Source organism: Lithobates pipiens, unplaced genomic scaffold, assembly GCF_037356315.1.
Source record: "Lithobates pipiens isolate NorthernLeopardFrog02 unplaced genomic scaffold, aLitPip1_a1.2 Scaffold_30, whole genome shotgun sequence".
In the NCBI taxonomy this organism is placed as follows: domain Eukaryota; kingdom Metazoa; phylum Chordata; class Amphibia; order Anura; family Ranidae; genus Lithobates; species Lithobates pipiens.
Genome location: NW_027507791.1, coordinates 157,945,939 through 158,018,027, shown reverse-complemented (window position 1 = coordinate 158,018,027; position 72,089 = coordinate 157,945,939). Strand labels below are relative to the sequence as shown.

Below are 72,089 nucleotides of genomic sequence, written 5' to 3'. Positions count from 1 at the left end.
CAATGAATTTGGTAGGTCCGATAATGAAGTCTGCTAGGGGGCATCAGTACATTTTGGTTATTTTGGACTATGCCACCCGTTATCCGGAAGCAATTCCTCTCCGAAATACCTCGGCCAAAACCATAGCCAAAGAGCTATCTCTTGTTTTTAGCCGCGTGGGTATTTGTAAGGAACTGCTTACGGACCAAGGTACACCCTTTATGTCCCGGGTTATGAAAGAATTATGCAAGTTGTACAAAGTGAAGCAATTGCGTACATCTGTGTATCACCCCCAAACAGATGGGTTGGTTGAAAGATTCAACAAAACCCTAAAACAAATGTTAAAGAAGGTGGTGGATAGAGATGGAAAGAATTGGGATTGTCTAATACCCTATCTGATGTTTGCCATTAGGGAGGTACCCCAATCCTCTAAGGGTTTCTCACCCTTCGAGTTGCTCTATGGGAGACACCCAAGAGGGCTGCTGGATATCGCCAAGGAAACTTGGGAAAATTAGAGTTCTCCTCACAGGAGTGTGATTGAGCATGTCGCCCTGATGCAAGATAGAATTGCACAGGTAATGCCAATTGTAAAGGAACATTTAACCCAAGCGCAGTTAGCACAGCAGAGAGTGTACAACCGTGGGGCCAAGACCCGTACTTTTTCCCCGGGGGATAGGGTCTTGGTGCTAGTCCCTACGGTTGAAAGCAAATTTCTGGCCAAATGGCAAGGTCCATATGAAGTAATTGAAAAAATGAGTGAGGTGAACTACAGGGTTAGACAGCCAGGAAGGCGAAAGCCGGAGCAGATCTATCACGTCAATCTGCTGAAAGCCTGGAGGGATAGGGAATCCCTAGTCGCAGAGACTTTGTCACAAGTACAGCCCGGATTGCTTAGTTCCTGAGGTTGGAATAGCAGACACCTTATCGAAACCCCAACAACAGGAGGTTAAAGAGTTTGTACTTCGTAACAAAGAGATTTTCTCTGAGCTTCCGGGACAAACATCTGGCGTAGATCACGACATTATCACCCCGCCAGGAGAAAGGGTAAAACTAAAACCTTATAGAATACCAGAGGCCCGACGGGAGGCAATACGTGGGGAGGTTCAAAGGATGCTGGAATTGGGTGTGATAGAGGAGTCCCAGAGTGACTGGTCCAGTCCTATCGTACTAGTGCCCAAACCTGATGGGAGCTGGCGGTTTTGTAACGATTTTAGACAATTAAATAAAGTTACAAAATTTGACACCTACCCCATGCCACGTATAGATGAGTTGATTGACCGGCTGGGAACAGCCCGATATATGACAACTCTTGATCTCACCAAAGGGTATTGGCAAATTCCCCTGCCCGAGTCGGCCAAGGAGAAAACTGCGTTTGTAACCCCAGATGGGGCATTCCAATATAAGAGAATGCCGTTTGGGTTACAGAATGCACCGGCAACATTCCAGCGGAAAATGGATAAGATTCTGAGGCCCCATCAGAAATATGCTGCAGCTTACCTGGATGATGTGATTATCCATAGCACAGACTGGGTCTCACATTTGCCAAAAGTACAAGCAGTCCTAGACTCTATCCGGGAAGCTGGGTTTACGGCCAATCCAAAGAAGTGTACCATTGGACAGGAGGAGGCCAAATATCTTGGGTACACTATTGGGAGGGGGGTGATAAAACCCCAAGTCAATAAAGTCGAGGCCATACAGAGTTGGCCACGTCCCAACAGCAAGAAACAGGTACGAGCCTTTCTGGGAATCGCTGGCTATTATCGACGATTCATTCCCCATTTTGCTTCTCAGGCTGTGCCCCTCACCAACCTGACAAAAGGGAAAGAGTCGGTTATGGTTAAATGGTCCCCAGAGGCTGAGGAAGCATTTCAGTCCTTAAAAACAGCCTTATGTAGCCAGCCAGTGTTGTACTCACCAGACTTCTCTAAGGACTTTGTTGTACAAACTGATGCATCAGACGTTGGGTTAGGAGCAGTGTTATCCCAGGTCTGGAACGGGGAAGAGCACCCAGTCATTTACCTCAGCAGGAAGTTGAAGTCCCATGAGGTAAATTACTCCACGGTTGAGAAGGAATGTTTAGCAGTGAAGTGGGCTCTAGATTCCCTTCGGTACTATCTGCTAGGTAGGCACTTTGACCTGGTGACTGATCACGCTCCTTTAAAGTGGATGGCTCAAAACAAGGAGACCAATAGAAGGGTAAATAGGTGGTTCCTGGCCCTACAGGAATTTAAATTTACAGTTAAGCATCGCCCTGGTGTTAAAATGGGGAATGTGGATGCTTTGTCTCGGATACATGCGTGTCTGGCTACCCCAAGGTTGAAACAAGAGGGGGGGGGGTATGTGGCAGCACGCAGGTAAAATCACCTGGTTGTATTCAGGATGGGAAATATGTGTGTCCTAGATTCAGGCTGTATGCAGACTTTTACAATTAGAGGGGAAGAGTTAATGAGCCCAGCTGTAGTAAGTGGGCTCATTAAGACCTCTACAAAAAACCCCAGCATGCATAGGGAGAGGCTCCATCCTGGAACCAGTTTTGTGTTGTATAGACTGGGGAGTGTGTCACCTGTACTGTGCGGTGAGTTAACGCCTGTGTGGCAAAACCTTTACAACAAAGGCAGGGACTGGTACAGCACAAGGCTGTACCCAGTTGTTAGACAGGGAGTCTATGTGTGTAGTTAGAGGTCAAGCTGACCAGGATTTATTTTCTTGTTTTATTTTGTTTGGCTGTTATATGTATCACTGCATGGAGCATAAATAAACCGGATCTTTTGTTTTTTGAACCTACACCGCTGTCTGCTGTGCCTGACTTTGTGTTGTGAACCCATCCAGGGGGTCACACACACCCGCTGCCGAGCTAACCTCTCACAGTATAGATAAATACAAGGCTCATTGGAGAGGCGGGTCACTTGTCAGAGTAATTTCAAGACAGGATATGGCCTCAAAAAGTATGTTCCTTTTGGCCTGAACGTGGATACGGATGTTAACGCCTTCATTGATAATTCATGATTACATTTGTACTGTATATAATATATGTCTAGTGATTTTGTAGACTTTAGAACAGTAGTGGTCAGATATATTTTGTGTATTGCTTTTAGGGCGGACACTGACCATGGTTAACCACTTCGCGCCCGCGCTATAGCCAAAAGACGGCTGCAGCGCGGACGCTAACTGCTGGGAGGGTGTCCCTGGACCTCCTCCCTTTAACTTCCCCTCTGCACGCCGCCGCGGGCACGCATCGGGGAAGTTCTATGCTGGCCGTGTCCCCCGGACACAGCCAGTCACAGATCGCTGTAAACGGCCAATCACAGTGGCCGTTTACAGCGTGATTGGCATGCCCAATGAGAGATGATCTCATATGTAAACATATGAGATCATCTCTCATCGCCGGCTTTCCCTCCTCACACAGAGAGCGTGTGAGGAGGGAGAGATGAACCGCTGCAGAGATCCAGCGGTCAGTGTAAAAAAATAAAAAATAAAAATACACTGCCCACCTGTCATTAGTGCCATCAGTCATCAGTGCCACGTATCAGTGCCACCTGTCAGTGTCACGTGTCATCAGTGCCACGTATTAGTGCCATCTGTCATCAGTGCCACATATTAGTGTCACGTGTCATCAGTGTCACGCATTAGTGGTATCTGTCATCAGTGCCACGTCGGTGTCACGTGTCATTGTCTTGGTGCTCCAGGGCCTTCAAAAGTGTAATAGGTAGTCAACAAGTTAGATGTGTAATTTATACTCCTAGAACACGTGATGGTGTTCCCTGCATGTTGGGCCACATGTGGTATCGTAATACTCAGGAGGAGTAGCAGAATTTATTTTGGGGCATTATTTGTGGTATACACATACCACGTGAGAGAAATAACCTATTACAATGACAATTTTGTGGAAAAAATTAAAATAAAAAATCTTCATTTTGCAAAGAATTGTGGGAAAAAGTGACAACATCAAAAAGCTCACCATGCCTCTTACTAAATACCTTGGAATGTATACTTTAAAAAAAGGGGTCATTTGGGGGTATTTGTACTTTCCTGGCTTGTTCGGGTCACAAGAAATGAAATAGGCCACCAGTACATCAGATGTGATCAATTTTGTATGATTCGCACCATAGCTTGTAGACTCTCTAACTTTCACAAAGACCAAATAATATCCACTAATTTGGGTTATTTTTACCAAAGATATGTAGCAGTATAAAAATGCTCTGAGCGTCCGTACGGCCACACACATGGTCCACATAGCAGCCATCCAAAAATTGTGGCCAAAATTTATGAAGAAAAATTAATAATTTGCAAAATTGTATCACAGAAACAAAGAAAAATTCGTTTTTTTTATCCAAAATTTTCATTATTTTTTCATTTATAGCGCAAAAAATAAAAAACCCAGAGATGATCAAATACCACCAAAATAAAGCTCTATTTGTGGGATAAAAAGGACAAAAAATTAATTTGGGTACAGTGTTGCATGACTGAGTAATTGTCATTCAAATGTGAGAGCACCGAAAATTGGTCTGGACAGGAGGGGTGTTTAAGTGCCCAGTAGGCAAGTGGTTAATGGATGGCTGACCATCTGGCCTCCTGCTCTGAGCCTCTGGCCATTTAGGATTGGTTTGCATGAACTTATAGAAATGGTTTATTTTGTCGTTCATATTGTCTTAGTCCTTCATTGGTAACCCAATTTTTAGTTACATAGTTACAATAGTTAGTCAGGTTGAAAAGACACAAGTTCATCCAGTTCAACCTTAAAAACAATAAATAAATAAAATAAAAAGTATTTTACAATCCAATATACCCAATTTTATACCCACAGTTGATCAAGAGGAAGGCAAAAAAAACAGCAGAGCATGCTCCAATTTGCTACAGCAGGGGAAAAAAAATTCCTTCCTGATTCCCCAAGATGCAATAGGATTTTCTCTGGATCAACTTTACCTATAAATGTTAGTACCCAGTTATATTATGTACATTCAGGAAAGTATCCAGGCCTTTCTTAAAGCAATCTACTGAGCAGGCCATAACCACCTCTGGCGGGAGTCTATTCCACATTTTCACAGCTCTTACTGTAAAGAAACTTTTCCGCATTTGAAGATGAAATCTCTTTTCTTCTAGACGTAAAGAGTGCCCCCTTGTCCTCTGGGTTGACCGTAAAGAAAATAACTCAACACCAAGTTCACTAGATGGACCCCTTATATATTTGTACATGTTGATCATATCCCCCCTTATTTTCCTCTTCTCAAGAGAGAATTTTTGATGGTGGGTGGTTAGTGAGTTGTTATTACAGGGTTTATATTTGTCTTTTGGGGTTTGACTGACACTGACAGTTTTATAGTCCCCTTGATTTATGGTTATTTTTGTCCATACATTTGATATGTGCTAATGGTAAATGCTCACTAGGTGGTGCTTCAAATTTGTTTAGGACTATTTTTCAGCACAACTTCATATAATTTTTCCGGCATAGTTGTGACTTGTGACATCCATGTATTTGTAAGTGCAATAAGTTATTTTATATACAACAATAAATCTATGGTTTTACACTATTTGAGCCTTTATATCCTTTCATGTAAATATACATCCATCTATGAGCCTTGATCAGTGTGGGGCAATTTGGAGAATATTGTTTCATTCCTCATGTTGTGGAGATTATGCTAAGCAGTGGGATGGTCTGAGGATTTGGGAGACTGCAATACCATCGTATGCTCTCTGTGATCCTCTGTAACAAGGGGTCATAGACTTCCGGTAAGAAGTGAATCTTTACACAGTGGTGGTGGATTGGACACGGCTCACATTTTTGAAGAATTTTTCTGGATGGACTTGTTTTTAATTTTCACTTTGTCACGCATGGGTGCATACCATTTATTTTTGGACTATATTTAAAGGGATAATACTTTTTCGCATTTATTTATTAATATTGATTTTTATTAATTTGTGTACATTTTAGCCACTGGCAGTTAGGATATTGTATACATGATTTGTTGTGTGCAGTACGTTTTAGGTATATAGTTTTGATTCTCATTGTGTGTGCCTCTCCAGTGTTGATTCCGACAGATACTTGTTCAGGTGTATACTTTTGTGGGGCGGGTTCCTGTCTTCCCCCTTGAGGCATGCTCCTTCTTTAAGCATCGAGCATCTGTGTCTCAGGTTTGCAGGGTGGCTACCTGTTTGGTGCACATTTTTACAACTTTTCATAAAGTTTGCATCTTTGGATACCTGTTTTGGCCATAAGTTTGCAGGCTGTTGTTTCAAGTTCCTTGTTTTCCCTTTTTGGGGTTGTTTAGATGGTTGGCATGTTTGCCTGGTTACTCCAGTTGCTTATGGTTTGCCCACCCCTCATTGAGGCACTGCTTTTAGACATCCCTATGGTCAAGATTCGGAAGAGCTGTGTCTGTCAATGAACGTAAAAGAAAAGGGAATTTTTTGTTACTCGCCATAAAATCCCTTTCTCTGAGTTCATTGAGGGACACAGCACCCACTACTCTATTGGAGTTTATGCTTTTGACACTACTTTGTGACTAACTAGCTTGCCTATAGCAGAGAAGGTGTTTTATACCAGCTAGGACTACCCATAAGTGGCGCTGTGTTTCTTTTCTGCCTAGTGTCCTGCTCCTGTAGGTGGTAATATAACTCTATGGTCAAGATTCAGAAGAGCTGCGTCCATCAATGAACTCTAGAGAAAGGGATTTTACAGTGAGTAACAAAACATTTAGTTTTTGCCATATATGTCCCAATGGGGAGATTGCCCTTCTCTTCCTGTCCCATTAAAAAAAACAACCCAAAATTTTGGATTTTCTTTAACTTTCACTTTCAATGATAACAGTAAACAGGACAAATGGAGAGGGTGAATCTCCCTTTCGAGAGCACAGATAGCGATTTTTATTCGTAACTTCTCATCTCTGGTCAAGCCCCAGACTGATATGACCAGAAAGGGCGGTAACCCACAGAGTTGGTCTGAAGAGTCTGTTAAGATAGTTTCATAGTTAGGTTGAATAAAGACACCAGTCCATCCAGTTCAACCTGAGTGAGTGTCTACCCCTATCCCTGTACATTGTACACTCACATTGGTCCCCATTCATATACTAGGGCCAATTTTGGACAGAAGCCTATTAACCTACCTGCATGTATTTTGGAGTGTGGGAGGAAACCGGAGCACCCGGAGGAAACCCACGCAGGCACAGGGAGAACATGCAAACTCCAGGCAGGTAGTGCCTTGGTTGGGATCTTTGAGAGTCTCCAGGCTGCCTTTGTTTCTCCTCTTGTGTTGGCACATCCTGATCCTACGTTACCTGTTATCCTCGAGGTTGATGCTTCTGAGACTGGAGTTGGCACCCTTCTGTCTCAATGTCCTACCTCTGAGAATGCGAAATTAAAGCTTATGTGCTCACCCTTTGCAGACTAGCCTCTACCTGTTCTTTTGGGGAGTACCTACCTACTGCACTGAGAGATAAGTTTGTCATGGGACTGAATTGTGACTCTAGCCAAAAGAGATTGTTAACAGAGAAAGACCTTAACCTTGCAAAGGCAATTGAGATAGCTTCAGTGATGGAAATGGCTGTGAAAGATACAGAGGAATTGAACGGCCAGGGCAAAAGGGAGGAGGTGAAACAGGAACTTTTCAGAACATCAGTCAAGCCCACAGTCACAAACTGGAAATACAGACCCCCACCAAGCTGGGGGTCAGCTTGCTACCGTTGTGGCAATACGGACCATGATCACAAAGTCTGCCGGTTTAAGGATCAGACCTGTCAGGCCATCTGAAACGAGTTTGCCGGAGCAAGAAGGTGCGAGATAAACAACCTCTGAACCCAAAGACAAAGACCTATATGGTGGGAAGATATACATCATCATCTGAGTCAGAGGATGAGGAAGTGCTCCACAGATTAGACATATATCATATGCATTCAGCACCCTCTGCAATGACCGTAGAGGTAACCGTTGAGGGAAAGAGACTAAAGATGGATGTAGACACAGGAGCAGCAGTTTCAGTTATCACTCAGAAACAATGGAGACAACTTCAGACCTGAACAACTGTTCGCCCAACGCCAGTCAAACTGCAGACATACTCAAAGCAGATACTCCACCCACTGGGTTATGCAAAAGTGCAGGTATTGTACAAGGGTCAGACAAAGAGACTGCCATTATATATACTAGAAAATTGGGGACCCCCCTCTCTTTGGGAGAGACTGGATTGCTCACTTTTTTTTTTTAATCAAATAAGTTGTTATTGCAAAACACATATGGTACAAACCAAACATAGGAGTAAAGTACAGTCGTACAGCAGCATTGGTTTTTACATCCAAAGGTATACAGGAAACACAAAGTACAAATAGGCTCGGTTTGTAGACCGCTGAGACATGGAAAATGTCAATGAAACTAAAAAAAAAGTAAGAAATAGGAACCAAGAATAAAAACAAAAGTAACATTCTCTCAGAGACCACACCGCACCAGGAGACAACCACATAAGTACCAGAATTATGCACTGCGCCCAGCACCCCTCCATCCAGTCCCACTGGTGTCTCCCTACACCCCCTACAAATACCGGGTGAGGGAGAGACATAGATTTAGCCCCTTACCGGGATCACAAGTGTTTATATACCTCCATGCACATGTCCTTGGACCTTCAGTCAACCCTGTAAAAGTCTGTCCTGTATAAGTTGGTGGGGAGCTAGTCCCGGAACCTCGAGCCATCCCCCCCACACAGAAGATATAGTGTCAAGGATTCCATCCCAATACCGTTTGAGTTTCGGGCACCTCCAGAACATGTGCATGAGATCCCCATGGTCCTGCATACATTTAGGGCAAAGGGGAGACCCCCTAACACCCCAACTGTGCAGTTTAACTGGTGTCCTATAAGTCCTATGCAGTAAGTATAGATGGGAGAGCCTATGGGAGGCCGACACCGACACCAACGGAGCGGAGGATAAACAAAGGTTCCAGGTCTCCGCGTCCAAGGGCCCCAGGTCCGCCTCCCACTTCTGCCGACATGGAAGACGTGCCGGGTCCTGCACTGCGTCAAGAAGCATAGCATATCCCCTAGAAATCATACCTTTACGTTCAGTCTGCATGAATATCCCCTGTACCACAGGATGGTCCGTTAGGGAAAGCTGCACACTTCGTGCCTGTGTCTGTAGCGCATGACGTAACTATAAGTATTTAAAAAAATCCCTACGTGGGATGTCAAACTCAGCCTGTAGTTCTATGAAGGACTTTAGTACCCGTCCACTATACAGCTGCGAGAGGTACCGGAGGCCGCTCCTACTCCAGTTACCAAATCCCTTGAGCTTAAAAAGCTCACCATAATTAGCATTCCGCCAAATAGGGGTGAGGGCAAGGAAGCCACGTATTCGTAATAGTTGTTTAACATGGGACCATAGGGTATTCAGCAGCATAATAGTCGGGGAACTCCTGTCCATATGAGGGAAGCCTGCTTCCAACCTGGATAATGCTATGTCCTGGGCGACAGTGTCATCCAGTATCCTACGTATCGGGTCCAGGGGATCATCTAACCCCCAACCACCCAGGTGCTGGAGCTGCGAAGCCAAAAAATACATCCTAGCATGTGGTAGTGCCAACCCCCCTTCGTCCTTATTATATTGCAGGGTAAGTAAACTAAGCCTGGCCGTCTTTCTACACCATATTAATTCCCTAAACTGAGAGTCAATTTTAACGAACCAACGTTTCTGGATTGCTCACTTTGGTATGCCAGACAGACATCGCCATAAATCCCTGTAACACTGTTACAATTCCATTAGGAGATGAGGGATGGGTGGTGTCCCTGAAGCAGCGGTTCCCAAAGATCTTTGATGACCAGTTGGGGAAAATAAGGCATGACTGTGTGAGACTCAAGCTGAAACCCAACGCCCAGCCTCTTCAAAGCCCGCACAGTACCTTTTGCACTCCGAGCAGTGGAAGCAGAACTAAGTCAGCTGGAGGAACAAGGTGTCATCTCAAAGGTAGAGCACAGCGAGTGGGCATCACTTGTTGTACCAGTAAAGAAAGCGAATGGGGACTTGCGCATTTGTGGCAATTTCCGCATGGCACTGAACTCCCAACTGGAAATACACCAGTATCCTCTACCCAGAGTAGATGACATTTTTGCCTCTCTTGCAGGGGGTCAAAAGTTCACCAAGCTTGATCTCAAACAAGCATATTTACAGTTTGAGGTCCATCCTTCTTCCCGCAAGTTTCTGACCACCAACACCCACAAGGGACTGTATGAGTACAATTGGATGGTGTTTGGTGTAGCCTCTGCCCCAGCCATTTGGCAACGAAAAATGGATCAGATTTTGGCGGACATTCCTTTCACACAGTGCCTGTTAGATGACATGCTCATCACGGGACGGACGGACGGACCAGGAACACAAGCGAAATGTGGAGCTTGTGTTGGAAAGACTCCAAGAGCAGGGTCTGAAAGTGAACTTAGCAAAATGCCGAATCATGGTGCCTAAATTGGAGTTTTGTGGCCACCTTGTGGATGCAGATGGTATACACACCACAGAAACCAAGGTTGATGCTTTAGTCAAAGCTCCTGCCCCAACCAACGTCCAGCAGCTGCGATCATACCTTGGCTTGCTGAACTATTACCACAAATTCCTGCCAGATCTGGCACACACCTTGTTTCTGTTGAACAAGCTTTTGGAGAAACACTCCAGATGGGACTGGTTGGCTGCATGCCAACGCGCTTTCGAAGTCTCTAAGCGGAAGCTGTTGGCGTCACGTATGCTTGTTCACTATGACCTTTCAGAAGCCTCTGACCTTGGCTTGTGATGCCTCGCCCTATGGTCTGGGTGCTGTACTGTCTCACATCTGTCTCACATCTTACCAGATGGGTCAGAAAAACCAGTGGCATTTGCCTCCAGGTCTTTGACAAAAGCAGAAAGCAGTTACTAACACATTGACAAAGAGGCTCTTGCACTGATATGGGCAATTAAGAAGTTTCATCTTTACCTGTATGGTAGGGAATTCACCATACTGACAGACCATAAACCACTCCTTCAGATCTTTAGCCCTGACAAAGGCATCTCTCAGACTTCTGTGGCCCGCCTCCAATGCTATGCCCTATTCTTGGGAGCATACAGTTATAAAATCCAGTATCGTGGTCATGATGCCAATGCTAATGCAGACGCAATGTCGAAGGACTGCCCTCCGCCGGTCAAGAGTTGTTGTTACACCAGCCTGTCCTTCTTGTCTTCTAGGGAGATGTCAGCCCATACAGCCAAGGATACCTTTCTGAAAACAATACTCTCCTGGGTACGTTCTGGTTGGCCTGCAACCGTCACACAGGATTATGAACCTTATTTCCGTAGGCATATGTAATTAACTGTGGCTGGCAACTGTGTTTTATGGGGAGACCGAGTGATCATTCCACAGACCCTCCGGAGACACATTCTGGACTTGCTACATACTGGTCATCCCGGGGGCACACGTATGAAACAAAAGGCCCGAGGCTATGTGTGGTGGCCAAACTTAGACTCAGATATCACAACATATGTGAATGCTTGTGCTGGATGTGCACAAACTGCAAGAGACCCTCCTCGAGGGTGAGTCCAGCCCTGGACTTGGCCCACGGTTCCTTGGTTTCGCCTACACTTGAACTTTGCAGGTCCGATCAGAGGACACACCTTCTTGATCATAGTGGACACCCATTCAAAGTGGCTTAAGGTAATTCCTCTTACTTAGCCAACAACTACGGCAACAGTTTCCATACTGTTACATCTCGCTGCTACATTTGGATACCCCAGAGAAATTGTCATAGACAATGGTGCACAATTCACCAGTCAGGAGTTTCAGCGTTTCTTGACTGCCCACATCATCAAGCACAAGTTGACCGTACCTTACCACCCAGCTACAAATGGTCAAGCAGAGCGGTTTGTGCAGACTTTTAAACGCTATTTCAAAGCTACAGTGGCTACAAGTAAACAGTCCCTGTCACCCCAGCAGCTGGACTCCTTCCTTTCTGCTTACAGAAACACACCACATGCTACCACCGGGAAAACTCCAGCAGAACTCCTTCTGGGTCTGCAGCCATGGACTGTTTTGGACATGCTCCGCCCTCAAACAGTCCAGGAACATGTACTGCAGTCCCAAGACAAGCTTGTCAAACACCATGAGCTCCCCCGATTCACAGCCCAACAAAAGGTATGGGCTCGATCTTATGGGGCTTCCAACACCCGTTGGCTTACTGCTGTCATTGCAGAGACTTTGGGACCCAAGATGTATAGGGTCTACCTGGAAGATGGTTCCATTTGCAGACAGCATGCTGACCAACTGCGTCCTGCATAAATCCCTGATGCCGCCTGAACCACCAGTGTTGCATGGAACTGCTCCCAGCGGATCAGAATGCATGGTAACTGATGATTGGGGTACTCTGAACTTTTGAACTCGGCTCCAACAGAGCCCTCCAGCCCTGGTCCGGAGGTTGGTTCACCTACTGAGCTGGGGGATCCCTTCTTGGCACCATTCCGGCTGGCCCTGTTTCCTCCAGTCCCGTGTTGCTTGGTGCCCGCCCTCAATGACACTGTTACCCTCCTGACCGGTTTCAGCTTCAAGACCGGTTACGAGACTTTCGACGGGGCCGCTGAAAGTGATCCGATGACATTGTATCGCCGCAACTGTCCCTGGAATCTTGCTCTCACATTGGAGGCAGGAAAAGTCCTAGGCATCTCCTGTGTTTGGAGGACTGTTATTGGACAGTTATTAGTTAATGTTTTGGGCCTTTTCTCGTTTTGTATAATATTATTATTATTTTTATTTTTTATTTTTTTAGGGATGGATGCAAGGTGTTATACCTGAAGGGTTCCACATGTACTGTCACTTTAAGACTGGCTCCACCCAGGAGTGATGACAAGGGTGAAGGGGCATAGTAGCCATCTTAGAGTACATGTAAGGAGCATAATAAGATGTACTGTCCTGAGATGCATGTTGCAGTGTACAGTGAGTACTGAAATAAACATCCATTGTTCCAGACCAGAGTTTTGTGTCTCTCACAACTCAGAGTATATAACACTTTGCATCCTTGTGGCTACTTTCTAAGAAATTGTCCCCTGTGGAGTGCAATTACAAGATTGGTGACAGAGAGCTGTTGGCTATCATTTTAGCCCTCAAAGAATGGAGATATTTCCTTGAAGGTACCACCGTGCCGATCCTCATTCTTATTGACCATAAGAATCTCACATTCTTGTCTGAGGCTAAATGCCTCTCTCCCAGAAGGGCGCAATGGGCTTTTCTTGTCAAGTTTCAATTACATTGTCTCATTCCTACCCAGTATTAAGATTGTAAGGGCTAACGCCTTGTCACGACAATTTTCTTACACTTCCAAGTTGCAGTCGGTTCCGGTTCCTGTGTTTCCTCCTGATAGGATTCTGTCTACGGTTTGCACCAGTCTCACTATCAGGGAAGTAACCTGGATCAGTTCCGTCAGCTTCGCCGTGTCCCTGCACACGTGGAACGGCGTTTTGGTGCACATGTATTCTCAATAGAGCTGCCCTTCGGCACACACATTTTCAGCTCTCCTGTGATCCTCGCTTCCTGTTCCTGTGTACCGTTTACCTGTTGTGACCCAAGACCACGCTGACTCTCTCCTGGACCTGACCTCTGGTTTGTTTTACAGACTTCCTGCTCTCTCCTGTGTTTGACCCTCAGCCTGTACTCGGATTGTCTCCTGTAATTGACCCTCAGCCTGCCCCTGGATTGCCTTTTGTCTTCAGTGCTTCGGACTCTTGCTTGTTCCCAGACTTCTTGCCTGTGTTTGACCCCCAGCCTGCCTTTTGGACTTTCGTTTACAGTTTAACGAACTGCACTTTTCTAACATAATAATTTTTGATACCACAATAAATTACTTAAGTTATTCAAACTTGATTTAATTCAGTCTGATCAATTAATTGTTGCCAATAGTAACCCCTTATTAGCCTGGTTCTATCTGGCTAATCCTCTTCTCCTAAAACCCATACCCAATGCAGAGAGGCCCTGGATCCACCCGTCTATGGATTTCATTGTGGAGTTACCCAACTCCCGGGGGAACACAGTTATCCTTATGGTGGTTGACCAGTTCTGAAAAATGTGTCATTGTATTCCACTTAAGAAGTTGCCCACTTCTAAGGAACTGTCTTCCATTCTCGGACATCTTTCGCTTACATGGGCTACCCAAGGTGATTGTCTCGGACAGGGGTAGTCAGTTTGTCCCGGTTCTGGCAAGCCTTTTGTGCACAGTTGGGAATTCAGCTTGCTTTTCATGGGGTAACCCCTGGGATCACCCTAACTCTCAGTGTAGCAGTTACTGTGGTTGTGGACAGAGTTACATGGGCCATTGGATAGTCCTTGACAACCCCATGTACAGAGGCCACTCCAATCATTTTCCTGGGTATCAGATTACCCTGAAACCTGTTAAGTGCTACAACCTCCTGCCCATTAAACCGCACAACACTCTCAAGTGGGCTTAGATTGTTCATGGGACCAGTGGCAAAAGCAAACATAGAGCCATGTCACATTCCATTGGCTCCTCCCGTTTTGGACACTGGGCCACCATATGACCCAGTTGTTGGCAGGACCAACAGCGAACCTCACGGGGTTCCCGTTCTCCCTGCCGATTCTCACGAGGGTTTGTCGTTAGGGTGCTCCTAGCAGGAGTGTCAGGCACCCGAGCAGACACCATGCATTCAACTGGTGCCATCTTCTCGCTGGAACGCACTTCCTTAGAATGGACCAGCTCTCTGATAACAGAGGGACTTTCCTGGACACTTTCTGCACAACTGTAGTGCTCAACAGCAGCAGTCATCTCATCCAGGGACTGAGGCTTGGACTGAGACACCCATCGGTGGAGCTCCCTGGGTAGTCCATGCAGGAAATGATCGACTGCAACTCTTTCCACAATCTGAGTGTCTTTTCCTCAGGTTTCAGCCAATCTCGGAACAAGTGCATCAGGTAGTAGAGCTGCCCATGGGCAGGCTTAGCCTTGTCAAAGCGCCAGCCATGGACTCGGTTCGCACTTAAAGTGACAGTCACTCCCAGCCTCCCAGCATGCGATTATAAGCTCCTTAAAGCAGCACATTTCTGCTTTAAGGAGCTTATAATCGCATGCTGATTCAGGGGCCAAGTCACAGTACGATTGTTGGGGGTCTGCGGTCAGGAAAGGAGCCAGTACATCTGCCCAGTCTTTATCAGGCAGACCTTCCCTTGCTGCAACCCGCTCAAACATCACTAGGTATGCTTCCACATTGTCTAAGGCCGTCATCTTTTGCAGGGTCCGCTGCACTGCCTTTCGGGGGTCATTCTTTACAGCGGGGGTCACCTTTCGTCATTTCAGCCTGCTGGGTCGCCACCTTTTGTAATTCTGCTATCCGTTCACTCAGTAAGCGATTTGTTTCCTGTTGTACAACGACTGTCTGCACCAGGATCTGCTCCTGCCGAGCCTGTGCCTGTACCAGGACCTGCTGGGCCTCCTGATGGTAGGCCTGCACTTGTATATTAGCCAGTACCAGCTGCTTAACCACATCCTCCATCGCTTGTTCAGAAGATTTCACGATCTGTGCAGCTTTAACCCAGGACATGGGTTTGGACTGGACCCCTCAAACTGTGCAATGCACGCTCCACTTATTGTAGGGGATCAGGAAGTCAAGAGCTGGCTCAGAGGCAGTCCAGTAAAATAAAAGTGGCTTTATTCAGCAAAATGGCAAAAAAACAACATAACACCAGACAGACTTGTCTTGTCACACAGTTGTGCAGCACACAGCTCACAGTTCAGCAGCACACAGGTTAAGTTCATGTCTCCAATCAGAGCTACAGTTTTTATATGGTTAAGCTTACCCAGCAGGTACACCATCCAGCAATGGACCTCTTCACACAGCGTCCTGCTGTGTCTCTCTCTCCTACTCAAACAGCTCCACACTGACACTTTTTGCACACCTGACAAATAGCAGGTCTGAAGGGGAAGGGGAAATACCTGCCCTCTTCGATTAACACCTTCTTAACCCTGCCCCAGGCTGACGCTCTACAACAAATACATATATATATATATATATATATATATATATATATATATATATATATATATATATATATATAATATAGTGCTCTCTACTTAGGTAGGTGCTTAGTGAGGTGTTTTTGACAATGTAAGATATAGGGACAGTTAAATTTAGCCAGGGTCCTACTCTTTACTAGGCCTGGTTGTTTATTTGGGGATGGGAGTGTCAGAGTAGAAGGGGGTGTGGCCACCTACACTTGGGCTCAGGGGTACCTCCTTTGCTTGACAGTGGATTCTGCTGGAAAGAGAGGGTGAGCTGAGACCTAAGTGGCAGGAAACCCATGTGAGAGAATTGACCAATGATTAATTTCTATGGTCAATGGGAGGTCTCATAAAAAAGGGGGGTCACATGCTCCGGGTAGAGGGAAGCGCAGTTGGAGGGCCGGAGGCCTGGGAGTTCAGAGATCCCGGAACCTCTGGGAGGAGGCTGAAGGCCCGGGAGTTCAGAGATCCTGCTGCCGGATAGCCTGAAGCGAGTCCAGGGAGGTCGAAGCCTGGCCCCTGGAGAAGTCAACATGTAGCGCTGGAGGAAGACCGAGCGTCCCATGCGGGGATGTACTGGACAGCGTGGAGAAGGAAGTAGGAACTAAGCGGAATGAGGAAACTGGGAATCGACTTTCTGTGAGTAGAACATGGACTGTTGATTGGGAGAGAGCAATGGGAGTGCATCCCAGTAGAACTACTCAGAAACTTCATACTGTAAATCCAAGAACCACAGTATCAAGCAATTTCCAGGACTGAGGGAAGCCTGACAACACAAGTTATGGAAATAGACTTGACTTAACTTTAAGGGACTTAACTAACAAAAGTTACGGCTACAGATTAGTAACCTTTTTGACCTAAAACTGGGGTCGAATGGGGCATCTCATATACCCTATTGAACACCCCACCAATGTATACCCAGAATAAAGCATTATAAAATCCAGAGTTCTGACTGTTTGGTGCCATGTAACTGCATGGGGAATCGGAAGCGGAGCCATCTGACAAATGGTAATGAACGAACTCAGCAGCCCCCATGGCGGTACATAAATAATAAAAGCATATTCTATCTATCTATCTATCTATCTATCTATCTATCTATCTATCTATCTATCTATCTATCTATCTATCTATCTTCTCTTAATTATATGTGATCCTAAAATCTGAGAAAAGGTCCCTACCATTTTAACTTCCCTTGTAATTGTAAATCACATATGCAAACATATTGTAAATAGCCACTAGGTGGCAATGTATATCCATATTAATACATGATACATAGCATTTGCATTTCACCATCATATCCCACATATATTTCTTTTCCTTCTAGATTATTATCTCTTTGTTAGATATTTCCAACAACTATTTCAAATAGTTTTCTTTAATTTGGAAATATTTGGAGTTATTGGATCTATGATAATATGATGGCATACAATGTGGGACACGCATAACAACCAACAAGTTAACAATCAACAAGAAGGTAAATTTCTGGCATAATAAATATCAAAGAAGATAAATATATAACAAAACTGAAACTAAATCTGACTCCTCCACTTCTTTCCATTCACAGGCCACAAATAGATCTAGGATAGATGGAATCACAGCTAGTGATGGACGAACGTTTCGCCCGGCGGTCGTTTCGCGGCGAATTTCCGACATTCGCGGTCCGCACGTTCGAACGCCTTTTTCCGTCGTTCGCCGCGGCGGACTTACGTGTTTAATGTATACAAGAACTTTAACCTTTGGTGACACGTTTATCATGTGATACAGGACAGCCAATTGAGACATGACAGCACATGGACACTTGTACATTCCCCCTAACCTATAAATACACCCGATCCGGTGGCCATTTTACATTCTTTCTTCTGTTACGATAGGGACAGGTTCCTGTGTGGAGTAGGGAGAGATAAACCACTAGCTATTTGGTACACAAAAGTTCTTTTCAGGACTGGTATAGTAGGTGTTGATAGGTTTGCTGTGCTGCTGATTCTTGCAGCAGCCTGAGTGTCTTTTGTTAGTTTAGAGAAAGGGAAAGGACGGTGTATGCTACAGGGACAGCCAGATTAGTCTTTCATCATCATCATCATCATCATCATCATTAGCTGTTACTATCAAGGTCCACAAAAGAGCTGTTCCAGTAACCACTAATCGTTCTCTTTTTTTGCCAATTTGTATAGGGACAGGAAGGAAGCAGTGTTGTCAGGCAGTGAGGGTAATTTTAAAGACTTGCTGTTATTATTAGTTCCACAAAGGTTCTTTTCAGGACTGGTATCAGTGGTACAGTAATAGGCTTGCACATGTATAATATTCTTTCTTCCAAATATAGAAAGGATATTATACTTGACTGCTGCCCTTCTGCTGCAGTCTGCTAAACATTCACAACTCACTTGTTCCACAAAAGTTCTTATAAGGACTGGTAACTTGGTATAGGGTGCTACGGTACATAGGCTTGAGTGCGGTACAGTCTGCTGTTCTGTAAGGACCGCTATCGGTCCACAATAGATAGGGTTGACGTGCACCACTGCTGACCGCTGCCCTATACTGCAGCAGTCCTTCAGCGGTATAGGGACTGACGTACAGTCTGCTAATCACTAACACACAACCTGCTTGTTCCACAAAAGTTCTTATAAGGACTGGTAACTTGGTATAGGGTGCTACGGTACATAGGCTTGAGTGCGGTACAGTCTGCTGTTCTGTAAGGACCGCTATCGGTCCACAATAGATAGGGTTGACGTGCACCACTGCTGACCGCTGCCCTATACTGCAGCAGTCCTTCAGCGGTATAGGGACTGACGTACAGTCTGCTAAACACTAATACACAACCTGCTTGGTCCACAAAAGTTCTTATAAGGACTGGTAACTTGGTATAGGGTGCTACGGTACATAGGCTTGAGTGCGGTACAGTCTGCTGTTCTGTAAGGACCGCTATAGGTCCACAATAGATAGGGTTGACGTGCACCACTGCTGACCGCTCACCTATACTGCAGCAGTCCTTCAGCGGTATAGGGACTGACGTACAGTCTGCTAATCACTAACACACAACCTGCTTGTTCCACAAAAGTTCTTATAAGGACTGGTAACTTGGTATAGGGTGCTACGGTACATAGGCTTGAGTGCGGTACAGTCTGCTGTTCTGTAAGGACCGCTATCGGTCCACAATAGATAGGGTTGACGTGCACCACTGCTGACCGCTGCCCTATACTGCAGCAGTCCTTCAGCGGTATAGGGACTGACGTACAGTCTGCTAAACACTAATACACAACCTGCTTGGTCCACAAAAGTTCTTATAAGGACTGGTAACTTGGTATAGGGTGCTACGGTACATAGGCTTGAGTGCGGTACAGTCTGCTGTTCTGTAAGGACCGCTATCGGTCCACAATAGATAGGGTTGACGTGCACCACTGCTGACCGCTCACCTATACTGCAGCAGTCCTTCAGCGGTATAGGGACTGACGTACAGTCTGCTAATCACTAACACACAACCTGCTTGTTCCACAAAAGTTCTTATAAGGACTGGTAACTTGGTATAGGGTGCTACGGTACATAGGCTTGAGTGCGGTACAGTCTGCTGTTCTGTAAGGACCGCTATCGGTCCACAATAGATAGGGTTGACGTGCACCACTGCTGACCGCTGCCCTATACTGCAGCAGTCCTTCAGCGGTATAGGGACTGACGTACAGTCTGCTAAACACTAATACACAACCTGCTTGGTCCACAAAAGTTCTTATAAGGACTGGTAACTTGGTATAGGGTGCTACGGTACATAGGCTTGAGTGCGGTACAGTCTGCTGTTCTGTAAGGACCGCTATCGGTCCACAATAGATAGGGTTGACGTGCACCACTGCTGACCGCTGCCCTATACTGCAGCAGTCCTTCAGCGGTATAGGGACTGACGTACAGTCTGCTAAACACTAATACACAACCTGCTTGGTCCACAAAAGTTCTTATAAGGACTGGTAACTTGGTATAGGGTGCTACGGTACATAGGCTTGAGTGCGGTACAGTCTGCTGTTCTGTAAGGACCGCTATAGGTCCACAATAGATAGGGTTGACGTGCACCACTGCTGACCGCTCACCTATACTGCAGCAGTCCTTCAGCGGTATAGGGACTGACGTACAGTCTGCTAATCACTAACACACAACCTGCTTGTTCCACAAAAGTTCTTATAAGGACTGGTAACTTGGTATAGGGTGCTACGGTACATAGGCTTGAGTGCGGTACAGTCTGCTGTTCTGTAAGGACCGCTATCGGTCCACAATAGATAGGGTTGACGTGCACCACTGCTGACCGCTGCCCTATACTGCAGCAGTCCTTCAGCGGTATAGGGACTGACGTACAGTCTGCTAAACACTAATACACAACCTGCTTGGTCCACAAAAGTTCTTATAAGGACTGGTAACTTGGTATAGGGTGCTACGGTACATAGGCTTGAGTGCGGTACAGTCTGCTGTTCTGTAAGGACCGCTATCGGTCCACAATAGATAGGGTTGACGTGCACCACTGCTGACCGCTGCCCTATACTGCAGCAGTCCTTCAGCGGTATAGGGACTGACGTACAGTCTGCTAAACACTAATACACAACCTGCTTGGTCCACAAAAGTTCTTATAAGGACTGGTAACTTGGTATAGGGTGCTACGGTACATAGGCTTGAGTGCGGTACAGTCTGCTGTTCTGTAAGGACCGCTATAGGTCCACAATAGATAGGGTTGACGTGCACCACTGCTGACCGCTCACCTATACTGCAGCAGTCCTTCAGCGGTATAGGGACTGACGTACAGTCTGCTAATCACTAACACACAACCTGCTTGTTCCACAAAAGTTCTTATAAGGACTGGTAACTTGGTATAGGGTGCTACGGTACATAGGCTTGAGTGCGGTACAGTCTGCTGTTCTGTAAGGACCGCTATCGGTCCACAATAGATAGGGTTGACGTGCACCACTGCTGACCGCTGCCCTATACTGCAGCAGTCCTTCAGCGGTATAGGGACTGACGTACAGTCTGCTAAACACTAATACACAACCTGCTTGGTCCACAAAAGTTCTTATAAGGACTGGTAACTTGGTATAGGGTGCTACGGTACATAGGCTTGAGTGCGGTACAGTCTGCTGTTCTGTAAGGACCGCTATCGGTCCACAATAGATAGGGTTGACGTGCACCACTGCTGACCGCTGCCCTATACTGCAGCAGTCCTTCAGCGGTATAGGGACTGACGTACAGTCTGCTAAACACTAACACACAACCTGCTTGGTCCACAAAAGTTCTTATAAGGACTGGTAACTTGGTATAGGGTGCTACGGTACATAGGCTTGAGTGCGGTACAGTCTGCTGTTCTGTAAGGACCGCTATCGGTCCACAATAGATAGGGTTGACGTGCACCACTGCTGACCGCTGCCCTATACTGCAGCAGTCCTTCAGCGGTATAGGGACTGACGTACAGTCTGCTAAACACTAATACACAACCTGCTTGGTCCACAAAAGTTCTTATAAGGACTGGTAACTTGGTATAGGGTGCTACGGTACATAGGCTTGAGTGCGGTACAGTCTGCTGTTCTGTAAGGACCGCTATCGGTCCACAATAGATAGGGTTGACGTGCACCACTGCTGACCGCTGCCCTATACTGCAGCAGTCCTTCAGCGGTATAGGGACTGACGTACAGTCTGCTAAACACTAATACACAACCTGCTTGGTCCACAAAAGTTCTTATAAGGACTGGTAACTTGGTATAGGGTGCTACGGTACATAGGCTTGAGTGCGGTACAGTCTGCTGTTCTGTAAGGACCGCTATCGGTCCACAATAGATAGGGTTGACGTGCACCACTGCTGACCGCTGCCCTATACTGCAGCAGTCCTTCATCGGTATAGGGACTAAGAGTTTTGTCACAGGGTCATTTAAAAAATGACAGGCAGAGGAAGAGGCAGGCCCTTCCGCAGGGGTGGTAGGGGTAGGGCAGGAGCAACAGGCTTGAGCCAAAGTGGGAAGTTGCAGAAGGTGCGTTCAATTACTTTAAAGGATGCACCAGACTTGGTTGAGTGGCTCGCTCAGCCTTACTCTTCTGCACCCTCCTCATCCTCTCGATCTGCACCCTCTTCTTCACTCTCTGCTATGTGCACCCCCAAAGACACTACCACCAACAACACGACCACCACCACCACCACCACATACCTTCCGCTTGAGTCACTGGAATTATTTTCCGATCCATATCAAGAGGACATTTCTGATGCGCAGCCACTCTTGGTATTGGATCAGGAAGAGGAGGTAGCAACAAGCGCTACTCAGCAGTCTGACGCCAGTACCCAGATCAGCCCAAGGAGGAGGTTGGTCCCCGGTGTTGCTGCCTACTCCGAGATCTCTACTTATAGCGGTGGGGAAGGTGACGTTGATGATGACGTGTCTAGTGATGTCACGTGGGTGCCCACAAGAGAGGAAGAGGAGGGGAGTTCAGAGGGAGATATGGACCAGCAGATAGGGAGGAGAAGCAGCAATGACTTACATTGCACAGCAGGGACAAAGCAGACTGCAAATGTATCAGGAGCGAGTCATCGACCATGTACGGTCACATCTGGCGCTCCCAGGACACCGGCACATGGCTCCGCAGTGTGGGCTTTTTTTAACGTGTCCGCTGCTGACAATAGCGTTGCCATCTGCAATCTTTGCAGTCAACGCGTTAGTCGCGGTAAGCCCAATACTCACCTAGGGACGACCGCCTTAAGAAGGCACATGAGCAGCCATCACCGAGCCCAGTGGGAGCAACGGAACACACAAAGCCACACTGCAGGCTCTCACCGTCCAGCCTCGTCTTCTACTTCTCCTTCTCCTCTCTCCTCACAATTGTCCTCCACTCCACCTTCCATCACGCCAAGCTCACATTTTTCTGCAAAAAGGCAGGCTTCCGTGGGCCTAATGTTTGAGCGTAAAAAAATGATGACGCCGGATAACCCTCTTGCCCAACGGTTGGCGGCTGGCTTGTCAGAACTCATAGCCCGCCAACTACTGCCATATAAACTGGTGGACTCGGAGGCCTTTCGCAAATTTGTGGCCATTGGAACACCACAATGGAAGGTCCCAGGAAGGAAGTATTTCTCAGAGAAGGGCATCCCAGAGCTATATGGCCATGTTCAGCGGCAAGTGAATGTATCTCTGGCACACAGTGTCGGTGCCAAGATACATCTGACCACAGACACGTGGTCTAGCAAACACGGGCAGGGAAGGTATATCAGTTTTACTGCCCACTGGGTGAACCTTCTGACGGCCGTCAAGCATGTAACCCGTGGCACCCGTGTAGATTTGGTTTTACCGCCACGGATTGCATGCAGGCCTGACTCTTCTTCTCCTCCTCCTACTCCATCCTCCTCCCTCTCCTCCTCAGCTGCCTCCTCCTTTTCCGCTGCTAGCGTCTCTTCCACTGCACCGCCCAAGCTCCCCAGAACCTATTCCACATGCCAGGTGAGACGTTGCCATGCCGTGCTGCGTCTGTTGTGCCTGGAAGCAAAGAGCCACACTGGCCCGGCACTCCTTTCAGCTTTGCGTTCACAGGCAGATGAGTGGCTAACACCGCTCAATTTGACAGTTGGTAAAGTGGTGTGTGACAACGGTGCCAATCTGCTTAGCGCATTGAAACAGGGCAAAATCACGCACGTGCCGTGCATGGCACACGTCTTAAACTTGGTCGTGCAGCGATTCCTTGTCAAATACCCTGGGGTCCAGGACATCTTGCGGCAGGCAAGGAAAATCTCGGCCCATTTCAGAAGATCTTACACGGCCATGGCTCGCCTTGCTGACATTCAGCGGCGACACCATCTGCCGGTCAGACGTCTTATTTGCGATTGCCCGACGCGATGGAACTCAACCTTCTATATGCTTGATAGGCTGCTCCAGCAGAAACGTGCAGTTAACGTCTACCTGTATGAACTCTGCGAAAGAAACGGTTCTGGGGAGCTGGGTTTTTTTTCACCGCGCCAGTGGCTGCTCATGCGCGACACATGCAGACTTCTGCGGCCATTTGAGGAGATCACCAAACTGGTCAGTCGCAGCCATGGCGCCATCAGTGACATGGTACCTTATGCCTTCTTTCTGGAGCGTGCATTGCGTCGTGTCATTGATCAGGCTGTGGAGGAGCAGGAGCGGGAAGATGAGGAAGTCGCAATGCTGGATGAATTCCCAGGGGGGGCTACTCTATCTGAGACAAGTCAACAACAGGAGTCTGATGAGGAGTCAGAGGAGGATGGTGCCGGGGCGGATGAGCAGGAGCAAGAAGAGCATGCTTTAAACCTTTCTGGGATCCCTGTTGTGCGAGGATGGGGAGAGGAGAATGAAGAGGACGACATTATCCTGGATGATGAGCAGGAGCCAGGCCACCACACCGCTTCCACTTTAGTGCAAATGGGGGCCTTCATGCTCCAGTGTTTTAATAGGGACCCCCGTATAAAAAGCATGAGGGTCAAGGACCAGTACTGGGTGGCAACGTACTTAGACCCCCGGTACAAACACAAAATGGCGGAAATGTTACCGCCGTCGCAGAGGGCTGTCAGAATGCAGCACTTCCAGGCCTTGCTTCGAGAAATGCTGCATTCTGCTTTTGCGTGCGCTGGCAGAGGAGCAATTCCCACTCCCAGAGAAGGATTTGCGGGTACCAATCCAACAGCGCCTGCAAGAAGAGGCCGGTTTGAAGATGTGTTGGTGACTTCGGATATGAGGTCATTCTTTCAGCCGACCCATCGACAGGTGTCATCCGGATCCAGCATCAGGGAACGCCTAGACCGTCAGGTGTCCGACTACATTGGGTTAACGGCCGATGTGGACGCTCTGAGGAGTGATGAACCCCTAGACTACTGGGTGGGCAGGCTTGACCTCTGGCCAGAGCTTGCCCAATTTGCAATCGAACTGTTGGCTTGCCCCTCATCCAGTGTCCTGTCCGAAAGGACGTTCAGCGCAGCAGGGGGGATTGTGACCGATAAGCGTACTCGCCTAGCTCACCACAGTGTTAACTACCTCACATTTCTAAAAATGAATGAGGCATGGATCTCGGAGGAATTCAACACATGTGACCAGTAGACCATGTATATGTCTATAAACTATTTTTTTAATCAAGCACACAGACCTTCTTAATTCATTTGGCTCACTTCCTTGACCCAAAAAAGCACACCGTACTATATGCCCCTACCCTCCTCTTTGAAGAGGTTGAGCGGTGTCATATTTCTACTGGGGCTGCTTATGATATCCCTGTGCTGTGCTGACTTCCTCCTGGGGGTTCTTATTATGAAGGGATCACACTATCCCTGTGCTGTGCTGACTTCCTCCTGGGGGTTCTTATTATGAGGGGATCACACCATCCCTGTGCTGTGCTGACTTCCTCCTGGGGCTGCTTACGGTGCTGCTGTCAGTGCTGTATGTCACGGTGCTGCTGTCAGCGCTGTATGTCACGGTGCTGCTGTCAGCGCTGTATGTCACGGTGCTGCTGTCAGCGCTGTATGTCACGGTGCTGCTGTCAGCGCTGTATGTCACGGTGCTGCTGTCAGCGCTGTATGTCACGGTGCTGCTGTCAGCGCTGTATGTCACGGTGCTGCTGTCAGCGCTGTATGTCACGGTGCTGCTGTCAGCGCTGTATGTCACGGTGCTGCTGTCAGCGCTGTATGTCACGGTGCTGCTGTCAGCGCTGTATGTCACGGTGCTGCTGTCAGCGCTGTATGTCACGGTGCTGCTGTCAGCGCTGTATGTCACGGTGCTGCTGTCAGCGCTGTATGTCACGGTGCTGCTGTCAGTGCTCTGTATTACGGTGCTGCTGTCAGATGCCTCTATCACGGTGCATGTGTCATTCCGGTATGTCACGCTGCTGGTGATCATCTCCTGCACCCTCTTCTTTGCCTACCCTGGTCCCTGACCTTCCCTCTCCTCCATTGCCTTCATTAGCTCCATAGTCCTGAATTGTTAGAACAATTTCCCAAATAAAATAAAAATGCTTGTAGTTATCGATCCCAAATTCACCTCATACATGTATTATGTCATTGTCCAGATGGTGGGACTACGTTTTACCCCCTAATAATTACCACGTGGCCGCAAATTCGACATGAAGGTTTGCAAAGTTCGCCTCCCATTGAAGTCAATGGGGCCCGCGGCGAACGTTCGGTTTCGCGAACGTTTGGGTCCGTTCGCATTTCGCTTTCACGAAACGTCCCGTCGGAAGTTCGTCCATCACTAATTATGAGCCTCTCCAGCTCGGCGGCGTCTGTCGTCACCGCCGGGCTGCGGGCGCGAAGGGGAAGGGCTTCTCCTGTCAATTCGGGGCTGAGTGTGTTATCACGCATGCACGAACAGCGTCGGCATGTTGCGCATGACGTAGGTCGTGTCGTGATGCCTTCGCGGCCATTTACAGAAATCCTAGCATCGGTATATATATGTCAAATTATATGACCATGTATGTATTTAGCTGGCATAGAAGTAAATAGCCTGAAAAACAGCAAAAATTGAGCCAGGGAATTAAGAGAAACTGGTAGTTAGAGAGCTCAGCGAACGAATTAGCATTGAGCAGAACTTGAGCCAGGTAATTGAGAGAAACTAGTAGTTAGAGAGCTCAGCGAAAGAATTAGCAATGAGAGCCACATTCCAAACAATAGGGGGCACAATGGCCGAAAGTCTGATTGATTAGCAGAGCTCTACCACCAATAGTGTCTCCGGGGCGCCCGTACAGACCCAATTTATTAAAGGGAGACACGTTGACTCTATTCAAATATAAATAAAAAATATAAAGAAAAGAATGATTAAAAATAATATTCACATTCTGTTCACAGCAACAATAAATATTGTTGTCGTCAAGGGAGTGCTGGCGAGCATGGAGAGATTAACAACACATAGGAAAAAAAAAAAAAACCTTAATTGAATTAAAAATTCAAATAGGCAACTTCAACCCAACTATACAGTCAATTGAGATTAGTAAATCTTAAAGAAAAGGTTTGGAGGAGGCCGATTGTTTGTCTCAAGACGTGTCTGGATCTTACCGATCTGTCCCTCTCTCACCCATCTCCACTCCTAAAGAATATAGGCCAAAATCAACTAAATTTCCAGCCTTACAAGGCAATCCTAACATTTGGGCTTTCACCCAGCAAGTGACCAATGAAATTTGCCAAACAGACTGGTTGAGCTCAAAAAAATCCAACTTAACTGCCCAACAAAAGGCAGCCTTGGCTGCACTACAAAATGAAACCGGTATTATCATTAAGCCTTCGGATAAAGGGGGAAATTTGGTTGTAATGGATACTGCTCAGTATGAACTGATGGTCAATAGGATATTACAGAATAAGGAATGGTATAGAAAAATTCCTGAAAGCCATGTGAATTATACCACCACCCAGTACAGAAAACTCATTGGATCTACTTATCACCAGGGACTTATCAGTAAAACAACCTGGGAATACCTCAACGTGGCCGACCCAAAAACGCCTACCTTATACGCCCTACCCAAAATTCACAAACATGCCCTAGACCCTCCGGGTCGCCCCATAGTATCTGGCAATGGCTGTCTCACTGAACCAGCCAGTGCCCTAATAGATTACTTTCTTCGTCCCTTTGTAGAAGGCCTCACCTCCTATTTGCAAGATACTAGAGATCTACTAAAAGTGTTGGATGGAATGTGTATTTCTGAAAACACCTGGCTCATCACCCTCGATGTGGAGGCCCTCTACAACTCCATACCCAATGATTTGGGGGTCGGAGTTGTGGAGGGCTTCCTTTCCGAGGCTAGCGAAGCAAAAACCAGTTACAACCAATTCATTTTGAAATTACCTTCTTTCATCTTGAACAATAATATCTTCATGTTTGGACGCTCCCACTACCTCCAGGTACAAGGTGTGGCTATGGGGACTAAATGTGCCCCTTCATATGCCAACCTCTACCTGGGGGGGTGGGAGCGCCACATTTTTCATCGTGAAGATTTGTCAAAATTTTTCTGCCTCATCCCAGTATGGAGGAGATACATAGATGACATCTTCTTCATCTGGACTGGGACTGAGGCAGAACTACTTACATTTATGGAGTTACTTAAGATCAATACATACAATCTAAAATTCACGATGGAAAAAAGTCATTCTAGTTTAACCCTCCTAGACATCCATATTTATGTGAACCCTAAGGGTGAGATCGGATCTACCCTTTTTAGAAAACCATTGGCAGCTAACACTGTTCTGCATGCCTCTAGCTCGCACCCTGAACCACTTGTGGCCAGCATTCCATATGGCCAATACCTCCGCCTCAAGAGAAACTGCAGCAGTGAAGCTGATTTCGAACTTGAGGCAAAAAAGCTACAAATACGCCTACGACATCGTGGCTATAGTAACAAATGCCTAAAAAGATCTTACCTAAGGGCTAAAAAACAAACTAGATCCTCCCTTATACATGGTCAAAAACTCCCCAAATCAAATGAAGGGGTTAGACTAATCACCCGATATTGTGCCCAACACTCTCAGATACAAAGCATCTTGAACAAATACTGGTATCTCCTGACAGGTGACCCTAAAGTCTCCAAATTCTTAAAAGATTACCCAGAGATAACATTCAGGAAATCACAATCGATAAAAGATACTCTAGTTAGAAGTCACTATGTCCCTTCAATTCCCAAAACTAACAAACCACAACGTGGGTCTAGACCATGTCACAAATGTAATTTCTGTAGACACATTCTTGCTTCGGATTCAATCTTACTGCCAAACAAGCGACTTTATAAACCAAAGTTTTCAGTTACCTGCCAATCTGTGGGAATTGTGTATATCATGACCTGTGAATGTGGCGCCTACTATGTGGGAAAAACTAAGCGGCCGTTCTTTCATCGCATCAGGGACTATGTTTCCCTGGTGCGATGTAAGAAGATGGAGACTCCGATTAGTCGCCATGTAGGATTATTCCACAACTCTGATGACAGTAAAATGCACTTTTTTGCGTTAGAGCATGTGGCACCGGGAGACAGAGGGGGCAATTACAATCAAATTCTATTGCAGCGTGAGGCCCGCTGGATCTTTGACCTCAAGGCCACTGATACACCTGGCCTGAATGAGGCTTTCAGCTTCAAACCTTTTCTTTAAGATTTACTCATCCAAATTGACTGTATAGTTGGGTTGAAGTTGCCTATTTTAATTTTTAATTCAATTAAGGTTGTTTTTTTTTATTTTTTATTTTTTTTCCTATGTGTTGTTGTTAATCTCTCCATGCTCGCCAGCACTCCCTTGACGACAACAATATTTATTGTTGCTGTGAACAGAATGTGAATATTATTTTTAATCATTCTTTTCTTTATATTTTTTATTTATATTTGAATAGAGTCAACGTGTCTCCCTTTAATAAATTGGGTCTGTACGGGCGCCCCGGGGACATTATTGTTCTGCCAGCTCTGTTAATCAATCAGACTTCCGGCCATTGTGCCCCCTATTGTTTGGAATGTGGCTCTCATTGCTAATTCTTTCGCTGAGCTCTCTAACTACTAGTTTCTCTCAATTACCTGGCTCAAGTTCTGCTCAATGCTAATTCGTTCGCTGAGCTCTCTAACTACCAGTTTCTCTTAATTCCCTGGCTCAATTTTTGCTGTTTTTGATTACCAGGCTATTTACTTCTACGCCAGCTAAATACATACATCGTCATATAATTTGACATATATATATATACCGATGCTAGGATTTCTCTAAATGGCCGCGACGGCGTCACGACGCGACCTATGTCATGCGCGACGTGCTGATGCTAAATAAACACATTGCCATGCAATTTGACATACATATACTGATGCTGGGATTTTCCAAAATGCCCGTGACGGCGTCATGACGCGACCTACGTCATGCGCAATGTGCCGACGCTGTTCGCGCATGCGCGATAATACACTCAGCCCCGAATTGACAGGAGAAGCCCTTCCACTTCGCGCCCGCAGCTCGGCGGGGACGTCAGACGCCGCTGAGCTGGAGAGGCTCATAATCTCCTCTCCTAATCAGTTGCCTTTTGGCAATTGATGGGACAGGATCATCTGCACACTCCCTGTGTCTACTTTAGGATCCATCTACATCTCAGAGGTAGGCTAACCTATATGCAAACAAGCCCTATTTAGTCCTAACCAGGACTTTTTCACCACAATTGCTTAAGCTAGATCTTTCTGATCCTGCATGGCATGGTACATCTATTCTCTTTTTTTCCCTTTTTTAGTTATCTTATGAATCCTAAATTTTTACTTTTGGATTACCCTGACTAACAACATGATGCTACCATGAATGTCTGGATCTGCATTGATTCAATTAACCTTTTCAGGTAACCAATACCGATCCCTTATTCACTTACTCATTTTATTTCATTTGAATTTTCCTTGGATCTCTATCCCGGTAAACATTTTCAATTATTTACCACCTAATGTTCCTCTCTGCAGACCCAAAACGGCGACACGCCCTCTCTGGTCATGAGCTATTAAGGCTTATATCCAAACTCAATTGATTTCCAATGACATAATTTGAATACAATATCGATACGGGGAGCCCTGGCGAATTTGGTGAGATCTCACTTTATTGTACTTTTAATGTACTAAATTTGTAATTGTAAATTTCCTGAAGAAGCTCAAATTGAGCGAAACATGTTGAAAATCGCAGCTCTTTTCTCTCTCTTCATGGACAAAGTTGGGTAATTCTGGAATGGTTTCCCACGCTGTACCGTGCAAGATTATTTTTATGAATGTAACAATAAAGTTGTGTTACTGATTTTGTAAAATGTAAATAAAATTATACTTTTTATCTATTTCAATTGTTAATTCTGTGATTTGATACCCCAAAAGTCCCGGGGTTGGTGACCCCCCAGCCCCTCCCCTGGCCCCCCTTTTTCTCAATTTTTTGATAATTATTGGGACGTGGTATCCTTAATGATTTGATCCCTCTCTCTAAAATTTTCTCAATCTTGTCAATATATGAGTTGACTATGGAAGAAACTGAGGTTTTGAGGCTAGGTCTCATCTTCTGTCTATCCCACAAAAAAAAAAAAAAAAAATATATATATATACAGTTAGGGCCATAAATATTTGGACAGTGACACAATTTTCGCAAGTTGGGCTCTGCATGCCACCGCATTGGATTTGAAATGAAACCTCTACAACAGAATTCAAGTGCAGATTGTAACGTTTAATTTGAAGGGTTGAACAAAAATACCTGATAGAAAATGTAGGAATTGTACACATTTCTTTACAAACACTCCACATTTTAGGAGCTCAAAAGTAATTGGACAAATAAACATAACCCAAACAAAATATTTATTTATTCAATATTTTGTTGCAAATCCATTGGAGGCAATCACTGCCTTAAGTCTGGAACCCATGGACATCACCAAACGCTGGGTTTCCTCCTTCTTAATTCTTTGCCAGGCCTTTCCAGCCGCAGCCTTCAGGTCTTGCTTGTTTGTGGGTCTTTCCGTCTTAAGTCTGGATTTGAGCAAGTGAAATGCATGCTCAATTGGGTTAAGATCTGGTGATTGACTTGGCCATTGCAGAATGTTCCACTCGATATGGTCCAGAAATATTTGGACAGAATAAAGGTGGAGAAAGCACCTGGACCTGATGGCATCCACCCACGGATCCTAAAAGAATTGAGCTCTGTAATTTCAAAGCCATTGTATCTAATTTTTAGGGACTCATTAATGACAGGAATAGTACCACTGGAATGGCGCAGGGCCAATGTGGTGCCTATATTTAAAAAGGGAACAAAGTCTTTACCAAGTAATTATAGACCCGTTAGTTTAACTTCTATAGTTGGGAAGATACTGGAGGGATTAATAAAAGACCACATAGATGAGTTCTTGCAGGAAAAAAATATTTTGAGCAACAGACAGCATGGATTCATGAAAGACAGGAGTTGTCAGACAAACCTGATTTCTTTTTATGAGGTGGTAAGTAAAACCTTGGACAGAGGGGTGGCGGTGGATGTGATATATTTGGATTTTGCAAAAGCATTCGATACTGTTCCGCACACACGGCTCATGTGTAAGGTAAAGTCTACAGGTTTGGAAACATCAGTTTGTAGATGGATAGAAAACTGGCTAAAAGACAGAATTCAGAGAGTAGTGGTTAATGATTCTTACTCTGAATGGTCTAAGGTTATGAGTGGTGTACCCCAAGGTTCAGTGCTGGGACCCTTACTTTTTAATATCTTTATAAATGATATTGGGTCTGGGATCAAGAGTAACATTTCCGTCTTTGCAGATGACACCAAGCTATGTGGTGCAATAACGTCCTTACAGGATGTCACCAATTTACAAGCAGACCTCAATGCTCTGTCTAATTGGGCGACTATGTGGCAGATGAGGTTTAATGTTGAGAAATGTAAGGTTATGCACTTGGGGGCTAAGAATATGCATGCATCATACACGCTAGGGGGAGTACAACTGGGGGAATCCATAGTGGAGAAGGATCTGGGGGTTTTGGTAGATCATAAGCTCAATAATAGCATGCAATGCCAAGCTGCGGTTTCCAAAGCGAGCAAAGTCCTTTCTTGTATTAAGAGAGGTATGTACTCCAGAGAGAGAGATATAATTTTGCCCCTGTTCAAATCATTAGTAAGACCTCATCTGGAATATGCCGTTCAGTTTTGGGCACCAGTTCTCAAAAAGGATATCGGGGAACTGGAGAAAGTGCAGAGAAGGGCAACCAAACTGATAAGAGGCATGGAGCAACTCAGCTATGAGGAAAGATTAGAGGAACTGAATTTATTCACTCTTGATAAGAGGAGATTAAGGGGGGATTTGATCAACATGTACAAATATATAAGGGGTCCATATAGGGAACTTGGTGTCGAGTTATTCACTTTACAGTCAACAAAGAGGACAAGGGGGCACTCTTTACGTCTAGAGGAGAAGAGATTTCATCTCCAAATACGGAAAGGTTTCTTCACAGTAAGAGCTGTGAAAATGTGGAATAGACTCCCTGCAGAGGTGGTTATGGCCAGCTCAGTGGATTGCTTTAAGAAAGGCCTGGATTAGTTCCTAAGTGTACGTAATATAACTGGGTACTAAAATTTATAGGTAAAGTTGATCCGGGGAAAATCCGATTGCCTCTCGGGGGATCAGGAAGGAATTTTTTCCCCTGCTTTAGCAAATTGGATCATGCTCTGCTGGGGTTTTTTGCCTTCCTCTGTATCAACTGTGGGTATAGAATTGGGTATATGGGCTGGTATATGTATGTGTGTATGTATATATATATGTATGTATATATATATATGTATAGTATATTTTATTTTATTTATTTTTATTTTATTTTTTTTGGTTGAACTGGATGGACTTGTGTCTTTTTTCAACCTGACTAACTATGTAACTATGTAACTATGTAACTTTTTTGCACTCATGAACTCCTGGGTAGCTTTGGCTGTATGCTTGAGGTCATTGTCCATCTGTACTATGAAGCGCCGTCCGATCAACTTTGCACCATTTGGCTGAATCTGGGCTGAAAGTATATCCCGGTACACTTCAGAATTCATCCGGCTACTCTTGTCTGCTGTTATGTCATCAATAAACACAAGTGACCCAGTGCCATTGAAAGCCATGCATGCCCATGCCATCACGTTGCCTCCACCATGTTTTACAGAGGATGTGGTGTGCCTTGGATCATGTGCCGTTCCCTTTCTTCTCCAAACTTTTTTCTTCCCATCATTCTGGTACAGGTTGATCTTTGTCTCATCTGTCCATAGAATACTTTTCCAGAACTGAGCTGGCTTCTTGAGGTGTTTTTGGGCAAATTTAACTCTGGCCTGTCTATTTTTGGAATTGATGAATGGTTTGCATCTACATGTGAACCCTTTGTATTTACTTTCATGGAGTCTTCTCTTTACTGTTGACTTAGAGACAGATACACCTACTTCCCTGAGAGTGTTCTGGACTTCAGTTGATGTTGTGAACGGGTTCTTCTTCACCAAAGAAAGTATGCGGCGATCATCCACCACTGTTGTCTTCCGTGGACGCCCAGCCCTTTTTGAGTTCCCAAGCTCACCAGTCAATTCCTTTTTTCTCAGAATGTACCCCACTGTTGATTTTGCTACTCCAAGCATGTCTGCTATCTCTCTGATGGATTTTTTCTTTTTTTTCAGCCTCAGGATGTTCTGCTTCACCTCAATTGAGAGTTCCTTTGACCGCATGTTGTCTGGTCACAGCAACAGCTTCCAAATGCAAAACCACACACCTGGAATCAACCCCAGACCTTTTAACTACTTCATTGATTACAGGTTAACGAGGGAGACGCCTTCAGAGTTAATTGCAGCCCTTAGAGTCCATTGTCCAATTACTTTTGGTCCCTTGAAAAAGAGGAGGCTATGCATTACAGAGCTATGATTCCTAAACCCTTTCTCCGATTTGGATGTGGAAACTCTCATATTGCAGCTGGGAGTGTGCACTTTCAGCCCATATTATATATATAATTGTATTTCTGAACATGTTTTTGTAAACAGCTAAAATAACAAAACTTGTGTCACTGTCCAAATATTTATGGCCCTAACTGTATATATATATATATATATATATATATATATATATATATATATAATATAATTTGAACTAATACATAGTTGCCAACATTTGTGGTTTAAGCTAAATATTGGATGTGGCTTATAATGGCGTGACTCAAAGGGATTGTGGTTAGTCTGAGATAAATGAGGGATGGAGGGAGAAACGAAGGAAGGAATAGAGAGAAGGAAGAAAAGAAAGAGGGATGGAGGGACAGCAGGCCCAGATCCTACATCACAATAGAAAAATCTGTATTTGAGAAAGTTTAACAATCAGCAGATAAAGATACTCCAAACACCTGGTGTTAGCGCTTCAATCATCCCAGCACCATGGTTGTTATGGCGTCATGAGGATTAAAGGAGGTCATTTTCTTTAATCATGCATCATGGGACACTGTCAGGGCTGGCTTAGCCCTTCCTCCTCTGGGCTGGCCGCTCAGCTGTTGGCTAATTGCCAGCTCTCTTCTCTTTCCACAGTTACCAGCTGTTCTCGATGATGCTCGTCTGACCTAAAGCCTTCCATCTCACTCTTTCCTTTGCCTTCACGTTGGTCACATCACAAGGAACCATCTCCTGCTGTTTGTTTCAAGACTGGCTTGCTGACATCCCTCCTGGCTTCTTATCCTGCTTGCAGTTGCTCTCCTTGGATCCCTGACTTCTGGACTGGCTGATTACCCGATCTGGTTTATGAACTTTGGACTGGCTGACTACCCGATCTAGCTACTGGACTCTGGCTATGCTTGACTACGCTTTTTTCTATTTACCTTTTTATTTTTATTAATAAACAAGTGTAATTTGATTGTACTTCTGTCTCAGTCTGTTTCGTGGTTCCTGACAGACACAGAGCCACAGTAATAACTATGTGGGTTATAGTCCACCTTCAGGTGCTGGACACTGGCACACCCTAAACAGGAAGTTGTCTCCCTATATAACCCCTCCCATACTGGGAGTTTTTTCACCAGGGTCTAAGGTGTTAGTCACAAGTGAAGATGTAAGTAAAGTGTATAATAGTGCTGCGCTGTATGAGGAAAGGGGAAAAAAACGAGGGGAAGAACGAGGAAAATGAACGGGAGGGGTGAAATAAAAGATAAGAGGCGATATTACACCAAAGAATAGCTAATCAAAAACACGCTAATGTTCCCTATAGTAAATAAATAATATTGAAATCCAATAATAATTGTTAAATAAATAATGGGAATCAAGGTGTCGTAGTGCTGCACATATGATACAATAGCAAATACTAGAAATAAAGTGCAAAAACTCAAATAAAGTTACTGGTGCACACATATATGAAGTGATCAGCTAAAATAATCACACTCAGGAATGAATCAGAGAAAACACTCTGTATAAATAAATAAAGTGCTGAGTCCGTAAATCAATCCGTATGGATAAATAAATAAAGTGCTAAGTGCCAATGGGTCCAAACAATAAATCACACAACTGGATGAACTGAGAGTGAAGACAGTGCAGCTGTTGCTGTCGTGCTATTCACACAAAAAACAGATCCATGTATTGTGCTGTGCAAATCATGCAGGCAATTCAGTGGCACATTCCTTCCTTCTTTCCCCTTCGTGGGATAAATAGATGGATGTCCCCTTACCTTACCGCTGTAAGGTACAGCGCATAACAACATATATTGGTCACTATGTAGTTTCCTCTCTCTCATATGATGGATGGTTTTGTGGTGGATGAACCTCATAAAATGCAAGAAACGTTGCCAAATAGTGTAGTATTTTCATAAATAGATTGTTTAATAAGATAAAGTTGTCTGGCTACTCACATTTTAAAAGATAAAAGCAGGCATTGAATGTCAACAGAACGGTGGACAGCAGGTGTGGGCATCACTTCCGGTGTGTGTCTCTCTCTCTCTCTTTCCGCACGTGTTCGTCACTGTCACGTGACTTCATTGGATTTTATGAGGTTCATCCACCACAAAACCATCCGTCATATGAGAGAGAGGAAACTACATGGTGACCAATATATGTTGTTATGCGCTGTACCTTACAGAGGTAAGGTAAGGGGACATCCATCTATTTATCCCACGAAGCGCAAAGGAGTGTGCCACTGAATTGCCTGCATGATTTGCAAAGCACAATACATGGATCTGTTTTTTGTGTGAATAGCACGACAGCAACAGCTGCACTGTCTTCACTCTCAGTTCATCCAGTTGTGTGATTTATTGTTTGGACCAATTGGCACTTAAAGTGGTGTGAAAAAGTGTTTGCCCCCTTCCTCATTTCCTGTTCCTTTGCATGTTTGTCACACTTAAGTGTTTCGGAACATCAAACCAATTTAAACAATAGTCAAGGACAACACAAGTAAACACAAAATGCAATTTGTAAATGAAGGTGTTTATTATTAAAGGTGAAAAAAAATCCAAACCATCATGGCCCTGTGTGAAAAAGTGATTGCCCCCCTTGTTAAAACATACTATAACTGTGGTTGTCCACACCTGAGTTCAATTTCTCTAGCCACACCCAGGCCTGATTATTGCCACACCTGTTCACAATCAAGGCATCACTTAAATAGGAGCTGCTTGACACAGTAAGGTCCACCAGAAGATCCTTAAAAGCTACACATCATGCCGAGACCCAAAGAAATTCAGGAACAATTGAGAAAGAAAGTAATTGAGATCTATCAGTCTGGAAAGGGTTATAAAGCCATTTCCAAAGCTTTGGGAATCCAGCGAACCACAGTGAGAGCCATTATCCACAAATGGCGAAGACATGAACAGTGCGGAAACAGCAGCTTTCAATAGTATAGAGGAAAGGGTCTCCAAATTAGAAAGAGTAGATAGCACAGACATCCATTATACATGTAAAATATGGTGGTGGTAGTGTGATGGTCTGGGGCTGTTTTGCTGCTTCAGGACCTGGAAGACTTGCCGTGATAAAAGGAACTATGAATTCTGCTGTCTACCAAGAGATCCTGAAGGAGAATGTCCGACCATCTGTTCGTGTACTCGAGCTGAAACGAACTTGGGTTCTGCAGCAGGACAATGATCCTAAACACACCAGCAAGTCCACCACCGAATGGCTGAAGAAAAACAAAATGAAGACTTTGGAGTGGCCTAGCCAAAGTCCTGACCTGAATCCTATTGAGATGTTGTGGTATGACCTTAAAAAGGCCGTTCATGCTCGAAAACCCTCTAATGTAACTGAATTAGGACAATTCTGCAAAGATGAGTGGGCCAAAATTCCTCCAGGACGCTGTAAAAGCCTAATTGCACGTTATCGCAAATGCTTGGTTGCAGTTGTTGCTGCTAAGGGTGGCCCAACCAGTTATTAGGTTTAGGGGGCAATCACTTTTTCACACAGGGCCATGATGGTTTGGATTTTTTTTCACCTTTAATAATAAACACCTTCATTTACAAATTGCATTTTGTGTTTACTTGTGTTGTCCTTGACTATTGTTTAAATTGGTTTGATGTTCCGAAACACTTAAGTGTGACAAACATGCAAAGGAACAGGAAATGAGGAAGGGGGCAAACACTTTTTCACACCACTGTAGCACTTTATTTATCCATACGGATTGCTTTACGAACTCAGCACTTTATTTATTTATACAGAGTGTGATTATTTTAGCTGATCACTTCATATATGTGTGCACCAGTCACTTTATTTGAGTTTTTGCACTTTATTTCTAGTATTTGCTATTGTATCATATGTGCAGCACTACGACACCTTGATTCACATTATTTAACAATTATTATTGGATTTCAATATTATTTATTTACTATAGGGAACATTAGCGTGTTTTTGATTAGCTATTCTTTGGTGTAATATCACCTCTTATCTTTTATTTCACCCCCTCCCGTTCATTTTCCCCATTCTTCCCCTCGTTTTTTCCCCTTTCCTCATACAGCGCAGCACTATTATACACTTTACTTATTCTTACTAGGGTTAGAGTTTTTCCTTTCATCAGTGTTTGCAGCAGTAGCCCATCTTCCCTGCATATTACACCCATAGGGTTGAGCGCAGAGGTACTATATACAATACAAGTGAAGATGTGCTGTGCTGAGCTCCACTGGAGCAATCATTGCTGGGGCTAGCTATGCAGACTGATCCATTCAAACTGTCTTTTAGGCTGAATTGAATGGTACCCGGGCCTTGTGTCTGAAAAAACTAGGTTTTGCCTGTAAACACTTCTCTTTTTAGAGAGCTGGACCCCGGGATCCAGTACTTTTGGTATTAAGGCCATAAAGTTTTACTGGCGGAGGTGCTATTACAGGTCCAGGATTGTGGATTTCCAGAGGGTCCCCAGCTCCTGAAGGTTTGTTACGGAACCCACCGTGAAAGGTGAAGACTGGGGCTGTTGGTTTTTACCACAGAAAACTCTGCGGCGGGAAAGGTAAGTGGAGTTTTTTTTCCTTTCTAGTTCCGGGACAAGTCTTTACTTCCGGGGGGCGTGGCTTAGCAAATGGCGGTGTAATGTGAGCACTGATTCTTCCCTCCAGCGTCCCACTCGAGAAGTCGATGGCAGCCCATGGTTTGTGAGCCCTTACGGATATTACGATCGTTGTCCTTTTGACCTGTTGTGAGAAGTCGTGAGAAGCTGCCGCCTTCACTGTGTCCCCGCTGAATGTTCCCGCTGTTTGTTCGTTGTGCCTATCGAGATCCCGCTGAGCCTGAGCCGCTGGCGTCCGTGTTGCGCTGCCTTCTTCCCTGCTGGGAATTGATCCGTTCGGAGTGGAGGGCGGACGGTCGGCTCGACGGTGGGTCAGAGGAGGGAGTAGAGGAGACGGAGGAGCAGCTGTGAGAGAGAGTGGAGGCGGAGGTGGACGTGAGTGTCAGTGTAAGAAGCTAGCCTGGGAGCAACAGGGCTGCTAGTGCTGCTAGCGTTTCATCTCTCTGCCTAGATTCATCCTATCCCTCCCTACCCATCCCACCTATTGTAAAGATAGGAGTCCTGGGAGAATTCTGAGAAAAGCAAAGCTGACTGACGGAATCTGCAGGTTTGGAGGCGCAGAAGTGTAAGCAACACATGGAAGTACATGGAGAGGTGAGCCTGTGTTGAACTGTTGGTGGGGTGCTGAGCCTACATTATTTTATACTGAGTTAAGACTGCTAAAGAAGCCTACGGTGAGCCTTTGTTAAAAAACTGTTGGAGTGTGCTGTATTTACACTATGCTATGCACAGGGCTAATACAGTTATATGGGGTACTATTCCTACTTTTTTTTTCTTTTTTTTTCTTTCCCCCCATTATTGATATCTAAACCTGGAATTTGGCTCCTCATTGGGGATGCACAGCACAAGGAGAAGGAGAGAGGAAAAAACTGTGCAAAAGGAGTCTGTCCAACAGGAGGTTAAAGGTTTCTTTCCGCATACACAAGCAGCAACAGCTCGGGCGTCCACGCTAGAGACTAGGGAGACAGCTGGTATTGAGATTCCAATGGCAGCACCTCGGATGAGTCTCCCATTATCACCAGACGCACTGGACATAAATTAGGCGCGGGCAAGACCTGAACTGGGATTAGAGGCGGGATGTCGAGAAATTTTGGAGGAACCCACAGGCGGTATGGATCCAAGATCAGTAATGCAAGCCCTTCCAACTCACCAAGAAATAGAGGCCCTGAGAACAATTATGCAGGCTCTCCCAACGCGCCAAGAAATGGAGGCCCTGGTGTCCCGACTGGAGGAGGGACACAGAAGGGAAATTCAGTCAATACGGTCAGAGGTACATGCTTTAACAGAAAGGGTAAATGCGGAAACAGCAGCTTTCAATAGTATAGAGGAAAGGGTCTCCAAATTAGAAAGAGTAGATAGCACAGACATCCACTATACAAATAAAATTCGAAGCAGCAGAAGACCGAAGTAGAAGAAACAATCTTAGATTTAGAGGCATCCCCGAAAGTATCGAGGAAGATCATCTACACAGGACTGTGGTCTCTATCTGCCATAACCTGGGGGTTAATATAGCCCCAGGAGAAATTGAATTTGACAGACTCCACAGAGCTCCAGGCCCACGCGCAACAGACCTGTCCAGACCGAGGGATGTAATCGGGTGTTTTCATAGATATGCTCATAGGGAGATGATCAGTCGGAAAGCATGGGATGTAGGCCCGATAGTTTATGAAGGTGCCAAGATTAGTATTCTACCGGACTTATCAAAAGCTACTTTACAGCGGAGGGCCCAATTGCGGCCAATACTGGAGAAAATAAAGTCTTCGGGGGGCACCTATCGACGGGGGTACCCAATCTCCCTGACGGTTAAAAGGGGATCAGCCTCTTTGGTGTTTTCATCTCCACAGGATTTACCGTCTTTATTTTCCTTTTGGAAGCCGATTGGTGTGAGGTGCAAGATTGGCTTCAGCCTATAAAGAAAAGACGTGTAAAAGAGGGGGCTTTAAGGACTGGTGGTGAAAAAGTTTTGATGGGTAATAAAGAAGCAACTGCACAGCAAATAGCTGATGCGGGCTCCTTACCCTAGGTCAATGTGCTATAAGAGAATAAGGGTTATGTATATATACTGGGTGATACCTCCCCTATTGTTAAGGGCCAGGGTTCAGTATGACCCTGGATAATTTACTTTGCATAATATATATATATATATATAGGATGATATAAAATAATATGTACACGATTGCCATGTTATCCCCCCTCCCCCCTTAATTTTTCTTCCCCCCCCCTTTTTTATTTTTTTGGGGTATAGACACAAATATTAGTTAATTAAATAAAATTTGGGTGTTCATTACTTACACAATAAAATGTGGAGATTTGATATCACTGATTTAGGGTTCACATGGACTTGGTCTGTTATAGGATTTGGGGGTAAAATGGTAGGGGTATGAGGGGAGGGGTGGGGATTTAGGAGGGTAGGTGGGTGGAAGGGGGGAGATATAAAGATTGTAACTATAATATACACTACAAAGTATACACTAAAAATATACACATATTTTGGGTTAAGGGGATAAGGATTGGGATAACCTAATAGAAATGAAAGGATAATTATTATTATTATTATTATTTTTTTTTCTCTTTCTTTTATAAGGAACGGGAAAAGGAATGTTTTTTTTTTTTTGGAAGGGGGAGGGGAGAGGAAAGGGGTTTTGTCCCTAAATAGTAGGGTATAGTTCGTGGTCTGACTTGGGGGACTATAGATGAACCTGAATTGGAATACATGGTAAGGTTATGGGAGAATCATATATATTGCGTGTTGTATAATACTGAATAAAGGGAGAGGGAACTGATGGGAAAAAAAAAAAACTCCATTAAATTATTGAAGTTGCCGGAATGGATGTTAATATAAAGGGACTATCTGGAAGGGGAGTAGCGTTGTATGTGCTCCGTATTTGCTAGCTACCCGCCCATACCTTACACCTATGGGAAACTGAGAACCCATAGGTAGGTGTGAAGGAAATTTGAAAGATATTCCCCATAGGGGGTCCTCTTCCTCCTTTGGTGTTGTTGTGGGGTTTTTTTCTCCCTTTTAGTCCAGACAAGATGGAGGGATTACATGTAACATCACTTAATACCAGAGGACTTAATGTTCCCGAAAAACGTAAAATGCTATTAAATGATTTAAAAGTGGAGTTTTCTAAGAAATTTTTTAATTTTCTTATGAAATGTCTCCTTTGATTAGTAAATGTTGTCATGCCTATGTGTCACCATTGGGGCCTGTATGGAACACATACCTTCTCATGCTTCTTCGAGAGATTACGCTGTCTCCGGAGCAGCAGGCTTCTTTTTCTCTCCAGCCAGCAGCAGACCTCCGGTAAGTCTGTAGGGGTTTTTCTCTTCACCAGACAGCCCCCACCTGTGCTGTATTCTCCCCCTCTTCATGAGAAAGAGCGTCAGGAGAAAAAGAAAAAAAACGATCAGCACATCGCTCTACTTGGCAGCTACCAGGCTCTCTCCTTGCCATTTTTTTCCTCTCACATGGTGATCCCATAGGATCAGAGGCCCACGCTTGCGCAGGAAAGTTGCTTTTTAAAAAAAAGAGAGAGTGGGGGGTGAAGGTGAGGTAGGGGGCAGAGCTTAGCTTGGCATTTTCCAACGTCCAGCACAGGAATGTGCTTTTTAAAGCATCATTATTACTGCTGCAGGCTGATGGAGGGACACAAGAGTGTAGAGGAGTATGAAAGAGCTTTGGTGACACAAGCATTCCTTTTGACACATTTACTATTGCATCAGGCTGAGCATTAATAACAGCGGCAGGGCTGGACTCTGCTTTGTACATCGGGCTATGGTCAGATGGGGGGTTGAAACACCCCCAAAAAAGAGCTAAAAGGGTCTCCCTCAATCTCTGTAAAGCCTACTCTACAAACGGCATCCTCCCCTGAGAGGGGCTGGCTGGTCAGGGATCAGGGCCATGAAATGTTTGCAACTGTTTTCAAAACTGCAGCCCCTTGTTTATTTCACTAAAGATCTCTTTTACCTCAGCCATGGTAGGTTTAAAAAAAAAAAATTATCGACTTTAATCGCATCCCAGTGTGGTCAAGAAGTGACAGGTTCTCTTCCATTTTCCTAGAACCCTGAAACTGAGGAACTAGGGGCAGGAGAAGTTAAATACCCTCAAGGGACCATGGTGAGGCTGATGACTCCTCCTCTGAGGTGTCAAATGCGGGAGAGTTAGCTTTCACAATCTGTAAGATTGATGTTATAATTTCTTGCTGAATGATCTGCTCCATATTTATGTATCCTTAACTGAGTATCTGGGTTCGATGAAGCCTCCTCAAGCTGTGCATGCCTTTTCCTGTCCAATCTTTGTTGGAAAAGCTTTTTTGTATCTGGAGGATAACCCAGATAAGCATTATTTTCCGTTCTAAAAAGTTTTCACACTTTATGGTAGTGAACATTCACTAAGTAGGGTATACCGGCAATTGACGCTACTATATCCTTTGTGAATAAGTTTGGCTTGTCCGGCAGACAATACTCAAATACATAGGGGTCCAACGGAATTTCTATTTAAAAACAAAAACAAAAAAAACAATTTTTTTCTGGCAGATTGAGTGTCTCAGCCTGCACTGACAGTATTTGATTAATGTTGGCAGACCAGTTTAAACAGGTGTTCAAGGTTATCCTGCTCAGCAGGCCCAGGAAGCAGCTTTATGTTTGTAATAGTTGCTAGGAAAGATTCTATCCTTTAGGCCTTGCGCCCTTCACTAAGCGTCATGCAAGAAGGTTGTAACTAGTCTTCCTTTTTGCGATGAATATATCCAAAGAATTTCTAGTGAAAAAGTATACCTTTTGCCATTTAAGTGAAGGAGTAAATGTATTTTAGTTTCAAAGCTCCTTCTTGGCAGGGGCATCAGCCTCCAGGCAGTCACGACAGCTTCCACCATCATGTTCAAAACTTAATCCTCAGGGTTAACCCCAGGGACAAAGGAGATCTTGGGGGAGGAAGCCTACAAGATACTGAAGCCTCCCTATGAGGAGGTGCCCACGCTGGCTCAATAGGGAGCTCCAAGGTACAAACTGGAATTCCAAGAGTTAACGTCTCCCGTTTTCTCAGATCAAATGTTCCTAAGGATCCAGAAGCCCCCATGTAAGAGCAGAGGTTGGGATTTGGTTAAATCCAAATAAAAATTCTTTTTTTGCATTAAGTCAATCCAATCAGTTATCTCCATCCTACAAGGAGGAGAACTGGCATCAATCAACGTCAAAGATGCATATCTCCATATACAGTGGTGTGAAAAAGTGTTTGCCCCCTTCCTCATTTCCTGTTCCTTTGCATGTTTGTCAAACTTAAGTGTTTCGGAACATCAAACCAATTTAAACAATAGTCAAGGACAACACAAGTAAACACAAAATGCAATTTGTAAATGAAGGTGTTTATTATTAAAGGTGAAAAAAAATCCAAACCATCATGGCCCTGTGTGAAAAAGTGATTGCCCCCTAAACCTAATAACTGGTTGGGCCACCCTTAGCAGCAACAACTGCAACCAAGCGTTTGCGATAACGTGCAATGAGGCTTTTACAGCGTCCTGGAGGAATTTTGGCCCACTCATCTTTGCAGAATTGTCCTAATTCAGTTACATTAGAGGGTTTTCGAGCATGAACGGCCTTTTTAAGGTCATACCACAACATCTCAATAGGATTCAGGTCAGGACTTTGGCTAGGCCACTCCAAAGTCTTCATTTTGTTTTTCTTCAGCCATTAGGTGGTGGACTTGCTGGTGTATTTAGGATCATTGTCCTGCTGCAGAACCCAAGTTCGTTTCAGCTTGAGTACACGAACAGATGGTCGGACATTCTCCTTCAGGATCTCTTGGTAGACTGCAGAATTCATAGTTCCTTTTATCACGGCAAGTCTTCCAGGTCCTGAAGCAGCAAAACAGCCCCAGACCATCACACTATCACCACCATATTTTACTGTTGGTATAATGTTCTTTTTATGAAATGCAGTGTTCCTTCTACGCCAGATATACTTGGACACACACCTTCCAAAGAGTTCCACTTTTGTCTCATCGGTCCACAGAATGTTGTCCCAAAAGTCTTGGGGATCATCAAGATGTGTTGTGGAGAAATTGAGACGAGCTTTGATGTTCTTTTTGCTCAGCAGTGGTTTTCTCCTTGGAACTCTGCCATGCAGGCCATTTTTGCCCAGTCTTTTCCTGATGGTGGAGGCATGAACGCTGACCTTAACTGAGGCAAGTGAGGCCTGCAGTTCCTTGGACGTTGTTGTGGGGTCTTTTGTGACCTCTTGGATGAGTCGTCGCTGCGCTCTTGGGGTAATTTTGGGCGGCCGGCCACTCCTGGGAAGGTTCACCACTGTTCCATGTCTTCGCCATTTGTGGATAATGGCTCTCACTGTGGTTCGCTGGATTCCCAAAGCTTTGGAAATGGCTTTATAACCCTTTCCAGACTGATAGATCTCAATTACTTTCTTTCTCAATTGTTCCTGAATTTCTTTGGGTCTCGGCATGATGTGTAGCTTTTAAGGATCTTCTGGTGGACCTTACTGTGTCAAGCAGCTCCTATTTAAGTGATGCCTTGATTGTGAACAGGTGTGGCAATAATCAGGCCTGGGTGTGGCTAGAGAAATTGAACTCAGGTGTGGACAACCACAGTTATAGTATGTTTTAACAAGGGGGGCAATCACTTTTTCACACAGGGCCATGATGGTTTGGATTTTTTTTCACCTTTAATAATAAACACCTTCATTTACAAATTGCATTTTGTGTTTACTTGTGTTGTCCTTGACTATTGTTTAAATTGGTTTGATGTTCCGAAACACTTAAGTGTGACAAACATGCAAAGGAACAGGAAATGAGGAAGGGGGCAAACACTTTTTCACACCACTGTACCTATTTCCTTGCTCACTAATAATATCTACTTTTCAAAGTGGAACATCTTCATTTTCAGTGTGTAACTCTGCTCCGGATCTAGTGCACCTCGAGAACAAAGGTTCTGGCTCCTCTTCTAGCCAGATTGAGGGCTGAAGGTATACTTAGTTGATCTGTTCTTGATAGACCAGTTGGTAGCCTGCTTAGACCAAAGTATGGTCAGCACATTCGACTTCCTGGAATATCTAGGTCGGATTCTCAGTCTAGGAGAAATCTTCTTTAAAACCATGAAGAAGGCTAAAATACTTGAGTCTGATCATAAGTACACCCTGAAAAGGGTATTCGTACCCCAAGCAAAGATCAGTGCCATAAAGTAACTGATTTAGGTGGTCGAAGCAAGATAAATTTCTCATATTCAACTTTGCATGAGGTTGTTGGGAAAGATGGTGGCTTCATTCGAGGCGTTCCTTATGCTCAATTTCATCAAGACTGCTGCAAAACAGTATCCTATTGGCTTGAAACAAAAGGGTTCAAGCTCGACATTTCTAATGTGTCCGATTCCAAGGCCTACAGCCACATCACCCTGATAGCACCCAATCTTGTCTGATCTTGGAGGCTAAGCAGGGTCAGGCCTGTTTAGTACCCCGATGAAAGACCATCTGGAAATACCAGGTGCCAAGGCTGGGTGTGCTGGAGCCTCAGTTTATGGTTAATATTCAAAAATCTGCAAAGGGGAAATCCCTCCTTTAGTTACCTCGGAAATAGTAACAACATATGCCAACCTTTTTTGCTTGGGTTGGGGAACAGTCCAGAAAGAGGCAACTGTCCAAGAGAAGTGGCCAAGATCAGAAATGGCCTTGCCCATTAACATTTTAGAAATTCAGGCAGAGCATTTGGGCCTGAACTTTCAGTTTACGGTATTGTCCCGTCAGGATTCAATCTGCAAATGCCACAGCAATGGCCTATATTAATCACCAAGGGGGCACAAGAAGTTGTGCGACCTAGAGAAAGATGTATTCCCAGGAGGTCTCCCATCCAGGCACTAACCAGGCCCGACCCTGCTTTGTCTCTGAGTTCAGATGAGATTGGGCGCATTCAGGGTGATGTGGCTGTTGCCGATTTCTTTGGGCACGCTCAACCCTCTTGACAAATGCCAAGATGGTCTTCTCGTGAAACAAGCGAAAAAAAACAGGTCGTCAACGCCAACAACATAAAGAAAAGTCTACGGCACCTGATATTCCCAGGCGGTCTCCCTTCCAGGTACGAACCAAGCACGACCCTGCTTAGCCTCCGAGATCAGATGAGATTGGGTGCATTCAAGGTGATGTGGCCATAGGCAATCTCTTCGAGCACTCTGAACCCTCTTGACAAACGCCAAGATGGTCACCTCGGGAAACAAGCGAAAAGAAACAGGTCGTCGATGCCAACAACATAAAAAGAAGCCTACGGCACCTGGTATTCCCCGGTGGTCTCCCATCCAGGTACAAACCAGGCCCGACCGTGCTTAGCCTTTGAGATCAGACGAGATCGGGCGCATTCAGGGTGATGTGGCCGTAGGCAAGTTCTTCGGCCACTCTCAACCCTCTTGACAAACACCAAGATAGTCACCTCAGGAAACAAGCGAAAAAAAAACAGGGCTTCGACGCCAACAACATAAAAAAAAGCCTACGGCACCTGGTATTCCCAGGCGGTCTCCCATCCGGGTAATAACCAGGCACAACCCTGCTTAGCCTCCGAGATCAGATGAGATTGGGCGCATTCAGGGTTATGTGGCCGTAGGCGATCTCTTTGGGCACTCTTGACAAACACCAAGATAGTCACCTTGGGGAAACAAGCGAAAAAAAGGTTGTTGATGCCAACAACTTAAAAAGAAGCCTACGGCAACTGGTATTCTTAGGCGGTTTCCCATACAGGTAATAACCAGGCCTGACCCTGCTTGGCCTACGAGACCCGACGAGATGTGGAGCATTCAGGGTGACGTGGCTGCAGGCGATTGCTTCAGTCACTCTCAACCCTCTTGACCAATGCCAAGATGGTCACCTCGGGAAACTAGCGAAAAAAACAGGTCGTCGACGCCAACAATATAAAAAGAAGCCTGCGGCACCTGCTATTCCCAGGCGGTCTCCCATCCAGGTTCTAACCAGGCCCGACCCTGCTTAGCCTATGAGATCAGATGAGATCTGGAGCGTTCAGGGTGACGTGGCTGTAGGCGATCTCGTCAGGCACTCTCAACCCTCTTGACAAACGCCACGATGGTCACCTCGTGAAACAAGCAAAAAAAAAAACAGGTCGTCGATGCCAACAACATAAAAAGAAGCCTACAGCACCTTGTATTACCAGGCGGTCTCCCATCCAGGTTCTAACCAGGCCTGACCCTGCTTAGCCCACGAGATCTTGAGCATTCAGTGTGATGTGGCTGTAGGCGATCTCTTCGGGCACTTTCAACCCTCTTGACAACCGGCAAGATGGTCATCTCGTGAAACAAGCGAAAAAAAACTGATAATTAACACCAACAACATAAAATGAAGCCTACGGCACCTAGGATTCCCAGGCAGTCTACCATCTAGGTACTAACCATGCTTGACACTGCTTAGCCTCCGAGATCAGATGAGATTGGGCGCATTCAGGGTGATGTTTCTTCAGCACTCTCAACCCTTTTGAAAAACGCCAAGATGGTCACCTCGGGAAACAAGCGAAAAAAAACAGATGGTCGACGCCAACAACATAAAAAGAAGCCTACGGCATATGGTAATCCCAGGCAGTCTCCCATCCAGGTAATAGCCAGGCCTGACCCTGCTTGGCCTACGAGACCCGACGAGATGTGGAGCATTCAGGGTGACGTGGCTGTAGGCGATTGCTTCAGTCACTCTCAACCCTCTTGACCAATGCCAAGATGGTCACCTCGGGAAACAAGCGAAAAAAAACAGGTCGTCAACGCCAACAATATAAAAAGAAGCCTACGGCACCTGGTAATACCAGGCGGTTTCCCATCCAGGTTCTAACCAAGCAGGACCCTGCTTAGCATCCCAGATCAGACGAGATCGGGAGCATTTAGGGTGATGTGGCCGTAGGCAATTTCTTTGGCACTCTCAACCCTCTTAACAAAGGCCAAGATGGTCACCTCAGGAAACAAGCGGAAAAAAACAGATCGTCGACGCCAACATGAAAAATAGCCTACGGCACATGGTATTCCCAGGCAGTCTCCCATCCAGGTTCTAACCAGGCCCGACCCTGCTTAGCCTATGAGATCAGATGAGATCTGGAGCGTTCAGGGTGACGTGGCTGTAGGCGATCTCGTCAGGCACTCTCAACCCTCTTGACAAACGCCATGATGGTCACCTCGTGAAACAAGCAAAAAAAAAAAAACAGGTCGTCGATGCCAACAACATAAAAAGAAGCCTACGGCACCTTGTATTACCAGGCGGTCTCCCATCCAGGTTCTAACCAGGCCCGACCCTGCTTAGCCCATGAGATCTGGAGCATTCAGTGTGATGTGGCTGTAGGCGATCTCTTTGGGCACTTTCAACCCTCTTGACAACCGGCAAGATGGTCATCTCGTGAAACAAGCGAAAAAAAACAGATCATTAACACCAACAACATAAAATGAAGCCTACGGCACCTAGGATTCCCAGGCAGTCTACCATCCAGGTACTAACCATGCTTGACACTGCTTAGCCTCCGAGATCAGATGAGATTGGGCGCATTCAGGGTGATGTTTCTTCAGCACTCTCAACCCTTTTGACAAACGCCAAGATGGTCACCTCGGGAAACAAGCTAAAAAAAACAGATGGTCGACGCCAACAACATAAAAAGAAGCCTACGGCATATGGTAATCCCAGGCGGTCTCCCATCCAGGTACTAACCAGGCCCGACCCTGCTTAGCCTCAGAAATCAGATGAGATCAGGCGCATTCAGGTTGATGTGGCCATAGGCGATTTCTTCGGGAACTCTCAACCCTCTTGACAAACACCAAGATGGTCACCTCGGCAAACAAGCAAAAAAAAAACAGGTCTTCGACGCCAACAACATAAAAAGAAGTCTATGGCACCTAGTATTCACAGGCAGTCGCCGATCCACATACTAACCAGGCCTGACCCTGCTTAGCCTCCGAGATCAGACAAGATCGGCGCATTAAGGGTGATGTGGCTGTAAGCATTCTGTTCGGGCACTCTCAACCCTCTTGACAAGCCCCATGATGGTCACCTCGAGAAACAAGTGAAATAAACAGGTCTTCGACACCAACAACATAAACTGAAGCCTACGGCACCTGGGATTCCCTGGCGCTCTCACATCCAGGTACTAACCAGGTTTGACACTGGTTAGCCTCTGAGATCAGAGGAGATCAGGCGCATTCAGGGTGATGTGGCTGTAGGCGATCTCATCAGGCACTCTCAACCCTCTTCACAAACGTCAGGATGGTCACCTCAGGAAACAAGCGGAAAAAACAGGTCCTTGACGCCAACAACACAAAAAGAAGCCTACAGCACCTGGTATTACCAGGCGGACTCCCAAACAGGTACTAACCAGGCCCGACCCTGCTTAGCCTCCCAGATCAGATGAGATCGGGAGCATTTGGGGTGATGTGGCTGTAGGTGATTTCTTTGGCACTCTCAACCCTCTTGACAAACGTCAAGATGGTAACCTCGGGAAACAAGCGCAAAAAACTGATCGTGGAGGCCAACAACATGAAAAGAAGCCTACGGCACATGGTATTCCCAGGCAGTCTCCCATCCAGGCACTAACCAGGTCCGACCCTGCTTAGCCTAGGAGACCAGATGAGATCTGGAGAATTCAGGATAACGTGGCTGTAGACAATCTCTTCAGGCACTTTCAACCCTCTTGAGAAATGCCAAGATGGTCACCTCGGGAAACAAGCTAAAAAAAGAGGTCTTCAACGCCAACAATACAAATACCTGGTATTCTCAGGCGGTCTCCCATCCAGTTACTAACCTGGCCCAACCTTGCTTAGCCACCGAGATCAGATGTGATAAAAGCAATCAGGGTGATGCGGCCATAGGCGATCTCTTTGGGCACTCTCAACCCTCTTGACAATCTCAATGCCAAGATGGTCACCTCGGGAAACAACGAAAAAAACAGGTCATCGATGCCAACAACATAAAAAGAAGCCTACGGCACCTGGTATTACCAGGCGGTCTCCCATCCAGGTACTAACCAGGCCCGACCCTGCTTAGCCTCTGAGATCAGAGGAGATCGGGCGCATTCTGGGTGATATGGCCATAGGCGATCTCTTCAGGCACTGTCAACCCTCTTGACCATCGCCAAGATGGTTACTTCGGGAAACAAACGAAAAAAAGCAGGTCGTCGATGCCAACAACATAAAAAGAAGCCTACAGCACCTGTTATTCCCAGGCGGTCTCCCACCTAAGTACTAACCAGACCTGTTCCTGCTTAAGCCTCCAAAATTGGATGTGATCAGGCGCATGCAGGGTGATGTGGCCGTAGATGATCTCTTCGGGCATTCTCAACCCTCTTGACAAACGCCAATATGGTCACCTCGGGAAACAAGCAGGTCGTCGATGCTAAAAACATAAAAAGAAGCCTACTGCAACTGGTATTACCAGGCCCGACCCTGCTTGGCCTCCGAGATCAGACAAGATTGGGCGCAGTTACGGGGATACGGCCGTAGGCGATCTCTTCAGGCACTGCAAATGCAAACTATACCAATACCAATACTAAATGCAAACTATACCAATACCAAACTATGCCTACCACCAACTTTCTTTGCAGCCTACAAGAAGATGTGTAGAGCTTTCCTATGGGGTTCCAAACAGGCACGCATCGGATGGGCGAAATTAGTGCTACCCAAAGCCAAGGGCGGAATTGGCCTCCCTGACTTACTACTTTACTATTGGGCAGTACCCTGTCACCCTGTCATTGGGGCAACCCTCCATGAATTTAATAGGACCTGTAAAACATATGCGTTTTTGACCTCGGAGTGCCCAATTACACCTATCAGGGGTAACCCTGACTTTCCCCCAGGGTTAGCTAAAACGTATCTAGCACAGGAATGGCCCTATATGGAGATGCTTGCAAAACATTTCTTCCATGGGGTAAGTTTGTGCGACAACAAGATCTGGCAGCATTATCTAACCCCAGATCATTTCCTTTCTGGTCATACATTCAGCTGAAACATTTTCTAGATGACCCAGGAAGAAGGGACGGCTACACAAAATCACCCACCGCGCTCAAATGCCTGTGTTCGAGCGCAACTCTACAGAATCATGTCATCTCAACACTGTACGCTTCCGTGTTTGGAGAACCTTATTCTATACTACATTTGGACCACGCATTCTGGGGACCAGCACTGGGCAGAGAGATTGAAGATGCTGATTGGGACCACGTTCACCTATTCATTCACAAGGGGTCTCTCCATCTGAACACTCAGGAAAATGGATATAAAATTAAAACGAGATGGTATAAAACCCCAGAACTACTTCATAGAATATTTCCGACAGTATCAGATCAATGCTGGAGATGTGAAAAGGAAACGGGGACTTTCCTCCACATATGGTGCACATGCACATTAATCCAGCCATACTGGAGGAAAGTACACGAGATGACAACTGCCACCTCTTCATTACCTTTGGAATTTTCTCCAGAGCAATATCTGCTCCATTTATCTAAAATCCCCCCCAAAAAAATACTTGAAGTCACTGGCCATGCACATGATTAACGTGGCCAAGCTGCGTATTCCGGTACATTGGAGGTCCAAATCCCCTCCCTCAACCAAAAGTTGGATACATCGTATCAACCGCATAGAGACAATGGAGGAGCTGATTCACACATCTCAGGACAGAATATCAAGCTTTTAAACTATCTGGGAGGCGTGGCTCACTTTCAAAAAATCACAACAATATCAAACGCTGATACAGAGTAGCGATTGACATCTGGCCTAAAGGCGAGGTCACTGTGATGGATGCTTGATCTAAAGACCATGCCACATACTTCATCGTACCTGGAATACCTGGTAGATTTGGTCCATTATGATATTCTGCTGAACATAGATGGAGAGGGTTAGGGATGGCCGAAAGGTTCGCCCGGCGGTCGTTTCGCGGCGAATTTTGGCTGTTCGCTGTCCGCCCGATCAGCGGACTATTGGCGCCGTTCGCCCGGCGGACTTCCGTGTTTACTGTGTAAAAGAACTTTGACCTATGATGACACATCCATCATGGGGTACAGGACAGCCAATTGAGACATTACAGCACATGGACACTTGGACATTCCCCCTAACTTATAAATAGACCCGATCCGGCGGCCATTTTACATTCTTTCTTCTGTCACTATAGGGAGAGGTTGCTGTGTGGAGCAGGGAGAGACTTCAGTGACCCAAATCACTATCTATTAGGTCCACAAAAGTTCTTTTAAGGACTGGTATCATGGTATAGGTGTTAGGTGTAGTTCAGGATATAGGTTTGAGGCAGTGCTGTGCTAGTGATTGTTGCAGCAGCCTGAGTGTCTTTTGTCAGTGTAGAGAAAGGGACAGGACGCTGTGTGCTGCAGGGACAGTCAGTTTAATCATTAGCTGTTACTATTAGGTCCACAAAAGTGCTATTCAAGTTATTGTTCCAGCAGCCTGTGTTTTGTCAGTTTAAATAGGGACAGGCAGGAAGCTGTGTGTGAGGCAGTGAGGGACAGTCAGTTTAATCAGTAACTGTTACTATTAGGTCCACAAAGGTTCTTTTCAGGACTGGTATGGCAATAGGCTTGTACACGTATAATATTCTTTCTTCCAAATATAGAAAGAATATTATACTTGACTGCTGCCCTTCTGCTGCAGTCTGCTAATCCTTCACAACCTACTTGTTCCACAAAGGTCCTTATAAGGACTGGTAAGGTCTAGGGTGCTACAGTACATAGGGTTGAGTGAGGTACAGTCTGCTATTCCTTAAGGACTGGTATAGGTCCACAATACATAGGGTTGAGGTACACTACTGCTGACCACTGCCCTATACTGCAGTAGTCCTTCATCAGTATAGGGACTGACGTACAGTCTGCTAATCATTCACAACCTACTTGTTCCACAAAGGTCCTTATAAGGACTGGTAAGCTCTAGGGTACTACAGTACATAGGGTTGAGTGAGGTACAGTCTGCTATTCCTTAAGGACTGGTATAGGTCCACAATACATAGGGTTGAGGTGCACTACTGCTGACCGCTGCCCTATACTGCAGCAGTCCTTCATCAGTATAGGGACTGAGAGTTTTGTCACAGGGTCATTTAAAAAATGACAGGCAGAGGAAGAGGCAGGCCCTTCCACAGGGTGGTAGGGGTAGGGCAGGAGCAACAGGCTTGAGCCAAAGTAGGAAGTTGCAGAAGGTGCGTTCAATTCATTTAAAGGACGCACCAGACTTGGTTGAGTGGCTCACTCAGCCTTACTCTTCTGCACCCTCCTCATCCTCTCGATCTGCACCCTCTTCTTCACTCTCTGCTATGTGCACCCCCAAAGACACTACCACCAACACCACCACCACCACATACCTTCCGCTTGAGTCACAGGAATTATTTTCCGATCCATATCAAGACATTTCTGATGCGCAGCCACTCTTGGTATTGGATCAGGAAGAGGAGGTAGCAACAACCGCTACTCAGCAGTCTGACGACAGTACCCAGATCAGCCCAAGGAGGAGGTTGGTCCCTGGTGTTGCTGTGTACTCCGAGATCTCTACTTATAGCGGTGGGGAAGGTGACGTCGATGATGACGTGTCTAGTGATGTCACGTGGGTGCCCACAAGAGAGGAAGAGGAGGGGAGTTCAGAGGGAGATATGGACCAGCAGATAGGGAGGAGAAGCAGGAATAACTTACATTGCACAGGAGGGACAAAGCAGACTGCAAATGTATCAGGAGCGAGTCATCGACCATGTACGGTCACATCTGGCACTCCCTGGACACCGGCACATGGCTCCGCAGTGTGGGCTTTTTTTAAAGTGTCCGCTGCTGACAATAGCGTTGCCATCTGCAATCTTTGCAGTCAACGCATTAGTCGCGGTAAGCCCAACACTCAACTAGGGACGACCGCCTTAAGAAGGCACATGAGCAGCCATCACCGAGCCCAGTGGGAGCAACGGAACACACAAAGCCACACTCCAGGCTTTCACGTCCAGCCTCGTCTTCTACTTCTCCTTCTCCTCTCTTCTCATAATTGTCTTCCACTCCACCTTCCATCACGCCAAGCTCACATCTTTCTGCAAAAAGGCAGGCTTCCGTGGGCCTAATGTTCGAGCTTAAAAAATTGATGACGCCAGATAACCCTCTTGCCCAACACTTGACGGCTGGCTTGTCAGAACTCATAGCCCGCCAACTACTGCCATATAAACTGGTGGACTCGGAGGCCTTTCGCAAATTTGTGGCCATTGGAACACCACAATGGAAGGTCCCAGGAAGGAAGTATTTCTCACAGAAGGGCATCCCAGAGCTATATGGCCATGTTCAGTGGCAAGTGAATGTATCTCTGGCACACAGTGTCAGTGCCAAGATACATCTGACCACAGACACGTGGTCTAGCAAACAGGGCAGGGAAGGTATATCACTTTTACTGCCCAGTGGCAAGTGAATGTATCTCTGGCACACAGTGTCAGTGCCAAGATACATCTGACCACAGACACGTGGTCTAGCAAACAGGGCAGGGAAGGTATATCACTTTTACTGCCCACTGGGTGAACCTTCTGACGGCCGTCAAGCATGTAACCCGTGGCACCCATGTAGATTTGGTTTTACCGCCACGGATTGCATGCAGGACTGGTTCTTCTTCTCCTCCTCCTACTCCATCCTCCTCCCTCTCCTCCTCAGCAGACTCCTCCTTTTCCACTGCTAGCGTCTCTTCCGCTGCGCCGCCCAAGCTCCCCACAACCTATTCGACATGCCAGGTGAGACGTTGCCATGCCGTGCTGCGTCTGTTGTGCCTGGAAGCCAAGAGCCACACTGGCCCTGCACTCCTTTTAGCTTTGTGTTCACAGGCAGATCAGTGGCTAACACCGCTCAATTTGACAGTTGGTAAAGTGGTGTGTGACAACGGTGCCAATCTGCTTAGCGCATTGAAACAGGGCAAAATGACGCACGTGTCATGCATGGCACACGTCTTAAACTTGGTCGTGCAGCGATTCATTGTCAAATACCCTGGGGTCCAGGACATCTTGCGGCAGGCAAGGAAAATCTCGGCCCATTTCAGAAGATCTTACACGCCCATGGCTCGCCTTGCTGACATTCAGCGGCGACACAATCTGCCGGTCAGACGTCTTATTTGCGATTGCCCGACGCGATGGAACTCAAGCTTCTATATGCTTGATAGGCTGCTTCAGCAGAAACGTGCAGTTAATGTCTACCTGTATGAACTCTGCGGCAAGACAGGTTCTGGGGGGCTGGGGTTTTTTTCACCGCACCAGTGGCTGCTCATGTGCGACACATGCAGACTTCTGCGGCTATTTGAGGAGATCACCAAACTGGTCAGTCGCAGCCATGGCGCCATCAGTGACATAATACCTTATGTCTTCTTTATGGAGCGTGCATTGCGTCGTGTCATTGATCAAGCTGTGGAGGAGCAGGAGCGGGAAGATGAGGAAGTCGCAATGCTGGATGAATTCCCAGGGGGGGCTACTCTATCTGAGACAAGTCAACAACAGGAGTCTGAAGAGGAGTCAGAGGAGGATGGTGCCGGAGCGGATGAGGAGGAGCAAGAAGAGCATGCTTTAAACCTTTCTGGGATCCCTGTTGTTGTGTGTGGATGGGGAGAGGAGAATGAAGAGGACGACATAATCCTGGATGATGAGCAGGAGCCAGGCCACCCCACTGCTTCCAGTTTAGTGCAAATGGGGGCCTTCATGCTCCAGTGTTTTAATAGGGACCCCCGTATACAAAGTATAAGGGTCAAGGACCAGTACTGGGTGGCAACGTACTTGGACCCCCGGTACAAACACAAAATGGTGGAAATGTTACCGCTGTCACAGAGGGCTGTCAGAATGGAGCACTTCCAGGCCTTGCTTCGAGAAATGCTGCATTCTGCTTTTGCATGCGCTGACAGAGGAGCAATTCCCACTCCCAGAGAAGGAGTTGCGGGTACCAATCCAACAGCGCCTGCAAGAAGAGGCCGGTTTGAAGATGTGTTGGTGACTTCGGTTATGAGGTCATTCTTTCAGCCAACCCATCGACAGGTGTCATCTGGATCCAGCATCAGGGAACGCCTAGACCGTCAGGTGTCCGACTACATAACGGCCGATGTGGACGCTCTGAGGAGTGATGAACCCCCGGACTACTGGGTGGGCAGGGTGGATTGAGACTGATAACACTGTCGTGAGCTGGGCGAGTACGCTTAACTACCTCACATTTCTAAAAATGAATGAGGCATGGATCTCGGAGGAATTCAACACATGTGACCAGTAGACCATGTATATGTCTATAAACAATTTTTTTCATCGAGCACACAGACCTTCTTTCTTCATTTGGCTCACTTCCTTGTCCAAAAAAAGCACACCGTACTATATGCCCGTACCCTCCTGTTTGAAGAGGTTGAACGGTGTCATATTTCTACTGGGGCTTCTTATTATGAGGGGCTCCCACCATCCCTGTGCTGTGCTGACTTCCTCCTGGGGCTGTACCTCTGCTGTGCATATTATCAGAGGCTCCCACCATCCCTGTGCTATGCTCATTATGAGGGGCTCCCACCATCCCTGTGCTGTGCTGACTTTCTCCTGGGGCCGCTTATTATGAAGGGCTCCCACCATCCCTGTGCTATGCTGACTTCCTCCTGGGGCTGCTTACGGTGCAGGTGTCAGTGCTGTATATCACGATGCTGGTGTCAGTACTGTATATCACGGTGCTGGTGTGAGTGCTTTATGTCACGCTGCTGATGTCAGTGCTCTCTATCATGGTGCTGGTGTCAGTGCTGTATATCACGGTGCTGGTGTTAGTGCTTTATGTCACGCTGCTGATGTCAGTGCTCTCTATCACGGTGCTGGTGTCAGATGACTCTATCACGGTACAGGTGTCATTGCTGTATGTCACGCTGCTGGTGATCATCTCCTGCACCCTCTTCTTTGCCTACTCTGACCTTTCCTCTCCTCCATTGCCTTCATGCGCTCCACAGTCCTGAATTGTCACAGCAATTTCACATATAAAAAAAGAATGCTTGTAGTTGTCGATCCCAGATTCACCTCATACATGTGTTATGTCATTGGCCATGTGGTGGGACTATGTTTGCACAGCTAATAATTATTTTGTGGCTGCAAATTTGACCTGTAGGTTTGCAAAGTTCGCCTTCCATTGAAGTCAATGGGGCCCGCCGCAAACGTTACGGTTCACGAACTATCGTCCGCTTTCGCGAAACGTCCCGTCGGAAGTTCGTCCATCACTAGAGAGGGTAGCTGGTGGTGGGTCCATGTGACCATCCTCCTCACTACTATCGACGTCATCTCTTCCACGCTGCGCTCCACATGCGGTTCAAGCCACACTTTCAGATCTCTCTGCTGCTGTGTAGTCTTCCCAGGCACGATTGCAGACTGATAGCGGTGAGAGCCGACAGGGCAGGGATGGTCTTTGTGGCCAGCTTTATTCTGGATGCTTGCATCAACCATGTGAGTTGCTAAATGTTTTACAATCATTAAATGTAACTATATTTCTACACTTAGAGGTGCCTCTCTTCTATTTTATACCCTGTAGCTCTTGCTGGATTTTGCTTCTAGGGATGGGTGAACAGTTCAGCCCTAGCATAAGTTTGGGCTGAACTTTCGTTGTTTGGTCGTTTGGCATACATCCAAACAAATGGGTAATTCGACCGTTTGGTTAGCCCCCGAACCAACCACAATGCATTATTGCGGCGCTGAACAATGCATTGCAAGCCCTGATTGGCTGAAACAGTACAAGCTTCAGCCAATCAAGGCACAGAGCACTGTCAGAGCTATGATTAGACACTGTCATCATGACTTTATCCAATCATGGCTCATTCCCGCCCCACAGTATAAAAGTATTTTATAATACTGGATTTTGCAAAAGCATTTGACATAGTTCCCCATAAACGTTTACTGTACAAAATACGGTACGTTGGCATGGACCATAGGGTGTGTACATGGATGGAAAACTGTCTACAAGGGCGAGTTCAGAGGGTGGTGATAAATGGGGAGTACTTGGAATGGTCAGGGGTGGGTAGTGGGGTCCCCCAGGGTTCTGTGCTGGGGCCAATCCTATTTAATTTTTTCATAAACCACCTGGAGGATGGGGTAAACAGTTCAATCTCTGTATTTGCGGACTATACTAAGCTAAGCAGAGCAATAACTTCTCCGCAGGATGTGGAAACCTTGCAAAAAGATCTGAACAAATTAAAGGGCTGGGCAACTACATGGTAAATGAGGTTCAATGTAGAAAAATCTAAAATAATGCATTTGGGTGGCATAAATATGAATGCAATCTATACACTGGGGGAGAACCACTGGGGGAATCTAGGATGGAAAAGGACCTGGGGTCCTAGTGGATGATAGGCTCAGTATGACATGCAATGCCAAGTGGCTGCAAACAAAGCAATAGAATATCAGCATGCATTAAAAAGGGGATCAATTCCAGAGATAAAACGATAATTCTCCCACTCTACAAGACTCTGGTCGCACCTGGAGTATGCTGTCCATTTCTGGGCACCAGTCCTCAGGAAGGATGTACTGGAAATGGAGCGAGTACAAAGAAGGGCAACAAAGCTAATAAAGGGTCTGGAGGATATTTGTTATGAGGTAAGGTTGCAACCACTGAACTTATTCTTTCTGCAGAAGAGATACTTGAGAGGGGATATGATTTCAATATACAAATACCATACTGGTGACCCCACAATAGGGATAAAACTTTTTCACAAAAGAGAGTTTAATAAGACTCGTGGCCACTCATTAAAATTAGAAGAAAAGAGGTTTAACCACTTCCCGACCAGCGCACGACGATGTACGTCGACAGAATGGCACGGGCAGGCATATTGGCGTACACGTACGTCCAATATTCAATGCCGCCCTGCCATCGGGAGCGCGCCGCCGGCGGTGCGCTCCCGCGCTGGTCGGGACCCCTGTGAGTCCGGTCGCGGGACCCGCGGACTCGATCGCCGTGGGCATCCCCGCGATCGTCTCATGGGACGGCTGAATGGAGGAAATGCCGTGTAAACAACATTTCTCCATTCTGCCTAGCAACTAGTGATGCTGATCTCTGCTCCATGTGATTGGAGCAGAGATCAGTGTTCACTAAATGAAAGCCCAACCCCCCCACAGTTAGTAACACACCCCTAGGAACACTTAACCCCTACACTGCCACCCACTGGTTAACCCCTTCACTGCCAGTGTCATTTACACAGGAATCACTGCATTTATATAGCAGTGATTACTGTATAAATGACAATGGTCCCAAAAATGTGTCAAAAATGTCCGATGGGTCCCCCACAATGTCGCAGTCACAATAAAAATCGCTGATCGCCGCCATTACTAGTAAAAAAAATAATAATAAAAAATTATTAATAAAAATGCTATAAAACTATCCCTATTTTGTAAACGCTATAACTTTTGCGCAAACCAATCAATAATCGCTTATTGCGATTTTTTTTTACCAAAAATATGTAGAATACGTATCGGCCTAAACTGAGGGAAAAAAATGTTTTTTTATATATTTTTGGGGGATATTTATTATAACAAAAAGTAAAAAATAATGAGTTTTTTTCAAAATTGTCTCTCTATTTTTGTTTATAGCGCAAAAAATAAAAACCGCAGGGGTGATCAAATACCACCAAAAGAAAGCTCTATTTGTGGGAAAAAAAGGACGTCAATTTTGTTTGGAAGCCACGTCGCACGACCGCGCGATTGTCAGTTAAAGCAACGCAGTGCCGAATCGCAAAAAGTGGTCTGGTCTTTGACCAGCAAAATGGTCCGGTCTGAAAGTGGTTAACCTTAAACTACGTAGAGGGTTCTTTATTGTAAGAGCGGCAAGGATGTGGAATTCCCTTCCACAGCTGGTGGTCTTGGTGGGGGGTATTGCTAGTTTCAAGAAACTATTAGATAAGCACCTGAACAACCGCAACATACAGGGATATACAATGTAATACTGACATATAATCACAGACATAGGTTGGACTTGATGTACTTGTGTCTTTTTTCAACTTCACCTACTATGTAACTATGCAACTAGTATTCTTTCAATGGCAGCCATTTTCAGTCTGATTTCGGGGTGGAGAGAGGTAGAAAAAGGCTCTGATTAGTGCTATTAGTGTGCTATATCGTGCTATTTTGCTTCAATTTTAAATGTAGAATATTAGTTTAGTGTCAGTCTAGGGATAGTGTGAGTAGAGTAGGGACAGCTCATATAGTTTCAGTGTAGTGTAGTGAGACCGTGTCAGTAATCTTTACATTAGTGTATAGCTAGAGTAGGGACAGTTCAGATAGCATCAGTGTAGTCACAGTTGAAACCTGTCTATTTTATTGCCTTACTGCCAGTTTAATGCCATTTACTTCCGTGTGCATTACTGCCCATTTCTTTATCGTACATCATTATGTGCGGCACAGCAGTTTTATATGTGGCACAGTGGTGTAGTGGTTAGCACTTTCATCTAACAGTAAAAAAGGGCACTGGTTCGAATCCCAACCATGACGCTACCTGCTTGGAGTTTGCATGTTCTCCCTGTGCCTGGATGGGTTTTCTCTGGGTACTCTGGTTTCCTCCCACAATCCAAAGACATGCAGTTAGGTTAATTGGCTTCTGTCCAAAATTGGCCCTAGTATATGAATGGGGACCTTGGATTGTGGGCTCCTTGAGGGTAGGGATCGATGTGAGTGTACAGGGATTGGGACAATTGTAGACACTCACTCAGGTTGGACTGGTGTCTTTATTCAACCTTACTGACTATGTAACTATCACAGAACACAGAGCACCATAATAATGACTATTAGGTGGCGTATTAGGATTATATGCCACCTTATAGGTGATTGGACACTGCTAACGAATAGACAGAAAGTTCCCTCCCATACAGGAAGTACCTCCGTTTTTTTTCACCAGTGTTTTGAAGGTGATGGTAGTGGCTGTTTTGAAGCGCTTCAAAACTTAATGATGTCCCAGTAAAGGGCATTATGATGAGATCCATTCGGATGGCATGAAGGCTAAAATCGCTCGCCGTGATGGGTGAAGATCGGACTCCTGTTATGTTCAGAGTCCTGCAGCAGGAATGGTAAGTCTGCATTTGTTTGCAGTTTTTCTATTTTTATTTTTTTTTAAAGAGAGAAAGCCGACTCTTCTCCCAGTGGCCGCTGGAAGCAGTGTGCCGTTTAATCATGCTATGTACTCTTACTCATGTGGCTGCGGATTCTCCTTCAGCCACTAGAGGGTGCAGGTTTGCTCAGTATGGCCTATTTTTATATGTGGTAACGGGTTCAGTAGGCGTCTGGAGACATAGCAGCAGCTTAAGGATACTAACAAAGTGTGAGTACTTACTATGGGAGAACTGTGTGAAGACAAGTCATGATTATAAGCTGCATATTTACTGCTTATCCGGGGGGGGGGGGTACAACTGTAAGTTAAAACGCCCCTGGATGGTTAGCAGTTCGCTTTAAAGTGTTGACTGCTCTTGTTGCTTACATGCATGTTTAAATATACACGTTTGGGAAAATGTATTTTTTCTGCTCTAATTCTTACCAAAGGTGTTCTATCGGGTTGAGGTCAAGAATCTGTCCAGCCCAGTAAAGCACCATGCAAATTCACTCATCCATGTCTTTCATGGACTATGCTTTGTACACTGGTGCGCAGTCATGTTGGAACAGAAAGGGGCCTTCCCCAAACTTCCCACAAAGTTGGGAGCATGAAATTGTCCAAAATGTTTTGGTATGCTGACACCTTAAGATTTCCCTTCACTGGAACTGAGGGGCCAAGTCCAAACCCTGAAAAACAACCCCACACCATAATCCCCCCTCCACCAAATGATTTGGACCAGTGCACAAAGCAAGGTCCATAACCACTTCAATTCCGGGCACTTTCACCCCCTTCGTGCCCAGGCCAATTTTCAGCTTTCTGCACTGTCAGCCTTTGAATGACACCAGGGGATTTGTGACTTGGCCAATCCCAAGACGATGTCCCCTTGTGACGAAACGCGTAGGGTGAGGCATCATCATGCTGATAGGACATTGATGGTTAGTAAGACTACAGCGGGAAGCCTGTGGAGATGCAACGATCTCTGCATTTTAACTATGAATGAATGAATGAAATACTTGTATAGCGCGCAATGCGAACTGAATCGCCTCTAGGCGCTGTGGCGAGCTTTGATCATCTGCTAAAAGAGGAAGGTCTTGAGTTTTTTCCTAAAAGCCATGTGATTTTCTTCCAGGCGGATGTTGATTGTTAGAGCATTCCATAGCCTGAGGCCCTTGGACAGCGAATCTCCGATCCCCCTTGGATTTATACCGGGCTTTGGGCACGAGGAGGGGGTTTTTGTTGGCTATACGTGCAAATACTTTTATACTTATTAAATAAGTGTTTTATACAATTACACTATGGGGGGCATTTATTGTTTTTACTTCCTGAGCGGCACTATTGCCATATCCACTGTGTGAGCTACCTGAGAAGCCAGCATAAGTATTGTGGATACCTGAGAATTTCTCCCCATGCTTGGAGTGACCATTGCAGTGTGGTCATTTGGAGTCGGTAAGGGTTATCATTACTCACTTATGGTGTGCCACCTGTTTGGATACAGTCACCGATTGGGATAAAGGATTTTGTTTTCATTTACCTGAGATTGGATTGTGTGTTTCAGCACTTTATGTGGACTTTTTCTCTTTAGTGCACTTTAATATATCATTTCACGCTATATTGGACTTTTTGATTTATTTTTATTTTTTATTAGTATTTATTTGTTTAAATTATTTGTATAGTTTATGCAGTGTTGCCTGCCTCTAAAAAGGGTTTTTAAAACTTGTTAGGGTGGTTAGGAATTATTGATGGTGTCTGCTTTAGTTTTATTTTAGCATTTTTCGCCATTACTCTTTGATCTTAATTATTTACACTTCAGTATATTTATTCTTTCACGTAATTTTGGTGGGAACATTTCTTTGATTATGCATATTGATTTTGCTTATTATCTATTTAATTTTATTTGATATTAGTGTCATTTTTTAATTTATGTCATTTGGGTGTGATTTTTATTTATTCATTTAAGCTTATTATTATTTTTTAAATACAAGTTCAATTAATTTTGTTTGCTAATTTTCACTATCAGTGCTGCACTTTTTTGCACTTTAGGGTTATGGAGCCAGTAGACCCAGGCTGAATGGAATTTACCATAAGTCATATGTTTTTATGCAAATAGCCTCTCCATTACACATTGAAAATTTAGGTCACTAATTATAGAGGATAGAGTTGATAAGGTTAGAGAGTTCCAGAGCCTTGTGATGTTAATTTTTGCTGCATAAAGTAAATGTACCATAATGGTTTGTGACTTGGCTGGGAATTTTCCAAAGCCAATGTGGAGCAGGGCTAAAGCAGGATCAGGAGATACTGGATGGGCAAGGATGTTAGAGAGTAATGTGAATACTTAAATTCCGAAAAGAACGTAGGAATTTGCAGGACCACATAGTATGGTATAGTTTCACTACATTGCCTCCAACACAGAGGGGAGTGATTAGGATAGAATTTTGATAGTTTTAAGGGTGTTAGGTACCATTGGTGAGTACGTTTCAGATATAATTCCCATTGGTCGGAACAATGTGAGGCTGCACAAGTGGTGTGATATGCCCCTTTCCAATCTTTGTCAGAAAAGTTTACTACCAGTTCAGTTTCCCACTTAGACACAGTGTGTGTTCTATAGGCGATGTTGTAGTTAAGAAGGATAAAGTAGAAGAAAGAGATTCCTTTTTTGGGTGTATATAGTGCTAGTAAGATATTGGTATATAGGTTGTGGGGGAGTAACTTCAGGGGGTATATGGGAGGAATGGATATAGTGGTGTATTCTAGCGTAGGTGAAAATATCTTGGGGTCTTAGGGCATATTCAGTTTGTAATGATGTAAAAGACTTTATTGTGGGACCCTGGAATAAGTTGCGTAGGGTATGAATGTGTCCAATGGTGCAGATTTAGGTCTGGGGTTGTAAGATGTAGTATTTCAATGGGTATTGGGATTTTTCTTAAAAGTTGGAGGAAGGATGTGGCAGAGAGTAATGTGGACCAAGCATTAAATGAGCATTAAATTAGTGATATCCTAAGGCTGTCTGTCAGGTCACCTTGAGGCAAGGTGACAGACACCGTAGGGATCAGGAGTGCACCGCAAGGTTGTGGACCCTACAGCTGACTGCTGCGGACAGGAGACAGGTCCCACCGGGGTTAGAGCGTAAGATTCCCTGGGGCGCGGAGTCTAAGAGCCAGCAGGTGTTCACCAGAGCCTCGAGTGGTGAGGATGGACTTGGCTGCAACTGGCTCCAGGTCGCGATCCCCAGGGTCCCCCAGCTCACACCCACAGTAGGCAACTGGAGGATAGGGATGGTGATGTACAACGCCAAGGTCGGGGCCACAAGCAGACAGGAATAGTCAGGGACACGCCAAAAGGTCAGGATCTCAGGCAAACAGGGATAGTCAAAGACACGCCAAAGTCGGTAACGGAACAACAGAAGAGCACACGGCAGGTAAAAGGAAGCTAAACACACAAAGGAATACACAATGGTTGATCAGCCCTGTTGGCTTGCAGTGCACGGGTTAATATAAGGTTCCCTGATAGGGCCTGGGGTGGAGCCATGCTTAGAGGAGAGGTTATAAAAACCACCAGGTGGAAGTGGCTGGCCTCTTAGTCTGAACACATGAGGGGAGGTAAGCAAACAGGAAGATCACTGCATAACCATGACACCGGCACAGTGAGTGTTATAGGGAGGAGTTGGGGTGTGAGGGGATGGCAAAGGGCAGCTTCAATAAAGGTCTACATTTTTTCTTTGGTGGGATGCCACCAATAATAAAGTTGATCTAAGAGCATTGCTATATATTATGAGTATATGTGGGTGGAGCCGGAGCCACCTATTTTGTTAGGTCGAATCATAATTGGATGTGCACATAGTAGGCAGCTCACAGTCCATATATATTGGGAAAGTTGACTATGAACCTTTGATAAGAAGTGGCGAGGTACAGGGATTGGTAGTGTACGAAATAAGTAAAGTAGCTTGGGTAATATCATTTTTAGTGCTGCTATCATACCTAGCTTGAAAAGTCCAAAGGAGTAGAATGATAGAAGTTTCTAAGGTAGGGACTGTAAGAAGCTTTGATGGTTTAGGTCAAATAGGTGGGACATCAAGGAAGGTAAATTAAGCCCAAGATATGGTATGGAGTGGTCTTCCCATTTAAACGGGAAGGTCTGAGAGAGGTGATGTTTCATATCTGGGGTATGTAGGTTCAAAAATAATGATTTGGTTTCATTACGCTTATAATACGAGACTTTAGTAAGCTAGGACAGGATGTTATGGAAAGCTGGGAGGGTTGAGGGTTGGTGATCATTAGGATGATGTCATCAGCAAAGAGACTGACTGTTTTACTTCTTTGAGTTTAATTCCACAGATTAAGGGCTTTCCCTAATATTTGCTGCTAATGATTCGATAAAGAGGGCAAAAATAATGGGATATAGGGGCACCCTTGACATGTTCCATTTGTAATATCAAGGGGCTTTGAGAGTATGCCAGCAGTTAAGACCCTCGGTGATGGATCAGAGTATAGGAATAAAATTGCCGACTGAAGCCAAACAGTGATGCCAAACTTTTATAATACTACTTTTAAGTATCCCCAATGCACCCAGTCAAATGCCTTCTCTGCATCCAAAGAGAGGAGCAGAGAAGGCATTTTCTGGTTCTCAAGACTGTGAATTAAGGTGATCAGATGCCTAGGGGCATTGGGGGCTTGGTGCCCGGGTATAAAGCCCACCTGGTCTGGGTGTATCAGGGTTGGGAGGAGTGAAAGTAATCTACAGGCAATAACTTTGACAAATATCTTTACGTCAGTATTTAGCAGGAGAAAATTGCTTGTAATATTCATGGGTAAATCAGTCTCCCCTTGGTAATTTGTTGTGAGGGAGAGTTTTAATTGTGGATTGAATTTCTGTGGGGAGAAGTGATTTGAGATAGATTGTAGTTGGCCAGTGGATAAAGAAGCAAAATTTACTGACTGCAGAAAGGATGATATAGAGGGAAAATTTGGTTAGGGGGAAGGGTCAAGCTTAAGGTTGTAGAGGGAATGATAATATTTCCCGAAGGCATTGGCAATATCCTGGGGATTGACTAGTGGGGTGTTAGAGATAGGGTGTCGAATGGAAGCATTTTAGCAGTGTCTTGTTGTTTCACTTGTTTAGCTAGCAAAGCTCCTACTTTGTTACCTAGTGGTGGCTTTGGTGCACTTTAAATTGTTATCGTATTGGTATAGGAGAAGGGAACAGAGTTTATTCCTATCTGTTTGTAGAGAAGAATAAAGGGATGAAGATGGGTTGTGTTTGTTTTGCTCCTCTTTAACTCTAATAGATTTTAAAACCTCTTCTATTTGCCAGTTCCTCTGTCTCTTAACATAAGAGTGTAATTTTATTTTAAAAAAACACTCTTTGTAGGTGGCCCATAATACAGGCCTGTCTGTGTGCGGGGTGTGATTTAAACTCGAACTCAAAGAACTGTTGGTGAGCATCTTCAATTGCTTGATGCTTGGGGTTAGTGATGAGGGCCGTATTGAGTCTCTTCTCCTGAGTGGTTTTTATGCTTATTAAAGCAATATATTTGAGAACTAGACATGTGCATTCGTTTTCGTCCGAATGCATTTTCGTCCGAATTTCAGCTATTTTCGTTTTCGTTTTGACAAACGATAACGAAAGCACAAAATCCGAAAAACGAAAGATCCGACATAAATAAATGCTTTATTTTCATTTTTATTGTTACAACAGTTCGATATAGAATAGGAGATTCGACATGACTCTGACAATAACAATCTGTTTATAGAACCTGTGGTCGAATGTGCCTAAACTTACCTCTATTAGTCCAAGATTATATAGAGAAAATATTCGACAGAGAAAAAAGATTTGACAGAGAGAAAAGATTCTGCAAGTTACTGTCCTAAAAAGTATTTGGGGACCCGGGTCCTGCCCCAGGGGACATGTATCAATGCAAAAAAAAGTTTTAAAAACGGCCGTTTTTTCGGGAGCAGTGATTTTAATAATGATTAAAGTGAAACAATAAAAGTGTAATATTCCTTTAAATTTCGTAAGAGGGGGTTGTCTATAGTATGCCTGTGAATGGGGCTAATGTTTCTGGTGCTTAGAACTGTCCCTGCACAAAGTGTCTTTTATGCAGGAAAAAAAGTTCTTTAAAATCACTCGCAGCTATTATGAATTGTCGGCTCCGTAATACAGAGAACACTCATTGAAAGTCATTGATAAAAAAATAAATAAATACATTTAAAAAAAAAGCGTGGGGGTCCCCCAAATTCAATTACCAGGCCCTTCAGGTCTGGTATGGATATTAAGGGGAACCCTGCCTCAAATTTAAGAAAAAATTTGACGTGGGGTTCCCCCTAAAAATCCATAACCAGACCCTTCAGGTCTGGTATGGATATTAAGGGGAACCCTGCGTCAAATTAAAAATTTTTTTACGTGGGGGTCCCCCTAAAAATCCATACCAGACCCTTTATCCGAGCACGCAACCTGGCAGGCTGCAGGAAAAGAGGGGGGGACGAGAGAGCGGCCCCCCTCCCTCCTGAACCGTACCAGGCCACATGCCCTCAACATTGGGAGGATGCTTTGGGGGTCTGTGACCCCTCAAAACACCTTGTCCCCATGTTGATGAGGACAAGGGCCTCATCCCCACAACCGTGGCTGGTGGTTGTTGAGGTCTGCGGGCGGGGGGCTTATCAGAATCTGGAAGCCCCCTTTAACAAGGGGACCCCCAGATCCCGCCCCCCCCTGTTTGAAATGGTAAGGGGGTACAAAAGTACCCCTACCATTTCACAAAGAAAGTGTAAAAAATGGTTAAATAAAACAAACACACTTTTGAAAAATTCCTTTATTAAAAATAAAAAAAATAAAAAAAAAAGATTCCAGCGGCGGTAATCCACTCTTGCTATCCAGCGACGGACGGTCATCTCTCCAGCGATGGCTCATCTCATCCAGCGCAGCAAATCCATCCTTCTTCTGTCTCCGTGGAGGAGACACTGCAGGCATTCCGGCGGCCTGACGTTTCTTATATACGGAGGGCGGGGCCACCCGTCACCTGACCATGCCCCCCTCTGACGCAAGGGGAAACCCGGGGTTCCCTGTGACGTATGGGTGACCCCGCACCCCTCTGATGTAACACAGGCAGGTTTCCGTTACATCAGAGGGGGGCGGGGTCACCCATACGTCACAGGGAACCCCCCGGGTTTCCCCTTGCGTCAGAGGGGGGCGGGGTCAGGTGACGGGTGGCCCCGCCCTCCGTATATAAGAAACGTCACGCCGCCGGAATGCCTGCAGTGTCTCCTCCACGGAGACAGAAGAAGGATGGATTCGCTGCGCTGGATGAGATGAGCCATCGCTGGAGAGATGACCGTCCGTTGCTGGATAGCAAGAGTGTATTACCACCGCTGGAATCTTTTTTTTTTAATAAAGGAATTTTTCAAAAGTGTGTTTGTCTTATTTAACTATTTTTTACACTTTCTTTGTGAAATGGTAGGGGTACTTTTGTACCCCCTTACCATTTCAAACAGATTCTGATAAGCCCCCCGCCCGCAGACCTCCACAACCACCGGCCACAGTTGTGGGGATGAGGCCCTTGTCCTCATCAACATGGGGACAAGGTGCTTTGAGGGGTCACAGACCCCCAAAGCATCCTCCCAATGTTGAGGGCATGTGGCCTGGTACGGTTCAGGAGGGAGGGGGGGCCGCTCTCTCGTCCCCCCTCTTTTCCTGCGGCCTGCCAGGTTGCGTGCTCGGATAAAGGGTCTGGTATGGATTTTTAGGGGGACCCCCACGTCAATTTTTTTTTTTATTTGACGCGGGGTTCCCCTTAATATCCATACCGAGATAAAGGAAAAGGTCTGGTGTCCCCAGCGACACACTTCCATCCCTGTAATATACAACAAACAACAAAGGATTCGCCCTGGGACTTTAAATGAAGTGGGCACTGTTTCCGCCAGTAAACATAACAGTAGTAAATATAGTATATGGTTTATTCAAGTACAATTGTTTACATGGATAAATAACATCAACGGTTGCCAATTAAAAAATATATAAACAAGGAGTATTGGTACATAAATGTAGAAGTAGTACATGGTACACGGGCATCATACTACCCAATGTAGTATGATGCCCGTGTACCATGTACTACTTCTACATTTATGTACCAATACTCCTTGTTTATATATTTTTTAATTGGCAACCGTTGATGTTATTTATCCATGTAAACAATTGTACTTGAATAAACCATATACTATATTTACTACTGTTATGTTTACTGGCGGAAACAGTGCCCAATTCATTTAAAGTCCCAGGGCGAATCCTTTGTTGTTTGTTTAATATCCATACCAGACCTGAAGGGTCTGGTTATGGATATTTAGGGGGAACCCCATGTCAAATTTTTTCTTAAATTTGAGGCAGGGTTCCCCTTAATATCCATACCAGACCTGAAGGGCCTGGTAATTGAATTTGGGGGACCCCCACGCTTTTTTTTTAATTAATTAATTAATTTTTTTATCAATGACTTTCAATGAGTGTTCTCTGTATTACGGGAGCCGACAATTCATAATAGCTGCGAGTGATTTTAAAGGACTTTTTTTCCTGCATAAATGACACTTTGTGCAGGGACAGTTCTAAGCACCAGAAACATGCGCCCCTTCACAGGCATACTATAGACAACCCCCCCTTACGAAATTTAAAGGAATATTACACTTTTATTGTTTCACTTTAATCGTTATTAAAATCACTGCTCCCGAAAAAACGGCCGTTTTTAAAACTTTTTTTTGCATTGATACATGTCCCCTGAGGCAGGACCCGGGTCCCCAAACACTTTTTAGGACAGTAACTTGCAAATTAGCCTTTAAAATGAGCACTTTAGATTTTGAACGTTGGAGTCCCATAGACTTTAATAGGGTTCTAAAGTATGCTATATACTAGCTCCGTCGAATCTTCTTTATACATTCGACAGACACCATAAGCCTTCAAAGACAGATTCGACCGTAATTCATGTGGATTTTCGGACGAATGCAATTTTTGAACGAAAAACGAAATAAATAAAAACGAATTTTGGGAGTAACTAAATAAATTAAGTTTTCGGACGAAAACGAAATTCCGAAACGAAATATTTTACTCTGCACATGTCTATTGAGAACTAGCAGAGATCACTTAGTTTAATTTTTGATCTGGACCTGTTGAGCATCATGACTCCTCACTGACTCCTATATTTACCCCAAGGTGGGACATGTTCTGATCTGATCAAGCAATTTATCTGTTAGTGGAGGTTACTGTCAACTGTAGTGTCATTTGGATCTCCTTTCACTTATGTGGCTCTTTGTACTGTGTCTTGGGCTCTGCAGCTACTTTGTGAATTTTAACATTCAGACTTGGACTTTTATGATATGGTATTTTGAATTTGATTTATTTTCTTATTATGTGATCTTTTTCTATTGCGCTGCACTTAATGTATCTCTATAAACATATCCAAGTGTTTGGACATTTTTAACACAGACAGTCAAAGAGACTGAGTGTATGCCCTTGGAGGATATAGGTGCTCCAAATTTAACCCAGTAAAAACAAGCACTTAAAAGATTACAGACAAACACCATGATTGTAATTAAATCCAGAGACAAAGGCGGTAATAAAATAGTGCTGGACAATAAGAAATATACCTCCAGGTGCAGCAGTTTGCGACGGGGATGTGTTGTTGTGCCCCATCATATGCCTACCTGTATCTGGTGGGGTGGGAGCAAGAGCTCTTTTTATGTGAGTCCGTATCTTAGCGTGGCCCAGATACATAGATCTTTTTTTTTTTTTTTCAATTAACAATTTTTTATTGATCATAAAAACAGGTATAAGGACAAAGAGTTGGCATTGTGCAGACTTCAGCGTAGTTGTAAAAGGGCCAATGTATAAGAAATAACAGTAAACAATAATGCAGACTATAGGTTGTAATTCCTGACCCCACATAACAGTTATTAGCTATCAAATAGTGTCTGTTATAAACTTTGGTAAAATCCAGAAAAGTCCATCAGCTCAGGGCGGATCCTCTCACCTGTGCCAGTCCTCCAAGATTCAGTCGTGTACTTCCAATTTGTCCTGTAATCTAGTTGTAATTTTTTCCCTCAGCTCTGTCTTTTATTCTAGTGTACAGGTCTGCTTGGGAGGGTGGGGTAGTTCTTTTCCAGTGAAGGGAAACCAGACATCTCGCAGTCGTCAGGACATGCCTAAGTCATTTTTTTGAGTGTCTGGGGATC

The 72,089-nt window shown here is 45.2% G+C and overlaps 10 pseudogenes; all 10 read right to left on the bottom strand.

Annotated features, from left to right (window-relative positions):
• Positions 1–46,897: 46,897 nt before the first annotated feature.
• On the bottom strand, positions 46,898–47,016 carry LOC143947331 (5S ribosomal RNA; annotated as a pseudogene).
• Positions 47,017–47,118: 102 nt separating this feature from the next.
• On the bottom strand, positions 47,119–47,237 carry LOC143945619 (5S ribosomal RNA; annotated as a pseudogene).
• Positions 47,238–47,340: 103 nt separating this feature from the next.
• On the bottom strand, positions 47,341–47,459 carry LOC143945508 (5S ribosomal RNA; annotated as a pseudogene).
• Positions 47,460–47,770: 311 nt separating this feature from the next.
• Positions 47,771–47,889, bottom strand: LOC143949323 (5S ribosomal RNA; annotated as a pseudogene).
• A 743-nt stretch (positions 47,890–48,632) lies between these two features.
• Positions 48,633–48,751, bottom strand: LOC143949781 (5S ribosomal RNA; annotated as a pseudogene).
• A 98-nt stretch (positions 48,752–48,849) lies between these two features.
• LOC143949392 (5S ribosomal RNA) lies at positions 48,850–48,968 on the bottom strand (annotated as a pseudogene).
• Positions 48,969–49,492: 524 nt separating this feature from the next.
• Positions 49,493–49,611, bottom strand: LOC143948856 (5S ribosomal RNA; annotated as a pseudogene).
• Positions 49,612–49,933: 322 nt separating this feature from the next.
• Positions 49,934–50,052, bottom strand: LOC143948731 (5S ribosomal RNA; annotated as a pseudogene).
• A 101-nt stretch (positions 50,053–50,153) lies between these two features.
• Positions 50,154–50,272, bottom strand: LOC143949277 (5S ribosomal RNA; annotated as a pseudogene).
• A 530-nt stretch (positions 50,273–50,802) lies between these two features.
• On the bottom strand, positions 50,803–50,921 carry LOC143944983 (5S ribosomal RNA; annotated as a pseudogene).
• Between the last annotated feature and the right edge of the window lie 21,168 nt (positions 50,922–72,089).